General features: G+C 52.9%; 2 protein-coding genes across 3 annotated transcripts in view; both read right to left on the reverse strand.

Moving 5' to 3' along the window:
- LOC143959402 (sodium/potassium-transporting ATPase subunit beta-2-like) overlaps positions 1-10,076 on the reverse strand; it is a 64,217-nt gene extending 54,141 nt beyond the window's left edge. For both annotated transcript variants that reach the window (XM_077468039.1, XM_077468040.1), the window contains exon 1: positions 9,929-10,076. In XM_077468039.1, the coding sequence (XP_077324165.1) occupies positions 9,929-10,040 (112 nt within the window). In that variant the 5' untranslated portion in view covers positions 10,041-10,076. The remainder of the gene's footprint in view (positions 1-9,928) is intronic.
- A 31,746-nt stretch (positions 10,077-41,822) lies between these two features.
- On the reverse strand, positions 41,823-60,453 carry LOC143959403 (sodium/potassium-transporting ATPase subunit beta-2-like). Its single transcript, XM_077468043.1, has 7 exons — positions 60,233-60,453; positions 59,264-59,392; positions 51,079-51,180; positions 47,686-47,879; positions 46,299-46,370; positions 44,936-45,037; positions 41,823-43,406 (listed from the first exon to the last, which is right to left on the reverse strand). The coding sequence occupies exons 1-7, from the start codon at positions 60,429-60,431 to the stop codon at positions 43,242-43,244; spliced, it is 963 nt and encodes a 320-aa protein (XP_077324169.1). The 5' UTR covers positions 60,432-60,453; the 3' UTR covers positions 41,823-43,241.
- Between the last annotated feature and the right edge of the window lie 11,587 nt (positions 60,454-72,040).

Raw genomic sequence — 72,040 nt, forward strand, 5'->3', positions numbered from 1 at the left:
TCCATCCCAAACCCCCAACAACTCATCAGTGCCTTGTCCATCCCAAACCCCCAACAACTCATCAGTGCCTTGTCCATCCCAAACCCCCAACAACTCATCAGCGCCTTGTCCATCCCAAACCTCCAACAACTCATCAGCACCTTGTCCATCCCAAACCCCCAACATCTCATCAGTACCTTGTCCATCCCAAACCCCCAACTACTCATCAGCACCTTGTCCATCCCAAACCCCCAACAACTCATCAGCACCTTGTCCATCCCAAACCCCCAACATCTCATCAGTACCTTGTCCATCCCAAACCCCCAACTACTCATCAGTGCCTTGTCCATCCCAAACCCCCAACAACTCATCAGCACCTTGTCCATCCCAAACCCCCAACATCTCATCAGTACCTTGTCCATCCCAAACCCCCAACAACTCATCAGTACCTTGTCCAACCCAAACCCCCAACAACTCATCAGCACCTTGTCCATTCCAAACCCCCAACAACTCATCAGTACCTTGTCCATTCTAAACCCCCAACAACTCATCAGTGCCTTGTCCATCCCAAACCCCCAACAACTCATCAGCACCTTGTCCATCCCAAACCCCCAACAACTCATCAGCACCTTGTCCATTCCAAACCCCCAACAACTCATCAGTACCTTGTCCATTCTAAACCCCCAACAACTCATCAGTGCCTTGTCCATTCCAAACCCCCAACAACTCATCAGTACCTTGTCCATCCCAAATCCCCAACAACTCATCAGCACCTTGTCCATTCCATCCCCCAACAACTCATCAGTACCTTGTCCATCCCAAACCCCCAACAACTCATCAGCACCTTGTCCATTCCAAACCCCCAACAACTCATCAGTGGCTTGTCCATCCCAAACCCCCAACAACTCATCAGTGCCTTGTCCATCCCAAACCCCCAACAACTCATCAGTGCCTTGTCCATCCCAAACCCCCAACAACTCATCAGCAACTTGTCCATCCCAAACCCCCAACAACTCATAAGTACCTTGTCCATCCCAAACCCCCAACAACTCATCAGCGCCTTGTCCATCCCAAACCCCCAACAACTCATCAGTACCTTGTCCATCCCAAACCCCCAACAACTCATCAGCACCTTGTCCATCCCAAACCCCCAACAAGTCTCAGCACCTTGTTCACCCCAAACCCCCAACAAATCATCAGCACCTTGTTCATCCCAAACCCCCAACAACTCATCAGTGCCTTGTCCATCCCAAACCCCCAACAACTCATCAGTACCTTGTCCATCCCAAACCCCCAACAACTCATCAGTGCCTTGTCCATCCCAAACCCCCAACAACTCATCAGTGCCTTGTCCATCCCAAACCCCCAACAACTCATCAGCACCTTGTCCATCCCAAACCCCCAACAACTCATCAGCACCTTGTCCATCCCAAACCCCCAACAACTCATCAGTGCCTCGCCCATCCCAACCCCCAACTCATCAGCACCTTGTCCATCCCAAACCCCCAACAACTCATCAGCGCCTTGTCCATCCCAAACCCCCAACAACTCATCAGCGCCTTGTCCATCCCAAACCCCCAACAACTCATCAGTGCCTTGTCCATCCCAAACCCCCAACAACTCCTCAGTACCTTGTCCATCCCAAACCCCCAACAACTCATCAGTGCCTTGTCCATCCCAAACCCCCAACAACTCATCAATGCCTTGTCCATCCCAAACCCCCAACAACTCATCAGTGCCTTGTCCATCCCAAACCCCCAACAACTCATCAGTGCCTTGTCCATCCCAAACCTCCAACAACTCATCAGCACCTTGTCCATCCCAAACCCCCAACATCTCATCAGTACCTTGTCCATCCCAAACCCCCAACTACTCATCAGCACCTTGTCCATCCCAAACCCCCAACAACTCATCAGCACCTTGTCCATCCCAAACCCCCAACATCTCATCAGTACCTTGTCCATCCTAAACCCCCAACTACTCATCAGTGCCTTGTCCATCCCAAACCCCCAACAACTCATCAGCACCTTGTCCATCCCAAACCCCCAACATCTCATCAGTACCTTGTCCATCCCAAACCCCCAACAACTCATCAGTACCTTGTCCAACCCAAACCCCCAACAACTCATCAGCACCTTGTCCATTCCAAACCCCCAACAACTCATCAGTTCCTTGTCCATTCTAAACCCCCAACAACTCATCAGTGCCTTGTCCATCCCAAACCCCCAACAACTCATCAGCACCTTGTCCATCCCAAACCCCCAACAACTCATCAGCACCTTGTCCATTCCAAACCCCCAACAACTCATCAGTACCTTGTCCATTCTAAACCCCCAACAACTCATCAGTGCCTTGTCCATTCCAAACCCCCAACAACTCATCAGTACCTTGTCCATCCCAAATCCCCAACAACTCATCAGCACCTTGTCCATTCCAAACCCCCAACAACTCATCAGTACCTTGTCCATCCCAAGCCCCCAAAAACTCATCAGCACCTTGTCCATTCCAAACCCCCAACAACTCATCAGTGCCTTGTCCATTCCAAACCCCCAACAACTCATTAGTGCCTTGTCCATCCCAAACCCCCAACAACTCATCAGTGCCTTGTCCATCCCAAACCCCCAACAACTCATCAGTGCCTTGTCCATCCCAAACCCCCAACAACTCATCAGCAACTTGTCCATCCCAAACCCCCAACAACTCATCAGTACCTTGTCCATCCCAAACCCCCAACAACTCATCAGCGCCTTGTCCATCCCAAACCCCCAACAACTCATCAGTACCTTGTCCATCCCAAACCCCCAACAACTCATCAGCACCTTGTCCATCCCAAACCCCCAACAAGTCTCAGCACCTTGTTCACCCCAAACCCCCAACAAATCATCAGCACCTTGTTCATCCCAAACCCCCAACAACTCATCAGTGCCTTGTCCATCCCAAACCCCCAACAACTCATCGGTACCTTGTCCATCCCAAACCCCCAACAACTCATCAGCTCCTTGTCCATCCCAAACCCCCAACAAATCATCAGCACCTTGTTCATCCCAAACCCCCAACAACTCATCAGCGCCTTGTCCATCCCAAACCCCCAACAACTCATCAGGGCCTTGTCCATCCCAAACCCCCAACAACTCATCAGTGCCTTGTCCATCCCAAACCCCCAACAACTCATCAGCCCCTTGTCTTTCTCAAACCCCCAACAACTCATCAGTGCCTTGTCCATCCCAAACCCCCAACAACTCATCAGTACCTTGTCCATCCCAAACCCCCAACAACTCATCAGTGCCTTGTCCATCCCAAACCCCCAACAACTCATCAGTGCCTTGTCCATCCCAAACCCCCAACAACTCATCAGTGCCTTGTCCATCCCAAACCCCCAACAACTCATCAGTACCTTGCCATCCCAAACCCCCAACTACTCACCAAATGCCTTGTCCATCCCAAACCCCCAACAACTCATCAGCGCCTTGTCCATCCCAAACCCCCAACAACTCATCAGCTCCTTGTCCATCCCAAACCCCCAACAACTCATCCACACCTTGTCTATCCCAAACTCCCAACAACTCATCAGCGCCTTGTCCATCCCAAACCCCCAACAACTCATCAACACCTTGTCCATCCCAAACCCCCAACAACTCATCAGTGCCTTGTCCATCCCAAACCCCCAACAACTCATCAGCGCCTTGTCCATCCCAAACCCCCAACAACTCATCAGTGCCTTGTCCATCCTAAACCCTCAACAACTCATCAGCACCTTGTCCATCCCAAACCCCCAACAACTCATCAGTGCCTTGTCCATCCCAAACCCCCAACAACTCATCAGCGCCTTGTCCATCCCAAACCCCCAACAACTCATCAGTGCCTTGTCCATCCCAAACCCCCAACAACTTATCATCACCTTGTCCATCCTAAACCCCCAACAACTCATCAGTGCCTTGTCCATCCCAAACCCCCAACAACTCATCAGCACCTTGTCCATCCCAAACCCCCAACAACTCATCAGCACCTTGTCCATCCCAAACCCCCAACAACTCATCAGTGCCTTGTCCATCCCAAACTCCCAACAACTCATCAGTGCCTTGTCCATCCCAAACCCCCAACAATTCATCAGCACCTTGTCCATCCCAAACTCCCAACAACTCATCAGTACCTTGTCCATCCCAAACCCCCAACAACTCATCAGCACCTTTTCCATCCCAAACTCCCAACAACTCATCAGTACCTTGTCCATCCCAAACCCCCAACAACTCATCAGCACCTTGTCCATCCCAAACTCCCAACAACTCATCAGTACCTTGTCCATCCCAAACCCCCAACAACTCATCAGCACCTTGTCCATCCCAAACCCCCAACAACTCATCAGCACCTTGTCCATCCCAAACCCCCAACAACTCATCAGCTCCTTGTCCATCCCAAACTCCCAACAACTCATCAGTGCCTTGTCCATCCCAAACCCCCAACAACTCATGAGTACCTTGTCCATCCCAAACTCCCAACAACTCATCAGCACCTTGTCCATCCCAAACTCCCAACAACTCATCAGTGCCTTGTCCATCCCAAACCCCCAACAACTCATCAGCACCTTGTCCATCCCAAACCCCCAACAACTCATCAGCTCCTTGTCCATCCCAAACTCCCAACAACTCATCAGTACCTTGTCCATCCCAAACTCCCAAGAACTCATCAGCACCTTGTCCATCCCAAACCCCTAACAACTCATCAGTGCCTTGTCCATCCCAAACCCCCAACAACTCATCAGCGCCTTGTCCATCCCAAACCTCCAACAACTCATCAGCTCCTTGTCCATCCCAAAAACCCAACAACTCATCAGCTCTTTGTCCATCCCAAACTCCCAACAACTCATCAGCACCTTGTCTATCCCAAACCCCCAACAACTCATCAATGCCTTGTCCATCCCAAACCCCCAACAACTCATCAGCCCCTTGTCTTTCCCAAACCCCCAACAACTCATCAGTGCCTTGTCCATCCCAAACCCCCAACAACTCATCAGTGCCTTGTCCATCCCAAACCCCCAACAACTCATCAATGCCTTGTCCATCCCAAACCCCCAACAACTCATCAGTACCTTGTCCATCCCAAACCCCCAACAACTCATCAGCACCTTGTCCATCCCAACCCCCCAACAAGTCTCAGCACCTTGTTCACCCCAAACCCCCAACAAATCATCAGCACCTTGTTCATCCCAAACCCCCAACAACTCATCAGTGCCTTGTCCATCCCAAACCCCCAACAACTCATCGGTACCTTGTCCATCCCAAACCCCCAACAACTCATCAGCTCCTTGTCCATCCCAAACCCCCAACAAATCATCAGCACCTTGTTCATCCCAAACCCCCAACAACTCATCAGCGCCTTGTCCATCCCAAACCCCCAACAACTCATCAGGGCCTTGTCCATCCCAAACCCCCAACAACTCATCAGTGCCTTGTCCATCCCAAACCCCCAACAACTCATCAGCCCCTTGTCTTTCCCAAACCCCCAACAACTCATCAGTGCCTTGTCCATCCCAAACCCCCAACAACTCATCAGTACCTTGTCCATCCCAAACCCCCAACAACTCATCAGTGCCTTGTCCATCCCAAACCCCCAACAACTCATCAGTGCCTTGTCCATCCCAAACCCCCAACAACTCATCAGTGCCTTGTCCATCCCAAACCCCCAACAACTCATCAGTACCTTGCCATCCCAAACCCCCAACTACTCATCAATGCCTTGTCCATCCCAAACCCCCAACAACTCATCAGCGCCTTGTCCATCCCAAACCCCCAACAACTCATCAGCTCCTTGTCCATCCCAAACCCCCAACAACTCATCCACACCTTGTCTATCCCAAACTCCCAACAACTCATCAGCGCCTTGTCCATCCCAAACCCCCAACAACTCATCAACACCTTGTCCATCCCAAACCCCCAACAACTCATCAGTGCCTTGTCCATCCCAAACCCCCAACAACTCATCAGCGCCTTGTCCATCCCAAACCCCCAACAACTCATCAGTGCCTTGTCCATCCTAAACCCTCAACAACTCATCAGCACCTTGTCCATCCCAAACCCCCAACAACTCATCAGTGCCTTGTCCATCCCAAACCCCCAACAACTCATCAGCGCCTTGTCCATCCCAAACCCCCAACAACTCATCAGTGCCTTGTCCATCCCAAACCCCCAACAACTTATCATCACCTTGTCCATCCTAAACCCCCAACAACTCATCAGTGCCTTGTCCATCCCAAACCCCCAACAACTCATCAGCACCTTGTCCATCCCAAACCCCCAACAACTCATCAGTGCCTTGTCCATCCCAAACTCCCAACAACTCATCAGTGCCTTGTCCATCCCAAACCCCCAACAATTCATCAGCACCTTGTCCATCCCAAACTCCCAACAACTCATCAGTACCTTGTCCATCCCAAACCCCCAACAACTCATCAGCACCTTTTCCATCCCAAACTCCCAACAACTCATCAGTACCTTGTCCATCCCAAACCCCCAACAACTCATCAGCACCTTGTCCATCCCAAACTCCCAACAACTCATCAGTACCTTGTCCATCCCAAACCCCCAACAACTCATCAGCACCTTGTCCATCCCAAACCCCCAACAACTCATCAGCACCTTGTCCATCCCAAACCCCCAACAACTCATCAGCTCCTTGTCCATCCCAAACCCCCAACAACTCATCAGCTCCTTGTCCATCCCAAACTCCCAACAACTCATCAGTGCCTTGTCCATCCCAAACCCCCAACAACTCATGAGTACCTTGTCCATCCCAAACTCCCAACAACTCATCAGCACCTTGTCCATCCCAAACTCCCAACAACTCATCAGTGCCTTGTCCATCCCAAACCCCCAACAACTCATCAGCACCTTGTCCATCCCAAACCCCCAACAACTCATCAGCTCCTTGTCCATCCCAAACTCCCAACAACTCATCAGTACCTTGTCCATCCCAAACTCCCAAGAACTCATCAGCACCTTGTCCATCCCAAACCCCTAACAACTCATCAGTGCCTTGTCCATCCCAAACCCCCAACAACTCATCAGCGCCTTGTCCATCCCAAACCTCCAACAACTCATCAGCTCCTTGTCCATCCCAAAAACCCAACAACTCATCAGCTCTTTGTCCATCCCAAACTCCCAACAACTCATCAGCACCTTGTCTATCCCAAACCCCCAACAACTCATCAATGCCTTGTCCATCCCAAACCCCCAACAACTCATCAGCCCCTTGTCTTTCCCAAACCCCCAACAACTCATCAGTGCCTTGTCCATCCCAAACCCCCAACAACTCATCAGTGCCTTGTCCATCCCAAACCCCCAACAACTCATCAATGCCTTGTCCATCCCAAACCCCCAACAACTCATCAGTGCCTTGTCCATCCCAAACCCCCAACAACTCATCAGTGCCTTGTCCATCCCAAACCCCCAACAACTCATCAGCGCCTTGTCCATCCCAAACCCCCAACTACTCATCAGTGCCTTGTCCATCCCAAACCCCCAACAACTCATCAGTGCCTTGTCCATCCCAAACCCCCAACAACTCATCAGCACCTTGTCCATCCCAAACCCCCAACAACTCATCAGTACCTTGTCCATCCCAAACCCCCAACAACTCATCAGTGCCTTGTCCATCCCAAACCCCCAACAACTCATCAGCGCCTTGTCCTGTGAAGTACTCTGAACTGTGATGTAGAGGGGGATCCCCCTGAACTGTGATGTGGGGGGCTGTAGAGGGGGATCCCCCTGAACTGCGATGTGGGGGGCTGTAGAGGAGGATCCCCCTGAACTGTGATGTAGAGGAGGATCCCCCTGATCTGTGATGTAGAGCATCCCCCTGAACTGTGGTGTAGAGGAGGATCCCCCTGAACTGTGATGTAGAGGAGGATCCCCCTGATCTGAGATGTAGAGGAGGATCACCCTGATCTGTGATGTAGAGGAGGATCCCCCTGAACTGTGATGTAGAGGAGGATCCCCCTGATCTGTGATGTAGAGGAGGATCCCCCTGATCTGTGATGTAGAGCATCCCCCTGAACTGTGGTGTAGAGGAGGATCCCCCTGAACTGTGATGTAGAGGAGGATCCCCCTGATCTGTGATGTAGAGCATCCCCCTGAACTGTGGTGTAGAGGAGGATCCCCCTGAACTGTGATGTAGAGGAGGATCCCCCTGATCTGAGATGTAGAGGAGGATCACCCTGATCTGTGATGTAGAGGAGGATCCCCCTGAACTGTGATGTAGAGGAGGATCCCCCTGAACTGTGATGTAGAGGAGGATCCCCCTGATCTGTGATGTAGAGGAGGATCACCCTGATCTGTGATGTAGAGGAGGATCCCCCTGAACTGTGATGTAGAGGAGCATCCCCCTGAACTGTGATGTAGAGGAGGATCCCCCTGATCTGTGATGTAGAGGAGGATCACCCTGATCTGTGATGTAGAGGAGGATCCCCCTGAACTGTGATGTAGAGGAGGATCCCCCTGAACTGTGATGTAGAGGAGGATCCCCCTGATCTGTGATGTAGAGGAGGATCCCCCTGAACTGTGATGTAGAGGAGGATCCCCCTGATCTGTGATGTAGAGGAGGATCCCCCTGAACTGTGATGTAGAGGAGGATCCCCCTGATCTGTGATGTAGAGGAGGATCCCCCTGAACTGTGATGTAGAGGAGGATCCCCCTGATCTGTGATGTAGAGGAGGATCCCCCTGATCTGTGATGTGGGGGGCTGTAGAGGAGGATCCCCCTGAACTGTGATGTAGAGGAGGATCCCCCTGAACTGTGATGTGGGGGGCTGTAGAGGAGGATCCCCCTGATATGTGATGTAGAGGAGGATCCCCCTGAATGGTGATGTGGGGGGCCGTAGAAGAGGATCCCCCTGAACTGTGATGTGGGGGGCTGTAGAGGAGGATCCCCCTGATATGTGATGTAGAGGAGGATCCCCCAGAATGGTGATGTGGGGGGCTGTAGAGGAGGATCCCCCTGAACTGTGATGTGGGGGGCTGTAGAGGAGCATCCCCCTGAAATGTGATGTGGGGGGCTGTAGAGGAGGATCCCCCTGAAATGTGATGTGGGGGGCTGTAGAGGAGGATCCCCCTGATCTCTGGTGTACAGGAGGATCCCTCTGAACGGTGATGTGGGGGCTGTAGAGGAGGATCCCCCTGATCTGTGGTGTAGAGGAGGATCCCCCTGAACGGGGATGTGGGGGGCTGTAGAGGAGGATCCCCCTGATAGGTGATGTAGAGGAGGATCCCCCTGAACGGTGATGTGGGGGGCTGTAGAGGGGATCCCCCTGAACTGTGATGTGGGGGGCTGTAGAGGAGGATCCCCCTGAACTTTGATGTGGGGGGCTGTAGAGGAGGATCCCCCTGATATGTGATGTAGAGGAGGATCCCCCTGAATGGTGATGTGGGGGCCGTAGAGGAGGATCCCCCTGAACTGTGATGTGGGGGGCTGTAGAGGAGGATCCCCCTCATATGTGATGTGGGGGGCTGTAGAGGAGGATCCCCCTGAACTGTGATGTGGGGGGCTGTAGAGGAGGATCCCCCTGATCTGTGGTGTAGAGGAGGATCCCCCTGAACGGTGATGTGGGGGGCTGTAGAGGAGGATCCCCCTGAAGGGTGATGTGGGGGGCTGTAGAGGAGGATCCCCCTGAACTGTGATGTGGGGGGCTGTAGAGGAGGATCCCCCTGATCTGTGGTGTAGAGGAGGATCCCCCTGAACTGTGATGTGGGGGGCTGTAGAGGAGGATCCCCCTGAAGGGTGATGTGGGGGGCTGTAGAGGAGGATCCCCCTGAACTGTGGTGTGGGGGGCTGTAGAGGAGGATCCCCTGAACGGTGATGTGAGGGGCTGTAGAGGAGGATCCCCCTGATCTGTGATGTGGGGGGCTGTAGAGGAGGATGGATGGGATGTTAGTACTTGTACAGATACCCCCCCTTCTTACCCCAGCTGCTGGCGGTGCGACCCATGAACTCTCGGGTTCTGGGGTTCCACATGAATTCCTTCCACTCATCCATAACCTGGGAACAGCTTTTCTTTTGGTTGGGCTCCGACATGCTGCCTGTCCGGTGCGCTGCCTCTGATCCCGGCTCTGCTCTGCCCTTCACTATTTATCCTCTCTGACCCCCCCAATAATCCTCCGTCCTCCTCCCCCTCACCTGTAGATGGCGACTCCGATAGCAGAGGTCACCTCCACCCCCAACATCTCTCCTTCATTATAGGATATTACTGATGATATCAGATTATACAATGGCTGCTTTATTCTGTGTTATATCTTATTATACTATGTATCCTTCCTCCCTGTACAGAGGATACTCGTCTCCCATTCTCTATAATATACTCGTCTCCCATTCTCTATAATATACTCGTCTCCCATTCTCTATAATATACTCGTCTCCCATTCTCTATAATATACTCGTCTCCCATTCTCTGTAATATACTCGTCTCCCATTCTCTATAATATACTCGTCTCCCATTCTCTGTAATATACTCTTCTCCCAGTCTCTATAATATACTCGTCTCCCATTCTCTATAATATACTCGTCTCCCATTCTCTGTAATATACTCTTCTCCCAGTCTCTATAATATACTCATCTCCCATTCTCTATAATATACTCGTCTCCCATTCTCTATAATATACTCTTCTCCCAGTCTCTTTACTATACTCTTCTCCCATTCTCTGTAATATACTCGTCTCCCATTCTCTGTAATATACTCTTCTCCCAGTCTCTATAATATACTCTTCTCCCAGTCTCTTTACTATACTCGTCTCCCATTCTCTGTAATATACTCGTCTCCCATTCTCTATAATATACTCGTCTCCCATTCTCTGTAATACACTCTTCTCCCAGTCTCTATATTATACTCGTCTCCCATTCTCTGTAATATACTCTTCTCCCAGTATCTATAATATACTCGTCTCCCATTCTCTGTAATATACTCTTCTCCCAGTCTCTATAATATACTCTTCTCCCAGTCTCTTTACTATACTCGTCTCCCATTCTCTGTAATATACTCGTCTCCCATTCTCTATAATATACTCGTCTCCCATTCTCTATAATATACTCGTCTCCCATTCTCTGTAATATACTCGTCTCCCATTCTCTATAATATACTCGTCTCCCATTCTCTGTAATATACTCTTCTCCCAGTCTCTATAATATACTCGTCTCCCATTCTCTATAATATACTCGTCTCCCATTCTCTGTAATATACTCTTCTCCCATTCTCCATAATATACTCGTCTCCCATTCTCTATAATATACTCGTCTCCCATTCTCTATAATATACTCGTCTCCCATTCTCTGTAATATACTCTTCACCAAGTCTCTGTAATATACTCTTCTCCCATTTCTCTATAATATACTCGTCTCCCATTCTCTATAATATACTCGTCTCCCATTCTCTGTAATATACTCTTCACCAAGTCTCTGTAATATACTCTTCTCCCATTCTCTATAATATACTCTTCTCCCATTCTCTATAATATACTCGTCTCCCATTCTCTATAATATACTCGTCTCCCATTCTCTGTAATATACTCTTCACCAAGTCTCTGTAATATACTCTTCTCCCATTTCTCTATAATATACTCTTCCCCCAGTCTCTATAATATACTCGTCTCCCATTCTCTATAATATACTCTTCTCCCAGTCTCTATAATATACTCGTCTCCCATTCTCTATAATATACTCGTCTCCCATTCTCTATAATATACTCGTCTCCCATTCTCTGTAATATACTCTTCTCCCAGTCTCTATAATATACTCGTCTCCTATTCTCTATAATATACTCGTCTCCCATTCTCTATAATATACTCGTCTCCTATTCTCTATAATATACTCGTCTCCCATTCTCTGTAATATACTCGTCTCCCATTCTCTATAATATACTCGTCTCCCATTCTCTGTAATATACTCGTCTCCCAGTCTCTATAATATACTCGTCTCCCATTCTCTATAATATACTCGTCTCCCATTCTCTGTAATATACTCTTCTCCCAGTCTCTATAATATACTCGTCTCCCATTCTCTATAATATACTCGTCTCCCAGTCTCTGTAATATACTCTTCTCCCAGTCTCTATAATATTCTCTTATTATATTTTATTCTCTTTATATAATTTTATACAATGTATCCCTCCTCCCCCTGTATACTCTTCTCTTCCCCGCACCGTGTTATATTTTATCTCTTTTATGGTGTCTTTACTTTTCTTCTCTTACACAATATTATATTCTTCTCTTTTATTGTGCACAACGAATACTCCTCTCTTCTACTACACGGTGTATATGAATCTCATCATTGCTCAGTCGGCGCTCCTTTACCATATTGTATCTTATTATTATACGATGTGATCCTTCTCTTCTACCGTATGATACTTCATCCTATTCCGTACTCTACACCGGTGTTCTCACCCCTCACTCCTCACTCCTCACTCCCCACTCCCCACTCCTCACTCCTCACTCCCTACTCCTCACTGCTCACTCCTCACTCCTCACTCCTCACTCCCTACTCCTCACTGCTCACTCCTCACTCCTCACTCCTCACTCCCTACTCCTCACTCCTCACTCCCCGCTCCCCACTCCTCACTCCCCACTCCTCACTCCCCACTCCCAACTCCTAATTCCCTACTCCTCACTCCCCACTCCTCACTCCTCACTCCCCACTCCTCACTCCTCACTCCCCACTCCTCACTCCCCACTCCTGCTCCTCACTCCTCACTCCCTACTCCTCACTCCCCACTCCTCACTCCCTACTCCTCACTCCTCACTCCTCACTCCCTACTCCTCACTCCCAACTCCTCACTCCCCACTCGTCACTCCTCACTCCCTACTCCTCACTCCCCACTCCTCACTCCTCACACCCTACTCCTCACTCCTGACTCCCCACTCTTCACTCCTCACTCCCCACTCCTCACTCCTCACTCCCGACTCCCCACTCCTCACTCCCCACACCTCACTCCCCACTCCTCACTCCCCACTCCCCACTCCTCACTCCCCACTCCCCACTCCTCACTCCCAACTCCCTACTCCTCACTCCTCACTTCCGACTCCCCACTCCTCACTCCCCACTCCTCACTCCTCACTCCGCACTCCCCACTCCTCACTCCCTACTCCTCACTCCCTACTCCTCACTCCTCACTCCCTGCTCCTCACTCCTCACTCCCCACTCCTCACTCCCCACTCCTCACTCCCTACTCCTCACTCCTCACTTCTCACTCCCCACTCCCCACTCCCCACTCCCCACTCCTCACTCCCCACTCCTCACTCCTCACTCCCCACTCCCCACTCCTCACTTCCCACTCCTCACTCCCCACTACCCACTCCTCACTCCCCACTCCCCACTCCTCATTCCCCACTCCTCACTCCTCACTCCCCACTCCCCACTCCTCACTTCCCACTCCTCACTCCCCACTCCCCACTCCTCACTCCCCACTCCCCAATCCTCACTCCCCACTCCTCACTCCCCACTCCCCACTCCTCACTCCCCACTCCTCACTCCCCACTCCCCACTCCTCACTCCTCACTCCCCACTCCCCACTCCCCACTCCTCACTCCTCACTCCTCACTCCCCACTCCCCACTCCTCACTCCTCACTCCCCACTCCTCACTCCCCACTCCCCACTCCTCACTCCCTACTCCTCACTCCTTACTCCTCGCTCCTCGCTCCCCACTCCTCACTCCCCACTCCCCACTCCTCACTCCCCACTTCTCACTCCCCACTCCTCACTCCCCACTCCCCACTCCTCACTCCTCACTCCCCACTCCTCACTCCCCACTCCCCACTCCTCACTCCTCACTCCTCACTCCCCACTCCCCACTCCTCACTCCCCACTCCTCACTCCCCACTCCCCACTCCTCACTCCTCACTCCCCACTCCTCACTCCCCACTCCCCACTCCTCACTCCCTACTCCTCACTCCTCACTCCCTACTCCTCGCTCCCCACTCCTCACTCCTCGCTCCTCACTCCTCACTCCTCACTCCCCTCTCCTCACTCCTCACTCCCCACTCCCCACTCCCCACTCCTCACTCCCCACTCCCTACTCCTCACTCCCCACTTCTCACTCCCCACTCCTCACTCCCCACTCCTCACTCCTGACTCCCCACTCCTCACTCCTCACTCCCGGCTCCCCACTCCTCACTCCCCGCTCCCCGCTCCTCACTCCCCACTCCTCACTCCCCACTCCCCACTCCTCACTCCTCACTCCCCGCTCCCCACTCCTCACTCCCCACTCCCCACTCCTAACTCCCTACTCCTCACTCCCCACTCCTCACTCCTCACTCCCCACTCCTCACTCCCCACTCCTGCTCCTCACTCCTCACTCCCTACTCCTCACTCCCCACTCCTCACTCCCTACTCCTCACTCCTCAATCCTCACTCCCTACTCCTCACTCCCAACTCCTCACTCCCCACTCCCCGCTCGTCACTCCTCACTCCCTACTCCTCACTCCCCACTCCTCACTCCTCACACCCTACTCCTCACTCCTGACTCCCCACTCTTCACTCCTCACTCCCCACTCCTCACTCCCCACTCCCCACTCCCCACTCCTCACTCCCAACTCCCCACTCCTCACTCCTCACTCCCGACTCCCCACTCCTCACTCCCCACTCCTCACTCCTCACTCCTCACTCCCAACTCCTCACTCCCCACTCCTCACTCCTCACTCCCCACTCCTCACTCCCCACTACCCACTCCTCACTCCTCACTCCCTACTCCTCACTCCACACTCCTCACTCCTCACTCCCTACTCCTCGCTCCTCGCTCCTTGCTCCCCACTCCTCGCTCCTCGCTCCTCACTCCTCACTCCTCACTCCCCTCTCCTCACTCCTCACTCCCCACTCCCCACTCCTCACTCCCCACTCCCTACTCCTCACTCCCCACTCCTCACTCCTCTCTCCCTACTCCTCACTCCACACTCCTGACTCCCCACTCCTCACTCCTTACTCCCGGCTCCCCACTCCTCACTCCCCGCTCTCCGCTCCTCACTCCTCACTCCCCACTCCTCACTCCCCACTCCTCACTCCTCACTCCTCACTCCCCACTCCTCACTCCCCACTCCTAACTCCCCACTCCTAACTCCCTACTCCTCACTCCCCACTCCTCACACCTCACTCCCCACTCCTCACTCCCCACTCCTGCTCCTCACTCCTCACTCCCTACTCCTCACTCCCCACTCCTCACTCCCTACTCCTCACTCCTCACTCCCTACTCCTCACTCCCTACTCCCCACTCCTCACTCCCTACTCCTCACTCCTCACTTCTCACTCCCCACTCCTCACTCCCCACTCCCCACTCCCCACTCCTCACTTCCCACTCCTCACTCCTCACTCCCCACTCCCCACTCCTCACTCCCCACTCCCCACTCCCCACTCCTCACTCCTCACTCCCCAATCCTCACTCCCCACTCCTCACTCCCCACTCATCACTCCTCACTCCCCACTCCTCACTCCCCACTCCCCACTCCTCACTCCCCACTCCCCACTCCTCACTCCCCACTCCTCACTCCCCACTCCTCACTCCTCACTCCCCACTCCTCACTCCCCACTCCCCACTCCTAACTCCCTACTCCTCACTCCTCACTCCTTACTCCTCGCTCCCCACTCCTCACTCCCCACTCCCCACTCCTCACTCCCCACTCCCCAATCCTCACTCCCCACTTCTCACTCCCCACTCCTCACTCCCCACTCCCCACTCCTCACTCCTCACTCCCCACTCCTCACTCCCCACTCCCCACTCCTCAATCCCTACTCCTCACTCCTCACTCCCCGGTCCTCACTCCTCACTCCCAACTCCTCACTCCCCACTCCCCGCTCGTCACTCCTCACTCCCTACTCCTCACTCCCCACTCCTCACTCCTCACACCCTACTCCTCACTCCTGACTCCCCACTCTTCACTCCTCACTCCCCACTCCTCACTCCTCACTCCCGACTCCCCACTCCTCACTCCCCACTCCTCACTCCCCACTCCCCACTCCCCACTCCTCACTCCCAACTCCCCACTCCTCACTCCTCACTCCCGACTCCCCACTCCTCACTCCCCACTCCTCACTCCTCACTCCGCACTCCCCACTCCTCACTCCCCACTCCTCACTCCTCACTCCCCACTCCTCACTCCCCACTACCCACTCCTCACTCCTCACTCCCTACTCCTCACTCCACACTCCTCACTCCTCACTCCATACTCCTCGCTCCTCGCTCCTTGCTCCCCACTCCTCGCTCCTCGCTCCTCACTCCTCACTCCTCACTCCCCTCTCCTCACTCCTCACTCCCCACTCCCCACTCCCCACTCCTGCTCCTCACTCCTCACTCCCTACTCCTCACTCCCCACTCCTCACTCCCTACTCCTCACTCCTCACTCCTCACTCCCTACTCCTCACTCCCAACTCCTCACTCCCCACTCCCCGCTCGTCACTCCTCACTCCCTACTCCCCACTCCTCACTCCCCACTACCCACTCCTCACTCCTCACTCCCTACTCCTCACTCCACACTCCTCACTCCTCACTCCCTACTCCTCGCTCCTCGCTCCTTGCTCCCCACTCCTCGCTCCTCGCTCCTCACTCCTCACTCCTCACTCCCCTCTCCTCACTCCTCACTCCCCACTCCCCACTCCCCACTCCTGCTCCTCACTCCTCACTCCCTACTCCTCACTCCTCAATCCCCACTCCCCACTCCTCACTCCCTACTCCTCGCTCCTGACTCCTCACTCCTCACTCCTCACTCCCTACTACTCACTCCCCACTCCCTACTCTTCACTACTCACTCCTCACTCCCTACTCCTCACTCCTCACTTCTCACTCCCCAGTCCTCACTCCCCACTCCTCACTCCCCAGTCCTCACTCCCCACTCCCCACCCCTCACTCCCTACTCCTCACTCCCCACTCCTCGCTCCTGACTCCTCAATCCCCACTCCCCACTCCTCACTCCCTACTCCTCGCTCCTGACTCCTCACTCCTCACTCCTCACTCCCTACTACTCACTCCCCACTCCCCACTCCCTACTCTTCACTACTCACTCCTCACTCCCTACTCCTCACTCCTCACTTCTCACTCCCCAGTCCTCACTCCCCACTCCTCACTCCCCAGTCCTCACTCCCCACTCCCCACCCCTCACTCCCTACTCCTCGCTCCTGACTCCTCACTCTTCACTCCCCACTCTTCACTCCCAACTCCTCACTCCTCACTCCCTACTCCTCACTCCCAACTCCTCACTCCCCACTCCTCACTCCTCACTCCCCACTCCTCACTCCTCACTCCCCACTCCTCACTCCCCGCTCCTCACTCCTCAATCCCCACTCCTCACTCCCCACTCCTCACCCCTCACACCCTACTCCTGGCTCCTGACTCCTCACTCCCCACTCCTCACTCCCCACTCCTCACTCCTCACTCCCCACTCCTCACCCCTCACTCCCTACTCCTCACTCCTCACTCCCCACTCCCTACTCCTCGCTCCTGACTCCTGATTCCTCGCTCCTCACTCCCTATTCCTCACTCCCCAGTCCCCACTCCTCACTCCCCACTCCTCACTCCCTACTCCTCGCTCCTGACTCCTCACTCCCCACTCCTCACTCCTTACTCCCTACTCCTCACTCCTCACTCCTCACTCCCCACTCCCCACTCCTCACTCCTCACTTCTCACTCCCCAGTCCTCACTCCCCAGTCCTCACTCCTCACTCCCCACTCCTCACTCCTCACTCCCTACTCCTCACTCCCCACTCCTCACTCCTTGCACCCGACTCCTCACTCCTCACTCCCCACTCCCCACTCCTCACTCCTCACTCCCCACTCCTCACTACCCACTCCTCACTCCCCACTCCCTACTCCTCACTCCTGACTCCTCACTCCCTACTACTCACTCCCCACTCCCTACTCCTCACTACTCACTTCTCACTCCCCAGTCCCCAGTCCCCACTCCTCACTCCTCACTCCCCACTCCTCAATCCCCGCTCCTCACTCCTCACTCCCAACTCCTCACTCCCCACTCCTCACACCTCACTCCTCACTCCCTACTCCTCGCTCCCCACTCCTCAATCCCCACTCCCCACTCCTCACTCCCAACTCCTCACCCCTCACTCCCTACTCCTCGCTCCTGACTCCTCACTCCCCACTCCTCACTCCTCACTCCTCTATCCCTACTACTCACTCCGCACTCCTCACTCCTCACTCCCCACTCTCCACTCCCTACTCCTCACTCCTCACTGCTCACTCCCTACTCCTCACTCCCCACTCCTTGCTCCTGACTCCTCACTCCTGACTCCTTGCTCCTGACTCCCTATTCCTCACTCCCCAGTCCCCACTCCTCACTCCCCACTCCTCACTCCCTACTCCTCGCTCCTGACTCCTCACTCCCCACTCCTTACTCCCTACTCCTCACTCCTCACTCCCAACTCCTCACTCCCAACTCCCCACTCCTCACTCCTCACTTCTCACTCTCCAGTCCTCACTCCTCGCTCCTCACTCCCCACTCCTCACTCCCCACTCCTCACTCCTCACTCCCTACTCCTCACTCCTCACTCCCAACTCCCCACTCCCTACTCCTCACTCCCTACTCCTCTCTCCTGACTCCTCACTCCCCACTACTCACTCCCTACTCCTCACTCCTCACTTCTCACTCCCCAGTCCTCACTCCTCACTCCCTACTCCTCACTCCTCACTCCCCACTCCTCACTCCCTACTCCTCACTCCTCACTTCTCACTCCCCAGTCCTCACTCCCCACTCCTCACTCCTAACTCTCTACTCTTCACTCCTCACTCCTCACTCCTCACTCCCAACTCCCCACTCCCTACTCCTCACTGCCTACTCCTCTCTCCTGACTCCTCACTCCCCACTACTCACTCCCTACTCCTCACTCCTCACTTCTCACTCCCCAGTCCTCACTCCTCACTCCCTACTCCTCACTCCTCACTCCCCACTCCTCACTCCCTACTCCTCACTCCTCACTTCTCACTCCCCAGTCCTCACTCCCCACTCCTCACTCCTAACTCTCTACTCCTCACTCCTCACTCTCCACTCCTCACTGCTCACTCCCGACTCCCCACTCTCCACTCCCCACTCCTCGCTCCCCGCTCCTCACTCCCCACTCCCCACTCCTCACTCCCCACTCCTCAATCCCTACTCCTCACTCCTCACTTCTAACTCCCCAGTCCTCACTCCTCACTCCCCACTGCGCACTCCTCACTCCTCACTCCCTACTCCTCACTCCTCACTCCTCACTCCTCACTCTCCACTCCTCACTCCTCACTCCCGACTCCCCACTCCCCACTCCTCACTCCCCACTCCTCACTCCCTACTCCTCGCTCCTGACTCCTCACTCCCCACTCCTCACTCCCTACTCCTCACTCCTCACTCCCAACTCCCCACTCCTCACTTCTCACTCTCCAGTCCTCACTCCTCGCTCCTCACTCCTCACTCCTCTCTCCCTACTCCTCACTCCCCACTCCTCACTCCCCACTCCTCACTCCCTACTCCTCTCTCCTGACTCCTCACTCCCCACTTCTCACTCCTCACTACCTACTACTCACTCCCCACTCCCTACTACTCACTCCCCACTCCTCACTCCCCACTCCTCACTCCCTACTCCTCACTCCTCACTTCTCACTCCCAAGTCCTCACTCCTCACTCCCTACTCCTCACTCCTCACTCCCCACTCCTCACTCCTCACTCTCCACTCCTCACTCCCGACTCCCCACTCCCCGCTCCTTGCTACCCACTCCTCAATACCTACTCCTCACTCCCCACTCCTCACTCCTCACTCCCTACTCCTCACACCTCGCTCCCTACTCCTCACTCCCCACTCCTCACTCCTCGCTCCTCACTCCATTCCTCACTCCCCACACCTTGCTCCTCGCTCCCTGCTCCTCACTTCTCACTCCTCACTCCTCACTCCCCACTCCTCACTCCCCACTCCTCACTCCTCACTCCCTACTCCTCACTCCTCACTCCCAACTCCCCACTCCCTACTCCTCACTCCTCACTCCCTACTCCTCACTCCCCACTCCTCACTCCCCGGTCCTCACTCCCTACTCCTCTCTCCTGACTCCTCACTCCCCACTTCTCACTCCTCACTCCCTACTACTCACTCCCTACTCCTCACTCCTCACTCCCTACTCCTCACTCCTCACTCCCCACTCCTCACTCCCTACTCCTCACTCCTCACTTCTCACTCCTCAGTCCTCACTCCTCACTCCCCACTCCTCACTCCTCACTCTCTACTCTTCCCTCCTCACTCCCCACTCCTCACTCCCCACTCCTCACTCCTCACTCTCCACTCCTCACTCCTCACTCCCGACTCCCCACTCCCCACTCCTCGCTCCCCGCTCCTCGCTCCCCACTCCCCACTCCTCACTCCCCACCTCCTCAATCCCTACTCCTCACTCCTCATTTCTAACTCCCCAGTCCTCACTCCTCACTCCCCACTGCGCACTCCTCACTCCTCACTCCCTACTCCTCACTCCTCACTCCTCACTCCTCACTCCTCACTCTCCACTCCTCACCCCTCACTCCCGACTCTCCACTCCCCACTCCTCACTCCCCACTCCTCGCTCCTGACTCCTCGCTCCCCACTCCTCACTCCCCACTCCTCACTCCCTACTCCTCACTCCTCACTCCCAACTCCCCACTCCTCACTTCTCACTCTCCAGTCCTCACTCCTCGCTCCCCACTCCTCACTCCCCACTCCTCACTCCTCACTCCCTTCTCCTCACTCCTCACTCCTCACTCCCTACTCCTCACTCCCCACTCCTCACTCCCCACTCCTCGCTCCCTACTCCTCTCTCCTGACTCCTCACTCCCCACTTCTCACTCCTCACTACCTACTACTCACTCCCCACTCCCTACTACTCACTCCCCACTCCCCACTCCTCACTCCCTACTCCTCACTCCTCACTTCTCACTCCCAAGTCCCCACTCCTCACTCCCTACTCCTCACTCCTCACTCCTCACTCTCCACTCCTCACTTCCGACTCCCCACTCCCCACTCCCCGCTCCTTGCTCCCCACTCCTCACTCCACACTCCTCAATCCCTACTCCTCACTCCCCACTCCTCACTCCTCACTCCCTACTCCTCACTCCTCACACCTCGCTCCATACTCCTCACTCCCCACTCCTCACTCCTCGCTCCTCACTCCATTCCTCACTCCCCACACCTTGCTCCTCGCTCCCCGCTCCCTGCTCCTCACTTCTCACTCCTCACTCCTCACTCCTCACTCCCCACTCCTCACTCCTCACTCCTCACTCCCCACTCCTCACTCCTCACTCCTCACTCCCTACTCCTCACTCCTCACTCCCAACTCCCCACTCCCTACTCCTCACTCCTCACTCCCTACTCCTCACTCCCCACTCCCCAGTCCTCACTCCCTACACCTCTCTCCTGACTCCTCACTCCCCACTTCTCACTCCTCACTCCCTACTACTCACTCCTCACTTCTAACTCCCCAGTCCTCACTCCTCACTCCTCACTCTCCACTCCTCACTCCTCACTCCCGACTCTCCACTCCCCACTCCTCACTCCCCACTCCTCACTCCCTACTCCTCGCTCCTCACTCCCGACTCCCCACTCCTCACTCCCCGCTCCGCGCTACCCACTCCCCACTCCTCAATCCCTACTCCTCACTCCCCACTCCTCACTCCCTACTCCTCACTCCTCACTCCTCGCTCCCTACTCCTCACGCCCCACTCCTCACTCCTCGCTCCTCACTCCACTCCTCACTCCCCACTCCTTGCTCCTCGCTCCCTGCTCCCTGCTCCTCACTTCTCACTCCCCGCTCCTCACTCCTCACTCCCCACTCCTCACTCCTCACTCCCTACTACTCACTCCCCACTCCCCACTCCCCACTCCTTACTCCCTACTCCTCACTCCTCACTTCTAACTCTCCAGTCCTCACTCCTCACTCCCCACTGCTCACTCCTCACTCCCTACTCCTCACTCCCCACTCCCCACTCCCCACTCCTCACTCCTCACTCCCCACTCCCCACTCCTCACTCCCCACTCCTCAATCCCTACTCCTCACTCCTCACTTCTAACTCCCCAGTCCTCACTCCTCACTCCCCACTGCGCACTCCTCACTCCTCACTCCCTACTCCTCACTCCTCACTCCTCACTCCTCACTCTCCACTCCTCACTCCTCACTCCCGACTCTCCACTCCCCACTCCTCACTCCCCACTCCTCACTCCCTACTCCTCGCTCCTGACTCCTCACTCCCCACTCCTCACTCCCCAATCCTCACTCCCTACTCCTCACTCCTCACTCCCAACTCCCCACTCCTCACTTCTCACTCTCCAGTCCTCACTCCTCGCTCCCCACTCCTCACTCCTCACTCCCTTCTCCTCACTCCTCACTCCCAACTCCCCACTCCCTACTCCTCACTCCTCACTCCTCACTCCCTACTCCTCACTCCCCACTCCTCACTCCCCACTCCTCACTCCCTACTCCTCTCTCCTGACTCCTCACTCCCCACTTCTCACTCCTCACTCCCTACTCCTCACTCCCCACTCCCCACTCCCCACTCCTCACTCCCTACTCCTCACTCCTCACTTCTCACTCCCAAGTCCTCACTCCTCACTCCCTACTCCCCACTCCCCACTCCCCGCTCCTTGCTCCCCACTCCTCACTCCACACTCCTCAATCCCTACTCCTCACTCCCCACTCCTCACTCCCTACTCCTCACTCCTCGCTCCCTACTCCTCACTCCCCACTCCTCACTCCTCGCTCCTCACTCCATTCCTCACTCCCCACACCTTGCTCCTCGCTCCCCGCTCCCTGCTCCTCACTTCTCACTCCTCACTCCTCACTCCCCACTCCTCACTCCTCACTCCCTACTCCTCACTCCTCACTCCCAACTCCCCACTCCCTACTTCTCACTCCTCACTCCCTACTCCTCACTCCCCACTCCTCACTCCCCAGTCCTCACTCCCTACACCTCTCTCCTGACTCCTCACTCCCCACTTCTCACTCCTCACTCCCTACTACTCACTCCTCACTTCTAACTCCCCAGTCCTCACTCCTCAATCCCCACTGCTCACTCCTCACTCCTCACTCCCTACTCCTCACTCCCCACTCCCCACTCCTCACTCCTCACTCTCCACTCCTCACTCCTCACTCCCGACTCCCCACTCCTCGCTCCCCGCTCCGCGCTACCCACTCCCCACTCCTCAATCCCTACTCCTCACTCCCCACTCCTCACTCCCCACTCCCTACTCCTCACTCCTCACTCCCCACTCCTCACTCCTCGCTCCTCACTCCACTCCTCACTCCCCACTCCTTGCTCCTCGCTCCCTGCTCCCTGCTCCTCACTTCTCACTCCTCGCTCCCCACTCCTCACTCCCTTCTCCTCACTCCACGCTCCCCGCTCCTCACTCCTCACTCCCCACTCCTCACTCCTCACTCCCTACTACTCACTCCCCACTCCCCACTCCCCACTCCTCACTCCCTACTCCTCACTCCTCACTTCTAACTCTCCAGTCCTCACTCCTCACTCCCCACTGCTCACTCCTCACTCCCTACTCCTCACTCCCCACTCCCCACTCTCCACTCCTCACTCCTCACTCCCGACATCCCACTCCCCACTCCTCGCTCCCCACTCCTCACTCCACACTCCTCAATCCCTACTCCTCACTCCCCACTCCTCACTCCTCACTCCTCGCTCCCTACTCCTCACTCCCCACTCCTCACTCCTCGCTCCTCACTCCACTCCTCACTCCCCACTCCTTGCTCCTCGTTCCCTGCTCCCTGCTCCTCACTTCTCACTCCTCACTCCCCACTCCTCACTCCCTTCTCCTCACTCCACGCTCCCCGATCCTCACTCCTCACTCCTCACTCCCCACTCCTCACTCCTAACTCCCTACTCCTCACTCCTCACTCCTGACTCCCCACTCCTCACTCTCCACTCCTCACTCCCGACTCCCCACTCCTCGCTCCCCGCTCCTCGCTCCCCACTCCCCACTTCTCACTCCACACTCCTCAATCCCTACTCCTCACTCCCCACTTCCTACTCCTCACTCCCTACTCCTCGCTCCCTACTCCTCACTCCCCACTCCTCGCTCCTCACTCCATTCCTCACTCCCCACACCTTGCTCCTCGCTCCCCGCTCCCTGCTCCTCACTTCTCATTCCTCACTCCTCACTCCCCACTCTTCACTCCCCACTCCTCACTCCTCACTCCCAACTCCCCACTCCCTACTCCTCACTCCTCACTCCCTACTCCTCACTCCCCACTTCTCACTTCTCACTCCCTACTATTCACTCCCCACTCCTCATTCCCTACTCCTCACTCCTCACTTCTAACTCCCCAGTCCTCACTCCTCACTCCCCACTGCTCACTCCTCACTCCCTACTCCTCACTCCTCACTCCTCACTCTCCACTCCTCACTCCCGACTCCCCACTCCTCACTCCCCACTCCTCACTCCCTACTCCTCGCTCCTGACTCCTCACTCCCCACTCCTCACTCCTCACTTCTCACTCTCCAGTCCTCACTCCTCGCTCCCCACTCCTCAATCCTCACTCCCCACTCCCTACTCCTCACTCCCAACTCCCCACTCCTCACTTCTTACTCTCCAGTCCTCACTCCTCGCTCCCCACTCCTCAATCCTCACTCCCCACTCCTCACTCCTCACTCCCTACTCCTCACTCCTCACTCCCAACTCCCCACTCTCTACTCCTCACTCCTCACTCCCTACTCCTCACTCCCCACTCCTCACTCCCCAGTCCTCACTCCCTACTCCTCTCTCCTGACTCCTCACTCCCCACTCCCTACTACTCACTCCCCACTCCTCACTCCCTACTCCTCACTCCTCACTTCTCACTCCCCAGTCCTCACTCCTCACTCCCTACTCCTCACTCCTCACTCCCCACTCCTCACTCCTCACTCCTCACTCCCGACTCCCCACTCCCCACTCCTCGCTCCTTGCTCCCCACTCCTCACTCCACACTCCTCAATCCCTACTCTTCACTCCCCACTCCTCACTCCTCACTCCTCACTCTCCACTCCCTACTCCTCACTCCTCACTCCTCACTCCTCGCTCCCTACTCCTCACTCCCCACTGCTCACTCCTCGCTCCCCGCTCCCTGCTCCTCACTTCTCACTCCTCACTCCCCACTCCTCACTCCCCACTCCTCACTCCCTACTCCTCACTCCTCACTCCCAACTCCCCACTCCCTACTCCTCACTCCTCACTCCCTACTCCTCACTCCCCACTCCTCACTCCCCAGTCCTCACTCCCTACTCCTCTCTCCTGACTCCTCACTCCCCACTTCTCACTCCTCAATCCCCACTCCTCACTCCCTACTCCTCACTCCTCACTTCTAACTCCCCAGTCCTCACTCCTCAATCCCCACTGCTCACTCCTCACTCCTCACTCCTCACTCCCTACTCCTCACTCCCCACTCCCCACTCCTCACTCCTCACTCTCCACTCCTCACTCCTCACTCCCGACTCCCCACTCCTCACTCCCCGCTCCTCGCTACCCACTCCCCACTCCTCACTCCCCACTCCTCAATCCCTACTCCTCACTCCCCACTCCCTACTCCTCACTCCCTACTCCTCACTCCCCACTCCTCACTCCTCGCTCCTCACTCCACTCCTCACTCCCCACTCCTTGCTCCTCGCTCCCTGCTCCCTGCTCCTCACTTCTCACTCCTCACTCCCCACTCCTCACTCCCTTCTCCTCACTCCACGCTCCCCGCTCCTCACTCCTCACTTCCCACTCCTCACTCCCTACTCCTCACTCATGACTCTCCACTCCTCACTCCTCACTCTCCACTCCTCACTCCTCACTCCTCGCTCCCCGCTCCCCGATCCTCGCTCCCTACTCCCCACTCCTCACTCCACACTCCTCACTCCCTACTCCTCACTCCCCACTCCTCACTCCTCACTCCTCACTCCCCACTCCCTACTCCTCACTCCCCACTCCTTGCTCCCCACTCCCTGCTCCTCACTCCTCACTCCTAACTCCCCACTCCTCACTCCCTACTCCTCACTCCACGCTCTTCACTCCTCGCTCCTCACTCTCCGCTCCTCACTCCATGCTCCTCACTCCCCGCTCCTCGCTTCATACTTCTCCCTCCCCACTCCTCACCCCTCACTCCCTACTCCTCGCTCCTGACTCCTCACTCCTCACTCCCCACTCCTCACTCCCTACTCCTCACTCCTCACTCCCCACTCCCCACTCCTGACTTCCTACTCCCCGCTCCTCACTCCGCACTCCCCACTCCCTACTCCTCACTCCCCACTCTTCACTCCCCACTCCTCACTCCTCACTCCCAACTCCCCACTCCCTACTCCTCACTCCTCACTCCCTACTCCTCACTCCCCACTCCTCACTCCCCAGTCCTCACTCCCTACTCCTCTCTCCTGACTCCTCACTCCCCACTTCTCACTCCTCACTCCCTACTCCTCACTCCCCACTCCTCACTCCCCACTCCTCCCTCCCTACTCCTCACTCCTCACTTCTAACTCCCCAGTCCTCACTCCTCACTCCCCACTGCTCACTCCTCACTCCCTACTCCTCACTCCTCACTCCTCACTCTCCACTCCTCACTCCCGACTCCCCACTCCTCACTCCCCACTCCTCACTCCCTACTCCTCGCTCTTGACTCCTCACTCCCCACTCCTCACTCCTCACTTCTCACTCTCCAGTCCTCACTCCTCGCTCCCCACTCCTCAATCCTCACTCCCCACTCCCTACTCCTCACTCCCAACTCCCCACTCCTCACTTCTTACTCTCCAGTCCTCACTCCTCGCTCCCCACTCCTCAATCCTCACTCCCCACTCCTCACTCCCTACTCCTCACTCCTCACTCCCAACTCCCCACTCTCTACTCCTCACTCCTCACTCCCTACTCCTCTCTCCTGACTCCTCACTCCCCACTTCTCACTCCCCACTCCCTACTACTCACTCCCCACTCCCCACTCCTCACTCCCTACTCCTCACTCCTCACTTCTCACTCCCCAGTCCTCACTCCTCACTCCCTACTCCTCACTCCTCACTCCCCACTCCTCACTCCTCACTCCTCACTCCCGACTCCCCACTCCCCACTCCTCGCTTCCCGCTCCTTGCTCCCCACTCCTCACTCCACACTCCTCAATCCCTACTCTTCACTCCCCACTCCTCACTCCTCACTCCTCACTCTCCACTCCCTACTCCTCACTCCTCACTCCTCGCTCCCTACTCCTCACTCCCCACTCCTCACTCCTCGCTCCCCGCTCCCTGCTCCTCACTTCTCATTCCTCACTCCCCACTCCTCACTCCCCACTCCTCACTTCTCACTCCCTACTCCTCACTCCTCACTCCCAACTCCCCACTCCCTACTCCTCACTCCTCACTCCCTACTCCTCACTCCCCACTCCTCACTCCCCAGTCCTCACTCCGTACTCCTCTCTCCTGACTCCTCACTCCCCACTTCTCACTCCTCACTCCCCACTCCCCACTCCTCACTCCCTACTCCTCACTCCTCACTTCTAACTCCCCAGTCCTCACTCCTCAATCCCCACTGCTCACTCCTCACTCCTCACTCCTCACTCCCTACTCCTCACTCCCCACTCCCCACTCCTCACTCCTCACTCTCCACTCCTCACTCCTCACTCCCGACTCCCCACTCCCCACTCCTCACTCCCCGCTCCTCGCTACCCACTCCCCACTCCTCACTCCCCACTCCTCAATCCCTACTCCTCACTCCCCACTCCCTACTCCTCACTCCTCACTCCCTACTCCTCACTCCCCACTCCTCACTCCTCGCTCCTCACTCCACTCCTCACTCCCCACTCCTTGCTCCTCGCTCCCTGCTCCCTGCTCCTCACTTCTCACTCCTCACTCCCCACTCCTCACTCCCCGCTCCTCACTCCTCACTTCCCACTCCTCACTCCCTACTCCTCACTCATGACTCTCCACTCCTCACTCTCCACTCCTCACTCCTCACTACCGACTCCCCACTCCTCACTCCTCGCTCCCCGCTCCCCGATCCTCGCTCCCTACTCCCCACTCCTCACTCCACACTCCTCACTCCCTACTCCTCACTCCCCACTCCTCACTCCTCACTCCTCACTCCCCACTCCCTACTCCTCACTCCCCACTCCTTGCTCCCCGCTCCCTGCTCCTCACTCCTCACTCCTAACTCCCCACTCCTCACTCCCTACTCCTCACTCCACGCTCTTCACTCCTCGCTCCTCACTCTCCGCTCCTCACTCCATGCTCCTCACTCCCCGCTCCTCGCTTCATACTTCTCCCTCCCTACTCCTCACTCCTCGCTCCCTACTCCCCACTCCTCACCCCTCACTCCCTACTCCTCGCTCCTGACTCCTCACTCCTCACTCCCCACTCCTCACTCCCTACTCCTCACTCCTCACTCCCCACTCCCCACTCCTCACTCCCCACTCCTGACTTCCTACTCCCCGCTCCTCACTCCGCACTCCCCACTCCCTACTCCTCACTCCCCACTCTTCACTCCCCGCTCCCCACTCCCTACTCCTCACTCCATGCTCCTTACTCCCCACTCCTCACCCCTCACTCCCTACTCCTCGCTCCTGACTCCTTGCTGCTCACTCCCTACTCTTCACTCCTCACTCCCTACTCCTCACTCCTCACTCCTCATTCCCCACTCCCCACTCCTCACTTCCCACTCCCCACTCCTCACTCCTCGCTCCCGACTCCTCACTTCCCACTCTTCACTCTCTACTCCTCACTCCTCACTCCTCACTCCTCACTCCCCACTCCTCACTCCCTACTCCTCACTCCTCACTTCTCACTCCCCAGTCCTCACTCCTTACTCCTCGCTGCCCACTCCTCACTCCCCACTCCTCACTCCCTACTCCTCACTCCCCACTCCCTACTCCTCGCTCCTGACTCCTCGCTCCTCATTCCCTATTCCTCACTCCCCAGTCCCCACTCCTCACTCCCCACTCCTCACTCCCTACTCCTCGCTCCTGCTTCCTCACTCCCCACTCCCCACTCCTCACTCCCTACTCCTCACTCCTCACTCCCCACTCCCCACTCCCCACTCCTCACTCCTCACTTTTCACTCCCCAGTCCTCACTCCTCACTCCTCACTCCTCACTCCCCAGCCCTCACTCCCTACTCCTCACTCCCCACTCCTCACTCCTCACTCCCTACTCCTCACTCCTCACTCCCCACTCCCCTCTCCTCACTCCCTACTCCTCACTCCCCACTCCTCACTCCCCAGTACTCACTCCCCAGTCCTCACTCCCCACTCCTCACCCCTCACTCCCTACTCCTCGCTCCTGACTCCTCCCTCCCCACTCCTCACTCCCCACTCCCTACTACTTACTCCCCACTTCCTACTCCTCACTCCTCACTCCCTACTCCTCACTCCTCACTTCTCACTCCCCAGTCCTCACTCCTCACCCCTCACTCCCTACTCCTCGCTCCTGACTCCTCACTCCCCACTCCTCACTCCCCACTCCTCACTCCCTACTCCTCACTCCTGACTCCTGACTCCTCACTCCTGACTCCTCATTCCTCGCTCCTCACTCCTCACTCCCTACTCCTTGCTCCTGACTCCTCACTCCTGACTCCTTGCTCCTCACTCCCTATTCCTCACTCCCCACTCCCCACTCCCTACTCCTCACTCCCCACTCCCTACTCCTCACTCCCTACTCCTCACCCCTCACTCCCTGCTCCTCGCTCCTGACTCCTTGCTCCTCACTCCCTACTCCTCACTCCTCAGTCCCCACTCCTCACTCCTGACTCCTCACTCCTCACTCCCCGCTCCACTTCTCGCTCCTCACTCCTCACTCCCTGCTCCTGACTCCACGCTCCTCACTCCTCGCTCCTCACTCTCCGCTCCTCACTCCATGCTCCTCACTCCCCGCTCCTCGCTTCATACTTCTCCCTCCCTACTCCTCACTCCACGCTCCTTACTCCCCTCTCCTCACTCCTCACTCCCTACTCCTCGCTCCTGACTCCTCACTCCTCACTCCCCACTCCTCACTCCCTACTCCTCACTCCTCACTCCCCACTCCCCACTCCTCACTCCTCACTCCCCACTCCTCACTCCCTACTCCTCACTCCCCACTCCCCACTCATCACTCCTGACTCCTCACTCCTCACTCCCCACTCCTCACTTCCTACTCCCCGCTCCTCACTCTGCACTCCCCACTCCCTACTCCTCACTCCCCACTCCTCACTCCCCGCTCCCCACTCCCTACTTCTCACTCCATGCTCCTTACTCCCCACTCCTCACCCCTCACTCCCTACTCCTCGCTCCTGACTCCTTGCTCCTCACTCCCTACTCTTCACTCCTCACTCCCTACTCCTCACTCCTCACTCCTCACTCCCCACTCCTCACTCCTCACTCCCCACTCCCCACTCCTCACTCCTCGCTCCCGACTCCTCACTTCCCACTCCTCACTCCCTACTCCTCACTCCCCACTCCTCACTCCCCACTCCTCACTCCCTACTCCTCACTTCTCACTCCCCAGTCCTCACTCCCCACTCCTCGCTCCCGACTCCTCGCTACCCAGTCCTCACTCCCCAGTGCTCACTCCTCCCTCCCCACTCCTCACTCCCCACTCCTCACTCCCCAATCCTCACTTCCCACTCCTCTTTCCCCACCCCTCACTCCCTACTCCTCGCGCCTGACTCTTTGCTCCTCACTCCCTACTCCTCACTCCCCACTCCTCACTCCCTACTCCTCACTCCCCGCTCTTCACTTCTCGCTCCTCCCTTCTCGCTCCTCACTCCCTGCTCCTCACTCTACGCTCCTCGCTCCCCGCTCCTCACTCCCCACTCCCTACTCCTCACTCTCCACTTCTCACTCCCCGCTCCCCACTGCTTACTCCTCACTCCACGCTCCTTACTCCTCACCCCTCACTCCCTACGCCTCGCTCCTGACTCCTTGCTCCTCACTCCCCACTCCATGCTCCTCACTCCTCACACACCCCCAGCACTCCATGTTTTCAGGTTTTCCATTACTTTGCACAGCTGCTATAAATGATTATTGATGAGACGGTATTGATTGATCAGAGTGATTGTATCCAATGCTGTGCCCACGGTCGGACTTTTCCTCAGACTGAACTCCGAAGGATTTTTTGGCGGAGTTCCACTGAAACGGCCGCACACAATCCCACCGAAGTCCGATGGATTCGACCGCCATGACATACGACCGGACTGGAACAAGGATGTTCACAGCCAGTAGCCAATCGCTGCCCTCGCCTCGGTTTTCATCCGACGGACCGGCACACAGACGATTTCTCCATAGGAACTGAGTGAACCATCTTCTATTTATAAAGTCCGTCTGAGTTTTAGACAGCGAAGGTTTCGATGGAGCCCACACACCATCCAATTGTCCTTCCGGCGGACCTTTGCAGTCGAAAAGTACAGCCGTGTGTCCGGCCGTGTGTCCGGTCTTGTGTCCGGCCGCGTGTCCGGCCGCGTGTCCGGCCGCGTGTCAATTATATTATATTATATTATATTATATTATATATCTTTTATTATACTGTACAGAGGAAGCTGGGATTATGAACATATTCCATTCCAGGAGAATACTTGTAATCCAAAACACTGGCATATCAAAGCGACTTTCCCCATAGAAGTCAGTGGAAACGATATTATTATTATTATTATTATTATTTTTCGTGGTTGAATTGGATGGACTTGTGTCTTTTATCAGCCTGACTCCCCATGTAACTATGTAACCAGGATGATTTGTTCTGCATTGACTTCTATTACATGCAATCCCGCATGTGGCCAGAGGTTGGGGGGGCGCCGGAGAGACTCGGAAACCCTCAGAAAGACTTGGGAATGGAGTATTTCCGAGCGGCTCTGAACCGTTCCGAGTGTCACCGGTAAAATGCAGTACTGCACACCGCAGAGGCTTGAGTCCTGACAACACTCGCAAACCCAGTTAGGGTTTTAAAAAATAAATTCTCGTATTGCAAAGCGCTTGTTAACTGCGGTACTCGCAATCTGAGGTTCCACTGTATATAATTCCTTACTGTGCCCAGCATATCCTCCTCTCTTCTCCCGTCCTGCATTATATTATATCTGAATGGTATTGTATCATATCATGAGGTGCACTGATGAGGCGGCACTGATGGGCACTGATGAGGCAGCACTGATGGGCACTGATGAGGCGGCACTGATTGGCACTGATGAGGCGGCACTGATGGGCACTGATGAGGCGGCACTGATGGGCACTGATGAGGCAGTACTGATCGGCTGCACTGATGGGCACTGATGAGGTAGCCCTTATGGGCATTGATGAGGCAGCAATTATGGGCACTGATAGGCTGCACTGATGAGGAAGCACTAATGGAAACTGATGAGGTAGCCCTGATGGTCATTGATGAGGCGGCACTGTTGTGCACTGATGAGGCAGTACTGATGAGGTGGTACTGATGGGCACTGATGAGGTGGCACTGATAGGCTGAACTGATGAGTACTGATGAGGCGGCACTGATGAGGTAGCAATGATGGGCACTGATGGGCTGCACTGATGAGGAAGCACTGATGGAAACTGATGAGGTAGCACTGATAGTCATTGATGAGGTGGCATTGTTGAGCACTGATTAGGTGTTACTGATAGGCTGCACTGATGAGGCAGCCCTGGCAGGCACTGATGAGGTGGCACTGATGGGCACTGATGAGGTGGCACTAAAGAGGCAGCACTGATGAGGCTGCACTGATGAGAAGGCACTAATATGCAGCATTGATGGGCACTAATAGGCAGCACTGATGAGGCAGCACTGGCGGGCACTGATGAGGAGGCAATAATATGCAGAATTGATGGGTACTGAAAGGCAGCACTGATTGGCATCACTGCTACCCAGATATACAAAGTTACATCACTGCTCCCCTGATATGAGCGATGACATCACTGCTCCCCCCTGATATGAGCGATGACATCACTGCTCCCCCTGATATGAGCGATGACATCACTGCTCCCCCCTGATATGAGCGATGACATCACTGCTCCCCCTGATATGAGCGATGACATCACTGCTCCCCTGATATGAGCGATGACATCACTGCTCCCCTGATATGAGCGATGACATCACTGCTCCCCCCTGATATGAGCGATGACATCACTGCTCCCCCTGATATGAGCGATGACATCACTGCTCCCCCCCGATAGGAGCGATGACATCACTGCTCCCCTAATATGAGCGATGACATCACTGCTCACCCCCCGATAGGAGCGATGACATCACTGCTCCCCGATAGGAGCGATGACATCACTGCTCCCCCGATAGGAGCGATGACATCACTGCTCTCCAGTGACATCGGATATAGCCATTGGGGAGATAATATTACAGATATATTGATCGGTATCTGAAGAGGTCTTTGGAATAACTCCTCACTGCTCATAAGTCTGAACAAACCAGGGACCATGTGCTTGTTGTAGTTCCCCTTCTGGCCACAGAGTGGCGTCCATAGATAACATAATTTGATAGGTCCTGGACAGCTTGGGTTGATAGGCAGTGTAGGTCCCTTAAGAGCCACTAGAGGTCCTCAGTAATAATGGTAAAGCTGACCCTGCCCCGGCCAGCAGTGGGCGCCCTGGGGATTGATAGAAATGGTTTTGGTGGGGAGCCACTGCTGGGATTATTGAGGACACAACCTATAACAGGATGAGGGCCGCAGGGAGCCCCCTGAAGGCAGGGAGAGGTGCCGGACTCTATAGGAGAGGTGCAGGACTATAGGAGAGGTGCAACTCCCCCGACACAGGGCATGTCCACCCATCCAACTCCGCCCGACACGGGGCATGTCCACCCATCCAACTACCCCAGACACGGGGCATGTCCACCCATCCAACTCCCCCGACACGGGGCATGTCCACCCATCCAACTCCCCCGACACGGGGCATGTCCACCCATCCAACTTCCCCAGACACGGGGCATGTCCACCCATCCAACTACCCCAGACACAGGGCATGTCCACCCATCCAACTCCCCCGACACAGGGCATGTCCACCCATCCAACCCCCCCTGACACGGGGCATGTTCACTCATCCAACTCCCCCCAACACGGTGCATGTCCACCCATCCAACTACCCCAGATATGGGGCATGTCCACCCATCCAACTCCCCCCAACATGGGGCATGTCCACTCATCCAACTCCCCCCGACACACGGGGCATGTCCACCCATCCAACTACCCCAGACACGGGGCATGTCCACCCATCCAACTCCCCCGACACGGGGCATGTCCACTCATCCAACTCCCCCGACACGGGGCATGTCCACTCATCCAACTCCCCCGACACGGGGCATGTCCACTCATCCAACCCCCCCCCCCCCCGACACGGGGAATGTCCACCCATCCAACTATCCCAGACACGGGGCATGTCCATCCATCCAACTACCCCAGACACGGGGCATGTCCACCCATCCAACTCCTCCCGACACGGGGCATGTCCACCCATCCAACTCCCCCCCGACACGGGGCATGTCCACCCATCCAACTCCCCCAGACAAGGGGCATGTCCACCCATCCAACTCCCCCCGACATGGGGCATGTCCACCCATCCAACTCCCCCCGACACGGGGCATGTCCACTCATCCAACTACCCCAGACATGGGGCATGTCCACCCATCCAACTCCCCCCGACACGGGGCATGTCCACTCATCCAGCTCCCCCCGACACGGGGCATGTCCACCCATCCAACTACCCCAGACAGGGGCATGTCCACCCATCCAACTCCCCCCGACACGGGGCATTCCACCCATCCAACTCCCCCGACATGGGGCATGTCCACCCATCCAACTATCCCAGACACAGGGCATGTCCACCCATCCAACTCCCCCCGACACAGGGCATGTCCACCCATCCAACTACCCCAGACACAGGGCATGTCCACCCATCCAACTACCCCCGACACAGGGCATGTTCACCCATCCAACTCCCCCCGACACGGGGCATGTCCACCCATCCAACTCCCCCGACACGGGGCATGTCCACCCATCCAACTACCCCAGACACGGGGCAGGTCCACCCATCCAACTACCCCAGACACGGGGCATGTCCACCCATCCAACTCCCCCCAACATGGGGCATGTCCACTCATCCAACTCCCCCAACATGGGGCATGTCCACCCATCCAACGACCCCAGACACGGGGCATGTCCACCCATCCAACTCCCCACGACACGGGGCATGTTCACTCATCCAACTCCCCCGACACGGGGCATGTCCACCCATCCAACTCCCCCGACATGGGGCATGTCCACCCATCCAACTCCCCCCGACACAGGGCATGTCCACCCATCCAACTCCCCCCGACACAGGGCATGTCCACCCATCCAACTCCCCCCCGACTCGGGGCATGTCCACCCATCCAACTACCCCAGACATGGGGCATGTCCACCCATCCAACTCCCCCTGACACAGGGAATGTCCACCCATCCAACTCCCCCTGACACGGGGCATGTCCACTCAGCCAACTACCCCAGACATGGGGCATGTCCACTCATCCCACTCCCCCCGACACGGGGCATGTCCACCCATCCAACTCCCCCCGACATGGGGCATGTCCACCCATCCAACTCCCCCTGACACAGGGCATGTCCACCCATCCAACTCCCACTGACACAGGGCATGTCCACTCATCCAACTACCCCAGACATGGGGCATGTCCACTCATCCCACTCCCCCCGACACGGGTCATGTCCACCCATCCAACTCCCCCCGACAAGGGGCATGTCCACCCATCCAACTCCCCCTGACACAGGGCATGTCCAGTCATCCAACTACCCCAGACATGGGGCATGTCCACCCATCCAACTCCCCCTGACAACAGGGCATGTCCACATGACTTTTGACACAGCTGGGAGGAGGCTGCTGTTGTGGAACTATGCAGCCAGTATTGGGCCCACCCTGTACCCAATAGGATGGCACTCAGGATTTGGGCTGCTAGGATTGTGGGAGGTGTAGTTCTGACAGGATGAGCTGCAAAAAACAAACTGCTGATCCCACAAGGCACTGGGGCAAAGAGGAGAGGGGGTTTCCTTCGCTGATTTCCAGGGCTGAGGAGAAGAAGTGTGGAGGCTGTTCTGAGAGGCCTGTGTACACATTTGGCTGTTGGCAGCCTTCTAACTGCTGTACCTGAGAGGGAGAAAAGGCACAGGGACATACATCTGAGGTCATTGGAGAGAGCCACATATGCTGGCTGAGCCCACCACCTGAGAGAAGGATGCTGGGGATACGGATTGCCTGTGTTTCACCCAGTATACAGATGGAGACCACCTGCTGACACAAGGAGTTGGTGAGAGGCCGCTGGCCAGATCCTTATTCCACTTTGCTAAAACAGGGACAGTGTTGTCTGTGAACATCACAGAACCAGTGACTTTTTCAATTCTTGGAGGGGCAAAAGTCAGTGTCATCATCATTCCTTAAAGGGATTATAAAACCTGTATTATAATAATAATTAAAGGGATATCATCCTGAGTGCTCTGAGATAACAGTTGGGCCCCAACGAGATGGCCAGCAGAAGAGAGTATATTATAGACTGCTGACAGGGATGTAATTCTATTTGAACAGTTGTGGGCACAGGAACAGGGAACCCAATAGCCCCAATCGGCTCCTTTGAGTGTAAATGCTATATGCGAGGGTTGTCTGGGATTTCCTGTCCTGTGAGTGAAGAACAACAGCTACCACATGCCTAAGGAGCCACCATGGACCCCGCCCCTGGCTGTCCAGTGGTGCAGATAGGAAAAATGCCAACTAAGTCTGAACGTGGTTCTTGGTGTCCCTCTAGTTCAGCCTTTCTCAACCTTTTCAACACAGAGGAACCCTTGAAATAGTTCTCCAGCCTCAGGGAAACCTCAGGGAATCTACAACTCATGATACATTGGTGTGATGGTCGGTGGGAAGAATGGTCCTCAGACTTGTGGTCATCGGGAAGAATGGTCCTCACACTTGTGGTCATTGGGAAGAATGGTCCTTACACTTGTGGTCATTGAGAAGAATGATCCTCATACTTGTGGTCAGTGGGAAGAATGGTCCTTACAGTTGTGGTCATCGGGAAGAATGGTCCTTACACTTGTGGTCATCGGGAAGAATGGTCCTTACACTTGTGGTCAGTGAGAAGAATGGTCCTCACACTTGTGGTCATTGGGAAGAATGGTCCTTACACTTGTGGTCATCGGGAAGAATGATCCTCATACTTGTGGTCAGTGGGAAGAATGGTCCTCATACTTGTGGTCATCGGGAAGAATGGTCCTCATACTTGTGGTCAGTGGGAAGATTGGTCCATACACTTGTGGTCATTGGGAAGAATGGTCCTTACACTTGTGGTCATTGGGAAGAATGGTCCTTATACTTGTGGTCAGTGGGAAGAATGGTCCTCGTACTTGTGGTCATTGGGAAGAATGGTCCTCATACTTGTGGTCATTGGGAAGAATGGTCCTTACACTTGTGGTCATTGGGAAAAATGGTCCTTACACTTGTGGTCATCGGGAAGAATGGTCCTTATACTTGTGGTCATTGGGAAGAATGGTCCTTACACTTGTGGTCAGTGGGAAGAATGGTCCTCACACTTGTGGTCATCGGGAAGAATGGTCCTCATACTTGTGGTCATCGGGAAGAATGGTCTTCATACTTGTGGTCATTGGGAAGAATGGTCCTCATACTTGTGGTCAGTGGGAAGAATGGTCCTCATACTTGTGGTCATTGGGAAGAATGGTCCTCACACTTGTGGTCATCGGGAAGAATGGTCCTCACACTTGTGGTCATCGGGAAGAATGGTCCTTACACTTGTGGTCATCGGGAAGAATGGTCCTTACACTTGTGGTCAGTGGGAAGAATGGTCCTTACACTTGTGGTCAGTGAGAAGAATGGTCCTTACACTTGTGGTCAGTGGGAAGAATGGTCCTTACACTTGTGGTCAGTGGGAAGAATGGTCCTTACACGTGTGGTCAGTGGGAAGAATGGTCCTCACACTTGTGGTCATTGGGAAGAATGGTCCTTACACTTGTGGTCATTGGGAAGAATGGTCCTCACACTTGTGGTCATTGGGAAGAATGGTCCTTACACTTGTGGTCAGTGGGAAGAATGGTCCTCACACTTGTGGTCATCGGGAAGAATGGTCCTCATACTTGTGGTCATCGGGAAGAATGGTCTTCATACTTGTGGTCATTGGGAAGAATGGTCCTCATACTTGTGGTCAGTGGGAAGAATGGTCCTCATACTTGTGGTCATTGGGAAGAATGGTCCTCACACTTGTGGTCATCGGGAAGAATGGTCCTCACACTTGTGGTCATCGGGAAGAATGGTCCTTACACTTGTGGTCATCGGGAAGAATGGTCCTTACACTTGTGGTCAGTGGGAAGAATGGTCCTTACACTTGTGGTCAGTGAGAAGAATGGTCCTTACACTTGTGGTCAGTGGGAAGAATGGTCCTTACACTTGTGGTCAGTGGGAAGAATGGTCCTTACACGTGTGGTCAGTGGGAAGAATGGTCCTCACACTTGTGGTCATTGGGAAGAATGGTCCTTACACTTGTGGTCATTGGGAAGAACGGTCCTTACACTTGTGGTCATTGGGAAGAATGGTCCTCATACTTGTGGTCATTGGGAAGAATGGTCCTCACACTTGTGGTCAGTGGGAAGAATGGTCCTTACACTTGTGGTCATCGGGAAGAATGGTCCTCATACTTGTGGTCAGTGGGAAGAATGGTCCTCACACTTGTGGTCATCGGAAAGAATGGTCCTCATACTTGTGGTCATCGGGAAGAATGGTCCTCATACTCGTGGTCATTGGGAAGAATGGTACTCACACTTGTGGTCATCGGGAAGAATGGTCCTCATACTTGTGGTCATCGGGAAGAATGGTCCTCATACTTGTGGTCAGTGGGAAGAATGGTCCTTACACTTGTGGTCATTGGGAAGAATGGTCCTCACACTTGTGGTCATCGGAAAGAATGGTCCTCATACTTGTGGTCAGTGAGAAGAATGGTCCTCATACTTGTGGTCATCGGGAAGAATGGTCCTCATACTTGTGGTCATTGGGAAGAATCACCTCCTTACAGATGGCTAAAAAGATCAATGGTGTCCATGGGAACTTATCCGAGAGGCAGAAATTGCCCAATGCTGAAGGAACCCCTACAACCTCTGGATGAACCCCTACAACCTCTGGAGGAACCCTGGTTGAGACTCACTGCTCTAGTTGGTAGGGAAGAAGAACGGATCCATCAGGCGGTGATGGCCTTAGTTCCAGAAGAGCAGGTGTCTGCGTTGGGATGGTAAGTGGACCGGGCAAACTCCTGCACCTACAGAGGAATCCCAGCCTGCTTCCAAGGGGCTAAACTACAGCTGAATAACGAGGTGGAGGCTCTGGTTTTCCTTTACCAAAATCTTGGTTACCAAAAATTGAGGACGTTTTTGGGGGACCAGCCAGTGGAGAAGGCTTGGAAGAGGCCATGCAAGCTCTGGATGAATGGAACATTCTGGAGGCTCCGAGGGGGACGGAGAGTTTCAGTGGACTCGCCTTGGAGGCCATCAGGAATCTGAACCTCGGCCACCAAGAATGCGCCACTGAGGACTACTTACCTATCCTTCCAGAGGTGATCAGAAGAGAGAAGACCCCGTATATCAGCTGGAGAAAACTTATCCGAGGGAGGGGAGAAGTTGTCCGGATACGTTTGGCACCTTGACAAGAGATCACATGTGCTGCTGCTGAACAAATGATGTTTAAGGGGAGCTCTGCCCTCAGATCTCACCGTCATTCCACCAAATACCCCCCCGAGGTGGAATCCCGAGGAACCCGGAATTAAGAAGAAGAACCGTACGAGAATAGGAAGCTACGGCGGGGAACAGGGAGAAGAGTCTGGGGTCAGAGCTTGTGGTGGGGCTCAGGTTGGCTGGTGCTATGGAGGTCACCCCAGAAATGGCTGCACTGAAAGTGAATGAGTCCCGAAAGAAATGGTGACCTTCCCAGCAGGGAGGACCTGTGACCAATGTGGGAAGATGACACACGATACTCCTCCAATAAACAATGTTACTTTGTATCTCTCTATCTCCCCGTCTGATTGATGTTTATAAACAATGTTACTTTGTATCTCCGCCTGATCGATGTTTATAAACAATGTTACTTTGTATCTCTCTATCTCATCAGCAGAATCTCCCTTATACACCTAAAATTCTGCCTTATCGTATAGAAAAGAAAGGTGTGGTGCAGCAGCGGTGGGCTGGGCACTGTGCCACCATTACGGAGATTAAGCAGTGCTCCCCCACCCCTCACCTATGCCAGTGGTCCTAGAGGGGCATGAATGAAATGTGGGGGAGCTCGCAGCGAGGTCTGAATCCCACTTACATGGACCTTTTGCTTGCGGTTTTGCTGTTTTCTGGGGAACTGTCTAAGCACTGAGGACCTCCTGAGGGTGAAGGTCCAGGTTCTCCAGACATGTCCTGTTGAGATCTGGCACTCAGTACTGGACCAAGAACCCAAGATGGCTGGTAGCCCAATATGGGTGAAGTTCAAACCCCCCTCCCCCCCTCCACATCTCCTCTTGGGGCCCTGGACTGACTTAAGGTAGTTTGAGGACTTATTGCACATATTGAATTTCGGGGAGGGTCAGGGGTTGAGTGACTGTGTTGGGGGGCCCGGGCCCTAGTGGGAATCCAAAACCAAGTCCTGGAGTGGATCTGAAAGCCGCAATGAATTCTACAACTGACCAATGGGAATCCTCATACCTGCCCCTGCTCAGGGGAAAGGGGCTGATCCAACCATGACGGACAACCTCCTCCTCTGAACCTGGCCCAGAGGTCCTCTGGTCTCCTCAGCCTAGTGTCTCCCTAACTCCCTAAGTTCTTCTGAGTGACGGGAGCCTGGAGGACCTCGGGGGTCTGGGGAGGATAGGATGAGGATGATATGAAGGTACTCTCTGGATTTCCCATGTGTTAACAGATAACTCTGAGTTCTCGGGAAGTTCTTCTGAGTGACGGGACACTGGAGGACCTCGGGGGTCTGGGGAGGACAGGATGAGGATGATATGAAGGTACTCTCTGGATTTCCCATGTGTTAACAGATAACTCGGAGTTCTCGGGAAGTTCTTCTGAGTGACGGGGTGCTGGAGGACCTCGGGGGTCTGGAGAGGACAGGATGAGGATGATATGAAGGTACTCTCTGGATTTCCCATGTGTTAACAGATATCTCTGAGTTCTCGGGAAGTTCTTCTGAGTGACGGGACACTGGAGGACCTCGGGGGTCTGGGGAGGGCAGGATGAGGATGATATGAAGGTACTCTCTGGATTTCCCATGTGTTAACAGATAACGCTGAGTTCTCGGGAAGTTCTTCTGAGTGACGGGACACTGGAGGACCTCGGGGGTCTGGGGAGGATAGGATGAGGATGATATGAAGGTACTCTCTGGATTTCCCATGTGTTAACAGATATCTCTGAGTTCTCGGGAAGTTCTTCTGAGTGACGGGACACTGGAGGACCTCAGGGGTCTAGGGAGGACAGGATGAGGGTGATATGAAGGTACTCTCTGGATTTGTGGCCCACTTGTTGTGATGTGAGTCAGCTGATTGGTTGGATAGAGATACAAAGCTGAGACCTCTATTGAAGAAGTATGGCAGATGCCATTGTGGAGCTCCACTGGAAATGCCACTTCCCTGGCTGCCATGCTGGGACTGAGGGGTTCCTCATGGTCTGCAGGCTTGTTCTGGTCCTTAAACAGAAAGGTGCCGGAGCCTGAAGCAGCCAGGGAAGTGGCACATTGAAAAGATTAGAAGCAATGGCCACCCCCTTATTTCCCACTATGGTTGGGTGTGGTGGGGGCCCCGGGGCCCCAGTGAGTCATCTGAATGTAACATTCACCCACTCAGAGAAGATCATTGACCCCCCTTCCCCATCTCATCTCATTCCCCCGACATACCATGAAAGTGAGAGTAGAAATTCACCGACTTTTTATTGATGTACGCGGGCCGGAGAGGCCACAATCACTTCACATTAAATATATTATATACACATCGTTATATACAGTACAGGGGCACAGTGTGGGGGGTCGAGGGGGGGGGGGTTACAGAAACGGTGAACAGATTTATATTTTTGAAAACATTTAGTAAAAATTTAAAACTAAAAAAATGAAAAAAAACAGTTCAACATTCTTTCTGGAACATCGGCAGTTCTCTGGACACTTTGAGGGGACGGTGGCAGTTTTATGGACACTTTGAGTGGGCAGTGGCAGTTCTCTGGACACTTTGAGGGGACGGTGGCAGTTCTCTGGACACTTTGAGGGGACGGTGGCAGTTTTCTGGACACTTTGAGTGGGCAGTGGCAGTTCTCTGGACACTTTGAGGGGACGGTGGCAGTTCTCTGGACACTTTGAGGGGACGGTGGCCGTTCTCTGTACACTTTGAGGGGACGGTGGCAGTTCTCTGGACACTTTGAGGGGACGGTGGCAGTTCTATGGACACTTTGAGGGGACGGTGGCAGTTCTCTGGACACTTTGAGGGGACGGTGGCAGTTCTCTGGACACTTTGAGGGGACGGTGGCAGTTCTCTGGACACTTTGAGGGGACGGTGGCAGTTCTCTGGACACTTTGAGGGGACAGTGGCTGTTCCATGGACACTTTGAGGGGACGGTGGCAGTTCTCTGGACACTTTGAGGGGACGGTGGCAGTTGTCTGGACACTTTGAGGGGACGGTGGCAGTTCTCTTGACACTTTGAGGGGACAGTGGCAGTTCTCTGGACACTTTGAGGGGACAGTGGCAGTTCTCTTGACACTTTGAGGGGACAGTGGCAGTTCTCTTGACACTTTGAGGGGACAGTGGCAATTGTCTGGACACTTTGAGGGGACGGTGGCAGTTCTCTTGACACTTTGAGGGGACAGTGGCAATTGTCTGGACACTTTGAGGGGACGGTGGCAGTTCTCTTGACACTTTGAGGGGACAGTGGCAATTGTCTGGACACTTTGAGGGGGTGGTGGCAGTTCTCTGGACACTTTTTGCTGGCTATGGTGGTAGTTGTTCAGATTGTCCTTCATGTATGGAGAACCTGGTCCTTCATCCTCAGCTCCTGCGGGGGTGGTGGTAGTTGTATGAAGGCTTTTTGGTTAGGGAAAATGGTAGTTGTATGGATGATGTATGGGGGGGGGGGTAGTTATGTAGATGATGTTTGGTTGCTGTTTCTGGAAGGATATTACTCATGGCACCAGAGTCTTGGTCTTGTTGCCCCCCCCTCTGGGCATGGCAGTCTGCCCATGTAGGCAGACATATGGGCAGGGTGGAAAGAGGCAGTAATATCTTCCAGACTTTTGGCCATTTCTGGCTCTGTCAGTCTATGGTGGGGGATCAGATGGTCTTCTCTCTAGTTAGTGTTAGACCGCACTGTGAAAGACACTCGTCCCTGGAATTTGTCCCGGTCGTTGTTGTTGACGATGTTGCCGGCGTTCACCAAGCATTCCACGTTATGGTCCATGTTTTGTGTCAGGTTCAGGAATTGCACCGCCACGTAAGGCTGGGTGTAGTTTGGCTGCAGAAGAGGGGAGAGCAGAGAGAAGTCAGTGACCATCTGATGGGGAATTCAATTCCACACTGGACTGGGGCAAAATATGAGACACTTCACATTATAGAAGAGGGGGTGGACCCAACAGACTGTGCAATCATATCCTCAGATGTTCACACTACCCTATTCCTGGGGTGAGGTTTGGTCTTCTGCCCCTCTGGCACCCTACGGAAGGTTCTTACCTGCACCTGATTTCCATAGTAGGGGTAGTACAATCCCATCCACCCCCTGTACCTGGGGTAAGTTTTGGTTTTCTACCCCTCTGGCACCCAGCAGGACGTTCTCACCTGCACCGGATTTCCATAGTAGGGGGTGTACATAGATGGACCCAATGGACTCTACAATTCCATCCCCAGATTTTAACACTGCCCTATACCAAGGGTAAGGTTTGGTGTTCTGCCCCTCTGGCACCCTACAGAAGGTTCTTACCTGCACTGGATTTCTATAGTAGGGGTAGTACATGGATGGACCCAATGGACTCTACAATTCCATCCCCAGATGTTAACACCGCCCTATACCAAGGGTAAGGTTTGGTCTTCTGCCCCTCTGGCACCCTACGGAAGGTCCTTACCTGCACCTGATTTCCATAGTAGGGGTAGTACAATCCCATCCACCCCCTGTACCTGGGTTAATTTTTGGTTTACTACCCCTCTGTCACCCAGCAGGATGTTCTCACCTGCACCGGATTTCTATAGTAGGGGCAGTACATGGATGGACCCAATGGACTCTACAATTCCATCCCCAGATGTTAACACCGCCCTATACCCGGGGTAAGGTTTGGTGTTCTGCCCCCTCTGGCATCCCATGGAAGGTTCTTACCTGCACCGGATTTCCATAGTAGGGGCAGTACATGGATGGACCCAACGGACTCTATAATCCCATCCCCAGATGTTAACACTGCCCTATACCCGGGGTAAGGTTTGGTGTTCTGCCCCTCTGGCACCCAGCAGGAGGTTCTTACCTGCACCTGATTTCCATAGTAGGGGCAGTACATGGATGGACCCAACGGACTCTATAATCCCATCCCCAGATGTTCACACTGCCCTATACCCGGGGTAAGGTTTGGTGTTCTGCCCCTCTGGCACCCAGCAGGAGGTTCTTACCTGCACCTGATTTCCATAGTAGGGGCAGTACATGGATGGACCCAACGGACTCTACAATCCCTTCTCCAGATGTTCACACTGCCCTATACCTGGGGTAAGGTTTGGTGTTCCGCCCCTCTGGCACCCTACGGAAGGTTCTGACCTGCACCTTATTTCCATAGTAGGGGTAGTACAATCCCATCCACCTCACTATTCCTGGGTTAAGACTTGGTGTTCTGCCCCCTCTGGCACCCTGTGGGAGGTCCTAACCTGTACCCAGTTTCTATAGGAGGGGTAACACATGGATGGACCCAATAGACTGTACAATCCCATTCCTGGATGTTCATACTGCCCTGTACCCGGGGAAAGGTTTGGTGTCCCCCCCCCCCTCGGCACCCTGCGGAAGGTCCTTACCTGTGCCCATTGCCCATAGTAGGGGTAGTACTTGAGGTCGATGCTGCCCATGTTCTGGTTGGTGCTGGGAAAGTAGACTCTGCTGCCCAGGAGATTGTCGTTCTGGGAGGGGAGAGAGATATCAGTTACCGTGGTGATCCCCCAATTATTGATAATATTCCTCTATTCCTATCATACATATCATATACAGCATCATACGTATCCTATATCATATGTATCCTATATCATACATATCATATACAGCATCATACGTATCCTATATCATATGTATCCTATATCATACGTCATACATATCATACATATCATATACAGTATCATACATATCATATATCATATACAGCATCATACGTATCCTATACAGTTTAATACATATATACCGTATCATACTATCCTATATCATGCATATCATATACAGTATCATACATATCATACCCATCATATATCATACATATCATACCCATCATATAGCATACATATCAGACGTATCCTATATCATATATCATACATATAATACATATCTTACATCATACATATCCTATATCATACATATCATATATATCATATAGCATATATATTTCATACCTATCATATATCATACTATCATAAAATCTAGAGGAACCAATAGCCTTCAGAAGTCCCTAATTAGTAAATAGAGTCCACCTGTGTGTCATTTAATCTCAGTATAAATGTAGCTGTTCTGTGAAGCCCTCAGAGGTCTGTTAGAGAACCTTAGTGAACAAACAGCATCATGAAGGCCAAGGAGCACACCAGACAGGTCAGGGATAAAGTTGTGGGAGAAGTATATAGCAGGGTCAGGTTATAAAATTATCTCCCAAGCTTTGACCATCTCACGGAGCTCTGTTCAATCCATCATCGGAAAATGGAAAGGAGTATGGCACAACTGCAAACCTACCAAGACCTGGCCGTCCACCTAAACTGACCGGGCCGGGCAAGGAGAGCATTCATCAGAGAAGCAGCCAAGAGGTCCATGGTATATATGCTTTTTCCAGACACTGTATATACACATATATATCGTATGGATATTTATGATGTAAAAGTATGTTTAGGTCTGGAAATGTCTTGTAGGGTTGCTCTATGTCTAGACCTTCCATAGGCTCCATCTTTACCCAGATATACCATGCATGTCTGCCACCCACTATCAGATCTACTTGTATTGTATATAATGGGGGTGTGCAGTCTTTATGTCCTTATGTCATGGAAGGGTTGGCTATGGGTGTATAAATGAGGAGCCTATGGTGCCCCCTATGGGCTCCACCTCTCACGGTCCCATTTACAGTGAGTTTCATCTTCTGAGGAGAATAAAGAGAGATAACAGACCACAGTGAGCCCACCAGGTACTCACCTTGCCGGTACAGGTGATGGTGATGGAGGTGTTGGAGAGGCTCGGGATGACTTCTGGCAAGAAATGTATCACCTGCCGTAATGGAGAAGAACGATGAGCACCAACAATCTGCTGTTAGGAGGGTGTAGTTAGGGGGCTAACGCATAGAGAAGCGTGATAAGACTGAGAGGTGGGGTAAAATATCGACATACAGAGAGATGGAGGGTAACATAGAGAGATGGGGTAATATATAGAGAGATGGAGGGTAACATAGAGAGATGGGGTAATATATAGAGAGATGGAGGGTCACTTATAGAGATGGGGCAATATATAGAGAGATGGAGGGTAACATAGAGAGATGGGGGGTCACTTATAGAGATGGGGTAATATATAGAGAGATGGAGGGTCACTTATAGAGATGGGGTAATATAAAGTGAGATGGAGGGTCACTTATAGAGATGGGGTAATATATAGAGAGATGGAGGGTAACATAGAGAGATGGGGTAATATATAGAGAGATGGAGGGTAACATAGAGAGATGGGGTAATATATAAAGAGATGGAGGGTAACATAGAGAGATGGGGTAATATATAGAGAGATGGAGGGTCACTTATAGAGATGGGGTAATATATAGAGAGATGGAGGGTCACTTATAGCGATGGGGTAATATATAGAGAGATGGAGGGTAACATAGCGAGATGGGGTAATATATAGAGAGATGGGGTAATATATAGAGAGATGGAGGGTCACTTATAGAGATGGGGTAATATATAGAGAGATGGAGGGTCACTTAGAGAGATGGGGTAATATATAGAGAGATGGGGTAATATATAGAGAGATGGAGGGTCACTTATAGAGATGGGGTAATATATAGAGAGATGGAGGGTAACATAGAGAGATGGGGTAATATATAGAGAGATGGAGGGTCACTTATAGAGATGGGGTAATATAAAGAGAGATGGAGGGTCACTTATAGAGATGGGGTAATATATAGAGAGATGGAGGGTAACATAGAGAGATGGGGTAATATATAGAGAGATGGAGGGTCACTTATAGAGATGGGGTAATATATAGAGAGATGGAGGGTCACTTATAGCGATGGGGTAATATATAGAGAGATGGAGGGTCACTTATAGCGATGGGGTAATATATAGAGAGATGGAGGGTAACATAGAGAGATGGGGTAATATATAGAGAGATGGGGTAATATATAGAGAGATGGAGGGTCACTTATAGAGATGGGGTAATATAAAGAGAGATGGAGGGTCACTTATAGAGATGGAGGTAACGTGCAGAAGTGGAGGATAATGTATGGAGATGGAGGGGTATGTACAGAGATGGAGATGAATTGGTGTACAGAGATTTTAGGGTGGTTCAATATATGGTACATCCCCCCCAGATGCCTCACCCGGTTCATTTTGATGAGCACACATGGCGTTCCATTGGCGTATCCATAGGAGGCATCATCGAGCCCAGAGCAGTTACCCAGCAGTTCCCGGGTGAACTGACAAGCCAGCTTGTCAGTGGTAATGTTGTCCTGTCTGAAGTAGCCTTGAAATGGGCAGTCGATGCCCTTTTGCTGCTGGGTGGATTGGTTATATTCTGCAGGAGAGAAGGAGATAGTGTCACAGCAGGAAGGTTCTTCAGAAAGATGGTACATTAGATTTGACCTAGACTTTCATTAAATATCTTGGTGATGGCAGCGGATGGAGGGCCCGGGGATAGACATGTTAGAGGGACGATAAGAGGAAGATGCCTCTGAGGGAAGGGGGATGGAGCTGGATGTAGATGATGTGGAAGGATGGATGGAGGACCTAAGTATCAGAGGTAGGTAATATGGACAGAAGTTGGGCACAGTGTGCGTTGGGCAGAGGGTTGGAGATCAGGTGTCGGAAGAGTGGTGTGAGGTTGGTGACAACCACTAATGAGAGAGGTCAGATGTCATGGGTTTAGGTTGGGCAGAGGGTTGGAGATCAGGTGTCTGGAGAGTGGTGTGAGGTTGGTGATAACCACTGATGAGAGGGGTCAGATGTCATGGGTTGAGGTTGGACAGAGGGTTGGAGATTAGGTGTCTGGAGAGTGGTGTGAGATTGGTGATAACCAATGGCAAGAGGGGTCAGATGTCATGGGTTGAGGTTGAACAGAGGGTTGGAGATCAGGTGGCTGGAGAGTGGTGTGAGGTCGGTGATAACCACTAATGAGAGAGGTCAGATGTCATGGGTTGAGGCTGGCCAGAGGGTTGGAGATCAGGTATCTGGAGAGTGGTGTGAGGTCGGTGATAACCAATCATGAGAGGGGTCAGATGTCATGGGTTGTGGTTGGACAGAGGGTTGGAGATCAGGTGTCTGCAGAGTGGTGTGAGGTCGGTGATAACCAATGATGAAAGAGGTCAGATGTCATGGGCTGAGGTTGGGTAGAGGGTTGGAAATCAGGCATCTGGAGAGTGGTGTGATGTAGGTGATAACCAATGGTGAGAGAGGTTGGATGTCATGGGTTGGGGTTGAGGTTGGACAGAGGGTTGGTGATCAAATGTCTGGAGAGTGGTGTGAGGTCAGTGATAACCAATCATGAGAGGGGTCAGATGTCATGGGTTTAGGTTGGGCAGAGGGTTGGTGATCAAATGTCTGGAGAGCGGTGTGAGGTCAGTGATAACCAATGATGAGAGAGGTCAGATGACATGGGTTGAGGTTGGGTAGAGGGTTGGAAATCAGGCATGTGTACAGCGGTGTGAAGTAGGTGATAATCAATTATGAGAGAGATCAGATGTCATGGGTTGAGGTTGGACAGAGGGTTGGAGATCAGGTATCTGGAGAGTGGTGTGAGGTCAGTGATAACCAATGATGAGAGAGGTCAGATGTCATGGGGTGAGGTTGGACAGAGGGTTGGAGATCAGGTATCTGGAGAGTGGTGTGAGGTCAGTGATAACCAATGATGAGAGAGGTCAGATGTCATGGGGTGAGGTTGGGTAGAGGGTTGGAGATCGGGTGTGTGTACAGCGGTGTGAAGTAGGTCATAATCAATGATGAAAGAGGTCAGATGTCATGGGTTGAGGTTGGACAGAGGGTTGGAGATCAGGTATCTGGAGAGTGGTGTGAGGTCGGTGATAACCAATGATGAGAGAGGTCAGATGTCATGGGTTGAGGTTGGGTAGAGGGTTGGAGATCAGGTGTCTGGAGAGTGGTGTGAGGTCGGTGATAACCAATGATGAGAGAGGTCAGATGTCATGGGTTGAGGTTGAGGTTGGACAGAGGGTTGGAGATCAGGTGTCTGGAGAGTGGTGTGAGGTCGGTGATAACCAATGATGAGAGAGGTCAGATGTCATGGGTTGAGGTTGAGGTTGGACAGAGGGTTGGAGATCAGGTGTCTGGAGAGTGGTGTGAGGTCAGTGATAACCAATGATGAGAGAGGTCAGATGTCATGGGTTGAGGTTGGGTAGAGGGTTGGAGATAAGGTGTCTGGAGAGCGGTGTGAGGTAGGTGATAACCAATGATGAAAGAGGTCAGATGTCATGGGTTGAGGTTGGGCAGAGGCTTGGAGATAAGGTGTCCGGAGAGTGGTGTGAGGTCGGTGATAACCAATGATGAGAGAGGTCAGATGTCATGGGTTGAGGTTGGACAGAGGGTTGGAAATCAGGTGTCTGGAGAGTGGTGTGAGGTCAGTGATAACCAATGATGAGAGAGGTCAGATGTCATGGGTTGAGGTTGGACAGAGGGTTGGAAATCAGGTGTCTGGAGAGTGGTGTGAGGTCAGTGATAACCAATGATGAGAGAGGTCAGATGTCATGGGTTGAGGTTGGGTAGAGGGTTGGAGATCAGGTGTCTGGAGAGCGGTGTGAGGTAGGTGATAACCAATGATGAGAGAGGTCAGATGTCATGGGTTGGGGTTGGGCAGAGGGTTGGAGATCGGGTGTCTGGAGAGTGGTGTGAGGTCAGTGATAACCAATGATGAGAGAGGTCAGATGTCATGGGTTGAGGTTGGACAGAGGGTTGGAGATCAGGTGTCTGGATAGCGGTGTGAGGTCGGTGATAACCAATGATGAGAGGGGTCAGATGTCATGGGCTGAGGTTGGGTAGAGGGTTGGAGATCAGGTGTCTGGAGAGTGGTGTGAGGTCGGTCATAACCAATGATGAGAGAGGTCAGATGTCATGGGTTGAGGTTGGGTAGAGGGTTGGAGATCAGGTGTCTGGAGAGCGGTGGGAGGTCGGTGATAACCAATGATGAGAGAGGTCAGATGTCATGGGTTGAGGTTGGGTAGAGGGTTGGAGATAAGGTGTCTGGAGAGTGGTGTGAGGTCGGTGATAACCAATGATGAGAGAGGTCAGATGTCATGGGTTGAGGTTGGGGTTGGGTAGAGGGTTGGAGATCAGGTGTCTGGAGAGGCGGTGTGAGGTTGGTGATAACCAATGATGAGAGGGGTCAGATGTCATGGGTTGGTTTAGATAATGTTGAGAGATGTGGAGGATGGCTGATTGAGGAAATATTGGATAAAGAGGGATGGAGGGAGATCAATCATCTGATAGGAAGATGGTGGTCATTAGGAATGGTAAGAGAACAGACATTTTCAGAAGATATTGGAACGCACTGGATGATACTGGGAGGTGTGGAGACATTGGATGAGGTGAGGGGACAGACATGGGGGGTGATGGTGAAGATAGATATGAATTGAAGATTCTGGGGAGATATGACAGATGGACCTGGGGATGGGCGCTGGTGACAGACTTTGGGTGCCAGAGGGCAATACATATCAGTGGTAGGTGGTGGAAGGAGACAGATGAATTAGAAGAGATCTTTGTGGACTCACCTTTCAGTGCAGTATTGATGCTGTCAACATACGTCTGCCAGGTTTGGTTTTGTCCATTAAACGTGATCTGTAGGGAGCTTATGTTGGGTTTTATCATTAACCCTGCAAGGAGAGAGGTCACACATATGAATACAAGAAAAAATGTTCAGATGGTATGCCAACTCCTGTGTTTTCTCCAATGACTGAGAGCTCCCCCTTCCCCCAATGACTGAGAGCTCCCCCTCTCCCCCAATGACTGAGAGCTCCCCCTTCCCCAATGACTGAGAGCTCCCCCTCTCCCCCAATGACTGAGAGCTCCCCCTTCCCCCAATGACTGAGAGCTCCCCCTCTCCCCCTGAGAGCTCCCCCTCTCCCCCAATGACTGAGAGCTCCCCCTCTCCCCCAATGACTGAGAGCTCCCCCTTCCCCCAATGACTGAGAGCTCCCCCTTCCCCCAATGACTGAGAGCTCCCCCTTCCCCCAATGACTGAGAGCTCCCCCTCTCCCCAATGACTGAGAGCTCCCCCTCTCCCCCAATGACTGAGAGCTCCCCCTTCCCCCAATGACTGAGAGCTCCCCCTCTCCCCCTGAGAGCTCCCCCTCTCCCCCAATGACTGAGAGCTCCCCCTCTCCCCCAATGACTGAGAGCTCCCCCTTCCCCCAATGACTGAGAGCTCCCCCTCTCCCCCAATGACTGAGAGCTCCCCCTTCCCCCAATGACTGAGAGCCCCCCCTCTCCCCCAATGACTGAGAGCTCCCCTTCCCCAATGACTGAGAGCTCCCCCTCTCCCCCAATGACTGAGAGCTCCCCCCTTCCCCCAATGACTGAGAGCTCCCCCCTCTCCCCCTGAGAGCTCCCCCTCTCCCCCAATGACTGAGAGCTCCCCCTTCCCCCAATGACTGAGAGCTCCCCCTCTCCCCAATGACTGAGAGCTCCCCTCTCCCCAATGACTGAGAGCTCCCCCTTCCCCCAATGACTGAGAGCTCCCCCTCTCCCCAATGACTGAGAGCTCCCCCTCTCCCCCAATGACTGAGAGCTCCCCTTCCCCCAATGACTGAGAGCTCCCCCTTCCCCCAATGACTGAGAGCTCCCCCTCTCCCCAATGACTGAGAGCTCCCCCTTCCCCCAATGACTGAGAGCTCCCCCTCTCCCCAATGACTGAGAGCTCCCCCTTCCCCCAATGACTGAGAGCTCCCCCTTCCCCCAATGACTGAGAGCTCCCCCTCCCCCCAATGACTGAGAGCTCCCCCTTCCCCCAATGACTGAGAGCTCCCCCTTCCCCCAATGACTGAGAGCTCCCCCTTCCCCCAATGACTGAGAGCTCCCCCTCTCCCCAATGACTGAGAGCTCCCCCTCTCCCCCAAATACTGATACCTCCCCCTCTCCCCCAAATACTGATGGTTCCCCCAGTGCACCATGACCTCCCCCCAGACTGACGGATCGTTGACTCCACCATGTCCTCCCCCAATGACTGACAGATCACCCACTGACTGCACCAAGACCTCCCCACGGACTCCCTATTCATATATTGTATCATGTTCTACCCAAAGCAGTGTTCATTTCATCAACCAAAATATTTTCGTCATAGTTCTCGTCAGCCGCATGTTTTCAGTGACGAAAACGAAACAAAAAATAAATGAAAATGAAGTCAATTGACGAAAAAATTATGATGAAAGCCAAGCCCAGTTTTCGTCAATGAAAGAAAACGGAACGAAAATGTGAGGGAGGGACGATTACCACCCAACATCGGCTTTCCTTTGCAGCTCCGCTTGTCTGTTAAAGCCCCGCCCCCCACTTTATAGCCCCCGACCCCCTGACTTTATAGCCTCCGACCCCCTGGCTTTATAGCCCCCACCCCCCTGACTTCATAGCCCCCACCCCTGACTTTATAGCCCCCACCCCCTGACTTTATAGCCTCCGACCCCCTGACTTTATAGCCCCCACCCCCCTGACTTTATAGCCCCCACCCCCCTGACTTTATAGCCCCCACCCCCTGACTTTATAGCCCCCACCTCCCTGACTTTATAGCCCCCGACCCCCCCTCACTTTATAGCCCCCACCCCTGACTTTATAGCCCCCACCCCCTGACTTTATAGCCCCCACCCCCTGACTTTATAGCCCCCACCTCCCTGACTTTATAGCCCCCGACCCCCCTCACTTTATAGCCCCCCACCCCCTGACTTTATAGCCCCCACCCCCTGACTTTATAGCCCCCACCTCCCTGACTTTATAGCCCCCGACCCCCCCTGACTTTATAGCCCCCACCCCCCTGACTTTATAGCCCCCGACCCCCTGACTTTATAGCCCCCACCCCCTGACTTTATAACCTCCGACCCCCTGACTTTATAGCCTCCGACCCCCTGACTTTATAGCCTCCGACCCCCTGACTTTATAGCCTCCGACCCCCTGACTTTATAGCCTCCGACCCCCTGACTTTATAGCCCCCACCCCCCTGACTTTATAGCCCCCACCCCCTGACTTTATAGCCCCCTGACTTTATCTGCAAGCTGTATTGGCTGAGAGGCGCCAACTCCCACCAATCCTTTCCCTTTCCTATGCAGTTCCACACATCACACTCATTCACACTCTTTGCTGCCCTCTGCTGGGCCTTTTCTAGATCGGCCACACATCCCCATCCCCCTCCCCAGACTATAATAATAGCACATTAAAGTTTTATACATGTATTGCAATACCACATAAGGGTCAGTAGGGGGCATCTACTAGGCTGCTGAAAGAAAAAAAAAAAAAGAAAAAAAAAGGTTTTTCTTATTTTCCCCTAATATTTAATGTTGCCATTACAGCCAATAGAGTTTACATTTTAAAAAAATATGTATATTTTAAAGTTGCAATTCTGTTTGTCAAAAAGCAATATTTTTGTTTGTGAAACTTTATTTATAAAGATGTTATATATCACAAAATAAATATTTATCTGTGTCTGGAGTACGAGTTCAACCCTTCAGACTGGAAATGATAACATTTTATTACAACTAAAACAATTCAGATGACTAAAATAGGGACTAAGGGCCGGTTCACACTGCGAGCCGCGGCGAGGCGTCTCCGACTTCCTCGCCGCGACTTGCAGGGGGGGTCAGCGGCGACTTGCAGAGGACTTCTGCATAGAAGTCAATGCAAGTCGCCCCGAAGTAGTACAGGAACCTTTTTTCTGAGTCGGAGCGACTCGAGTCGCTCCTCTCAGAACGGTTCCATTGTACTCAATGGGACGACTTGCGGGAGCGAGGCGAGGCGAGCCGTGTCGCCTCGCCTCGCGCCGCAGTGTGAACCGGCCCTAAAACTAAAATGGCATTTTAGTCAGAAGACTGCGACTAGAACTAAATCCAAATCTGATGTCAAAATTACAGCCGCAAAGACAGACTGAGGGTTCCCCCCGTGCATCACGACCTCCCCACAGACTGACTGATGGTCTACTCCACCATGTTCTCCCCAAAGACAGACTGAGGGTTCCCCCCCGTGCATCACAACCTCCCCACAGACTGACTGATGGTCTACTCCACCATGTTCTCCCTAAAGACAGACTGAGGGGTTCCCCCCCGTGCATCACAACCTCCCCACAGACTGACTGATGGTCTACTCCACCATGTTCTCCCCAAAGACAGACTGAGGTTTCCCCCCCGTGCATCACACCCTCCCCACAGACTGACTGATGGTCTACTCCACCATGTTCTCCCAAAGACAGACTGAGGGTTCCCCCCCGTGCATCACAACCTCCCCACAGACTGACTGATGGTCTACTCCACCATGTTCTCCCTAAAGACAGACTGAGGGTTCCCCCCGTGCATCACAACCTCCCCACAGACTGACTGATGGTCTACTCCACCATGTTCTCCCCAAAGACAGACTGAGGTTTCCCCCCCGTGCATCACACCCTCCCCACAGACTGACTGATGGTCTACTCCACCATGTTCTCCCCAAAGACAGACTGAGGGTTCCCCCCCATGCATCACAACCTCCCCACAGACTGACTGATGGTCTACTCCACCATGTTCTCCCTAAAGACAGACTGAGGGTTCCCCCCCGTGCATCACAACCTCCCCACAGACTGACTGATGGTCTACTCCACCATGTTCTCCCCAAAGACAGACTGAGGTTTCCCCCCCGTGCATCACACCCTCCCCACAGACTGACTGATGGTCTACTCCACCATGTTCTCCCCAAAGACAGACTGAGGGTTCCCCCCCATGCATCACAACCTCCCCACAGACTGACTGATGGTCTACTCCACCATGTTCTCCCCAAAGACAGACTGAGGGTTGCCCCCGTGCATCACGACCTCCCCACAGACTGACTGATGGTCTACTCCACCATGTTCTGCCCAAAGACAGACCGAGGGTTCCCCCCCATGCATCACAACCTCCCCACAGACTGACTGATGGTCTACTCCACCATGTTCTCCCCAAAGACAGACTGAGGGTTGCCCCCGTGCATCACGACCTCCCCACAGACTGACTGATGGTCTACTCCACCATGTTCTGCCCAATGACAGACTGAGGGTTCCCCCCGTGCATCATGACCTCCCCACAGACTGACTGATGGTCTACTCCACCATGTTCTCCCCAAAGACAGACTGAGGGTTCCACCCCCGTGCATCACACCCTCCCCACAGACTGACTGATGGTCTACTCCACCATGTTCTCCCCAAAGACAGACTGAGGGTTCCCCCCGTGCATCACGACCTCCCCACAGACTGACTGATGGTCTACTCCACCATGTTCCCCCCAAAGACAGACTGAGGGTTCCCCCCGTGCATCACGACCTCCCCACAGACTGACTGATGGTCTACTCCACCATGTTCTCCCCAAAGACAGACTGAGGGTTCCCCCCGTGCATCACGACCTCCCCACAGACTGACTGATGGTCTACTCCACCATGTTCTCCCCAAAGACAGACTGAGGGTTCCCCCCGTGCATCACGACCTCCCCACAGACTGACTGATGGTCTACTCCACCATGTTCTCCCCAAAGACAGACTGAGGGTTCCCCCCGTGCATCACGACCTCCCCACAGACTGACTGATGGTCTACTCCACCATGTTCTCCCCAAAGACAGACTGAGGGTTCCCCCCCGTGCATCACGACCTCCCCACAGACTGACTGATGGTCTACTCCACCATGTTCTCCCCAAAGACAGACTGAGGGTTCCCCCGTGCATCACGACCTCCCCACAGACTGACTGATGGTCTACTCCACCATGTTCTCCCCAAAGACAGACTGAGGGTTCCCCCCCGTGCATCACGACCTCCCCACAGACTGACTGATGGTCTACTCCACCATGTTCTCCCCAAAGACAGACTGAGGGTTCCCCCCGTGCATCACGACCTCCCCACAGACTGACTGATGGTCTACTCCACCATGTTCTCCCCAAAGACAGACTGAGGGTTCCCCCCGTGCATCACGACCTCCCCCACAGACTGACTGATGGTCTACTCCACCATGTTCTCCCCCAAAGACAGACTGAGGGTTCCCCCCCGTGCATCACGACCTCCCCACAGACTGACTGATGGTCTACTCCACCATGTTCTCCCCAAAGACAGACTGAGGGTTCCCCCCGTGCATCACGACCTCCCCACAGACTGACTGATGGTCTACTCCACCATGTTCTCCTCAAAGACAGACTGAGGGTTCCCCCCGTGCATCACACCCTCCCCACAGACTGACTGATGGTCTACTCCACCATGTTCTCCCCAAAGACAGACTGAGGGTTCCCCCCGTGCATCACGACCTCCCCACAGACTGACTGATGGTCTACTCCACCATGTTCTCCTCAAAGACAGACTGAGGGTTCCCCCCGTGCATCACACCCTCCCCACAGACTGACTGATGTCTACTCCACCATGTTCTGCCCAATGACAGACTGAGGGTTCCCCCCCGTGCATCACGACCTCCCCACAGACTGACTGATGGTCTACTCCACCATGTTCTGCCCAATGACAGACTGAGGGTTCCCCCCCGTGCATCACGACCTCCCCACAGACCTGACTGATGGTCTACTCCACCATGTTCTCCCCAAAGACAGACTGAGGGTTCCCCCCCGTGCATCACGACCTCCCCACAGACTGACTGATGGTCTACTCCACCATGTTCTCCCCAAAGACAGACTGAGGGTTCCCCCCCGTGCATCACGACCTCCCCACAGACTGACTGATGGTCTACTCCACCATGTTCTGCCAAAGACAGACTTGCTGTTCATACACTTCACCATGTTCTTCAGAAAAAAAAATGACCAGCTTGCCCACTTCACCATGACTTCTGCAAAGACTGACAGCTTCCCCGCTCCATTCTTTTTCTCTCAAAGTTTAACAGCTCAACCACTCCACAATGTTTTCCCCAAAGACTGACGGTTTGCCTATTCCACCATGTCCTTCCCAAAGGCTAATGGTTCAAATACTCCACCATGCTCTCCCCAAAGGCTAATGGTTCAAATCCTCCACCATGTTCTCCCCAAAGGCTAATGGTTCAAATCCTCCACCATGTTCTCCCCAAAGGCTAATGGTTCAAATCCTCCACCATGCTCTCCCCAAAGGCTAATGGTTCAAATCCTCCACCATGTTCTCCCCAAAGGCTAATGGTTCAAATACTCCACCAGGTTCTCCCCAAAGGCTAATGGTTCAAATCCTACACCATGTTCTCCCCAAAGGCTAATGGTTCAAATCCTCCACCATGTTCTCCCCAAAGGCTAATGGTTCAAATCCTACACCAGGTTCTCCCCAAAGGCTAATGGTTAAAATCCTCCACCAGGTTCTCCCCAAAGGCTAATGGTTCAAATACTCCACCAGGTTCTCCCCAAAGGCTAATGGTTCAAATCCTCCACCAGGTTCTCCCCAAAGACTGACGGTTTGCCTATTCCATCATGTCCTTCCCAAAGGCTAATGGTTCAAATACTCCACCAGGTTCTCCCCAAAGGCTAATGGTTCAAATACTCCACCAGGTTCTCCCCAAAGGCTAATGGTTCAAATCCTACACCATGTTCTCCCCAAAGGCTAATGGTTCAAATACTCCACCATGTTCTCCCCAAAGACTGATGATTCAAAATGACCTCCCCACAGACTGACAGTTTGCCTACTCTACCATGTCCTCCCCAAAGACTAATTGCTCAACTACTCCACCATTTTCTCCACAAAGACTGATGATTCACAATGACTTCCCCAAAGACCGATGATCTGACTACTCCATCAAGTTTTCCCCAAAGACCGATGATTCACAACAACCTCTCCACAGACTGATGGTTTGACTACTCCATCATGTTCTCCACAAAGACTGATGATTCACAATGACCTCCCAAAAGACTTATGGTCTGACTAGTCCATCAGGTCTTCTCTGAAGACCAATAATTCACAATGACTTCCCCACAGACTAACGACTAACTCCCACCATATTCTCCCCAAAGACTGACGGTTTGCCTACTCCACCATATTCTCCCCAAAGACCGATGATCTGACTACTCAATCAAGTTTTCCCCAAAGACCAATGATTCACAACGACCTCTCCATAGACTACTCTACCATGACCTCCCCAAGACTGATGATCTGACTAGTCCATCAAGTCTTCCCCGAAGACTGATAATTCACAATGACTTCCCCACTGACTAACTGTTTGCCTATCCCACCATATTCTCCCCAAAGACTGATGGTTTGCCTATCCCACCATATTCTCCCCAAAGACTGCTGGTTTGCCTACTCCACCATGTTCTCCCCAAAGACTGCTGGTTTGCCTATCCCACCATGTTCTCCCCAATGACTGCTGGTTTGCCTATCCCACCATATTCTCCCCAAAGACTGATGGTTTGCCTACTCCACCATGTTCTCCCTAAAGACCGAAGATTCTCAGCTCCCTCCCCACAGACTGATGGTTAATCTACTCCACCGTGTTCTTCTCAAAGATTGATGGCTCGCCTACTATCCCCCACAGACGGACAGCTTGCCCTCACCCTCTTCACCCATAAAAGCCCTCATGGGAGTCCTCACCCCGCAGACACATCAGATATTTCTCCATATCTCCTGCTCCGGAGAGAGTTTTCTCAGTGAGGTGCTATGGTGGAATGTCCTTCTCCAGACACCTTGGATGGTTTCTGAGGATGAGGACTATGGGAAGGGGTCTGACTAGCAGGACCGAAGAGAGCTTTCATTGGCCACCGCCTATGGATTGGAAATAGAGGCATCCCCCATGGGAAATGAATGAGGAGTTTCCCTTACCTGGATATGTCAGTCGATCTTCATATTTCGGATAATTGTGATCGATGGTCTGCAGCATCACATACAAACAGAGAGCGAAGATTCCCGAGAGGACGGCATAGAACACCAAATAGAAGCTGATGATCAGCCCTGGGGGGACAAAGGGGCAATTATATTCATCTGGTCTCACTGGAGGTGGAGCAGCACCTCACTAATACCAAGGGGGGAGAGCCCCACCCAACTGTGATGGAGAGGAGGATCCCCCCGAACTGTGATGTAGAGGAGGATCCCCCTGAACTGTGATGTAGAGGAGGATCCCCCTGAACTGTGATGTAGAGGAGGATCCCCCTGAACTGTGATGTAGAGGGAGGATCCCCCTGAACTGTGATGTAGAGGAGGATCCCCCTGAACGGTGATGTGGGGTGCTGTAGAGGAGGATCCCCCTGAACTGTGATGTGGGGTGCTGTAGAGGAGGATCCCCCTGAACTGTGATGTGGGGGCTGTAGAGGAGGATCCCCTGAACTGTGATGTAGAGGAGGATCCCCCTGAACTGTGATGTGGGGGGCTGTAGAGGAGGATCCCCCTGAATGGTGATGTGGGGGGCTGTAGAGGAGGATCCCCCTGAACTGTGATGTGGGGTGGTGTAGAGGGGGATCCCCCTGAAACGGTGATGTGGGGGGCCGTAGAGGAGGATCCCGCTAAAGGGTGATGTGGGGGGCCATAGAGGAGGATCCCCCTGAACGGTGATGTGGGGGGCTGTAGAGGAGGATCCCTCTGAATGGGGATGTGGGGTGGTGTAGAGGGGGATCCCCCTGAACGATGATGTGGGGGGCTGTAGAGGAGGATGTCTGTATACTGTACAAATGATAAGAGTGATAGGACAGAAGGATGTTGTAGATGGGGGTTCCCACCCTCTGTTGCCCCCACTGCCCCATCTATATTATGGCGCCCCCCCCTCCCCATAGATACCCCTCACCCCCCTTCTCTTACCCCAGCTGCTAGCGGTGCGTCCCATAAATTCCCGAGTCTTGGGGTTCCACATAAACTCCTTAAATTCATCGAAGACCTTCCTCCAGGACCTGTTCATGGTGAGGGTTGCCATCTTGCCCGACCTGTTCTGCTTCTGGTCCTGGCACCGCACCTGACTTTTAATCCTTTCATGGGACACGCCCCCCTCATTAATATTCATAGTCTGACCTCCCTCACCTGGGCGGAGGTGTTAGACTGGTATCATGGGTCACCCCCCCCCACCCCCCCACAGAGTCCTCCTCTCCTCATCTATGATGTTCTATTATTCTCTATATCTCCTGACTATACTCCTCTCCTCCATCATATTATTATACAATGTATCCTCCTCTCCTCCATCATAATATTATACAATGTATCCTCCTCTCCTCCATCATATTATTATACAATGTATCCTCCTCTCCTCTCCTCCATCATAATATTATACAATGCATCCTCCTCTCCTCCATCATAATATTATACAATGCATCCTCCTCTCCTCTCCTCCATCATATTATTATACAATGCATCCTCCTCTCCTCCATTATATTATATTATTATACAATGTATCCTCCTCTCCTCTCCTCCATTACATTATTATACAATGTATCCTCCTCTCCTCCATTACATTATTATACAATGTATCCATCCTTATCAGACTGTATGATGTAAGCGATGACATCACTGCTCTCTATTCCCCATCTGCCCCCAGCACCCCCATCACACCAAATAGGGGGGGGTCTCCTACCAACCTACGGAGAAGTACCGAGATCCCCCACCCTCCCCCCACCCCTGAGTGACCAACAGCCCCGCCCCCGCCTGCAGCAGTCCCACAATACACCAAAATATTATTGTTTCCCACGTGACAGCGATCTCCTCCGCCGACACCATGATTGTTATGTTTTCTGTCCAAACAAACAATTTCCTCCTAAACCGATACAATTCACACCGGTGCTGACCGGATCCGACCAATCCCCATCAGCGTACAGCGCCACACCCTACGTCACAGCTATATACATGTATAACAATAATAGGGGGATTAGAGTGTAAGCTCCTCTGTACAGAGACTGATGTGACTGTGGGGGAGGGGACATTAGAGTGTAAGCTCCTCTGTACAGAGACTGATGTGACTGTGGGGGGGAGGGGACATTAGAGTGTAAGCTCCCTCTGTACAGAGACTGATGTGACTGTGGGGGGGGACATTAGAGTGTAAGCTCCTCTGTACAGAGACTGATGTGACTGTGGGGGGAGGGGACATTAGAGTGTAAGCTCCTCTGTACAGAGACTGATGTGACTGTGGGGGGGGGGACATTAGAGTGTAAGTTCCTCTGTACAGAGACTGATGTGACTGTGGGGGAGGGGACATTAGAGTGTAAGCTCCTCTGTACAGAGATTGATGTGACTGTGGGGGGAGGGGACATTAGAGTGTAAGCTCCTCTGTACAGAGACTGATGTGACTGTGGGGGGAGGGGACATTAGAGTGTAAGCTCCTCTGTACAGATACTGATGTGACTGTGGGGGGGGGGGGACATTAGAGTGTAAGTTCCTCTGTACAGAGACTGATGTGACTGTGGGGGAGGGGACATTAGAGTGTAAGCTCCTCTGTACAGAGACTGATGTGACTGTGGGGGGGAGGGGACATTAGAGTGTAAGCTCCTCTGTACAGAGACTGATGTGACTGTGGGGGGGAGGGGACATTAGAGTGTAAGCTCCTCTGTACAGATACTGATGTGACTGTGGGGGGGGGACATTAGAGTGTAAGCTCCTCTGTACAGAGACTGATGTGACTGTGGGGGAGGGGACATTAGAGTGTAAGCTCCCTCTGTACAGAGACTGATGTAACTGTGGGGGAGGGGACATTAGAGTGTAAGCTCCTCTGTACAGAGACTGATGTGACTGTGGGGGAGGGGGGACATTAGAGTGTAAGCTCCTCTGTACAGAGACTGATGTGACTGTGGGGGGAGGGGACATTAGAGTGTAAGCTCCTCTGTACAGAGACTGATGTGACTGTGGGGGGGAGGGGACATTAGAGTGTAAGCTCCTCTGTACAGAGACTGATGTGACTGTGGGGGGAGGGGACATTAGAGTGTAAGCTCCTCTGTACAGAGACTGATGTGACTGTGGGGAGGGGACATTAGAGTGTAAGCTCCTCTGTACAGAGACTGATGTGACTGTGCGGGGGAGGGGACATTAGAGTGTAAGCTCCTCTGTACAGAGACTGATGTGACTGTGGGGGGGAGGGGACATTAGAGTGTAAGCTCCTCTGTATAGAGACTGATGTGACTGTGGGGGGAGGGGACATTAGAGTGTAAGCTCCTCTGTATAGAGACTGATGTGACTGTGGGGGAGGGGACATTAGAGTGTAAGCTCCTCTGTACAGAGACTGATGTGACTGTGGGGGAGGGGACATTAGAGTGTAAGCTCCTCTGTACAGAGACTGATGTGACTGTGGGGGAGGGGACATTAGAGTGTAAGCTCCTCTGTACAGAGACTGATGTGACTGTGGGGGAGGGGACATTAGAGTGTAAGCTCCTCTGTACAGAGACTGATGTGACTGTGGGGGGAGGGTACATTAGAGTGTAAGCTCCTCTGTACAGAGACTGATGTGACTGTGGGGGGGGGGGGGAGGGGACATTAGAGTGTAAGCTCCTCTGTACAGAGACTGATGTGACTGTGGGGGGAGGGGACATTAGAGTGTAAGCTCCTCTGTACAGAGACTGATGTGACTGTGGGGGGAGGGGACATTAGAGTGTAAGCTCCTCTGTACAGAGACTGATGTGACTGTGGGGGAGGGGACATTAGAGTGTAAGCTCCTCTGTACAGAGACTGATGTGACTGTGGGGGGGAGGGGACATTAGAGTGTAAGCTCCTCTGTACAGAGACTGATGTGACTGTGGGGGAGGGACATTAGAGTGTAAGCTCCTCTGTACAGAGACTGATGTGACTGTGGGGGAGGGGACATTAGAGTGTAAGCTCCTCTGTACAGAGACTGATGTGACTGTGGGGGAGGGGACATTAGAGTGTAAGCTCCTCTGTACAGAGACTGATATGACTGTGGGGGGGAGGGGACATTAGAGTGTAAGCTCCTCTGTACAGAGACTGATGTGACTGTGGGGGGAGGGGACATTAGAGTGTAAGCTCCTCTGTACAGAGACTGATGTGACTGTGGGGGGAGGGGACATTAGAGTGTAAGCTCCTCTGTACAGAGACTGATGTGACTGTGGGGGAGGGGACATTAGAGTGTAAGCTCCTCTGTACAGAGACTGATGTGACTGTGGGGGGAGGGGACATTAGAGTGTAAGCTCCTCTGTACAGAGACTGATGTGACTGTGGGGGAGGGGACATTAGAGTGTAAGCTCCTCTGTACAGAGACTGATGTGACTGTGGGGGGGAGGGGACATTAGATTGTAAGCTCCTCTGTACAGAGACTGATGTGACTGTGGGGGGGAGGGGACATTAGAGTGTAAGCTCCTCTGTACAGAGACTGATGTGACTGTGGGGGGGAGGGGACATTAGAGTGTAAGCTCCTCTGTACAGAGACTGATGTGACTGTGGGGGAGGGGACATTAGAGTGTAAGCTCCTCTGTACAGAGTCTGATGTGACTGTGGGGGGAGGGGACATTAGAGTGTAAGCTCCTCTGTACAGAGACTGATATGACTGTGGGGGGGAGGGGACATTAGAGTGTAAGCTCCTCTGTACAGAGACTGATGTGACTGTGGGGGGAGGGGACATTAGAGTGTAAGCTCCTCTGTACAGAGACTGATGTGACTGTGGGGGGAGGGGACATTAGAGTGTAAGTTCCTGTGGTTTCAGGCAGGGTGATACTGTGGGATAGGTGGGTCGGTTTCTGGGGGGGGTCTCGGTGTACCCATACAATGGAGCCCGGTGTGGGGGGAGGGATTCCTGACGGATCTGGTTTATGGGGCGATAGGTTCTCGGTGTTCATCGAATGTTTGGCTCGGTCCCTCCCCGGGGGAACCGGTTGGACGGCTTCTCGCTGTGTCAGGACTGGACTGGATCTTTCTGTCTTCACCGCTCTATTAACATGCCTGATGTGATTTTATCATCGCCCTGACCTACAGAGCACAACGTGTACCATGTGCTATTCTTGGCTCAGGAGCTGACACTCCTAACATAGAAAGAAAATAAAACGTAAAAAAAAAAAAAGAACACGTCAACCTGAAAAAAAAAGGATTTTTTTTATTCTGATAAAAAAATACAAAAAGAAATGAAAAAAAGGCGCAAATCACCTGATAAAGGTAAAAAAAAAAAAAAAAAAAATGAAAAAGAAACATATATTTTGATAAAAATTCTAAAATAAATGTAAGGAATGTCCAATAGGGTTTAGGTCTGGAGACTTTCTTGTCCATCATCTTTAGAAGAGGCTTCCTTCTGGGATGACAGCCATGCAGACCAATTTGATGCAGTGTGCGGCGTATGGTCTGAGCACTGACAGGCTGACCCCCCACCCCTACAACCTCTGCAGCAATGCTGGCAGCACTCATACGTCTATTTCCCAAAGACAACCTCTGGATATGACGCTGAGCACGTGACCTCAACTTCTCTGGTGGACCATGGCGAGGCCTGTTCTGAGGGGAACCTGTCCTGTTATACCGCTGTATGGTCTTGGCCACCGTGCTGCAGATCAGTTTCAGGGTCTTGGCAATCTGTTATAGCCTAGGCCAGTGATGGAGAACCTTGGCACCCCAGATGTTTTGGAACTACATTTCCCATGATGTTCATGCACAATGCAGTGTAGTTGAGCATCATGGGAAATGTAGTTCCAAAACATCTGGGGTGCCAAGTTCTCCATCAGTGGCCTAGGCCAATCTTTATGTAGAGCAACAATTCTTATCTTCAGATCCTCAGAGAGTTCTTTGCCATGAGGTGCCATGTTGTACTTCCAGTGACCAGTATGAGAGAGTGAGAGCGATAACACCAAATTTAACACACCTGCTCCCCATTCACACCTGAGACCTTGTAACACTAACCAGTCACATGACCCCGGGGAGGGAAAATGGCTAATTGGGCCCCAATTGGAGATTTTCACTTAGGGGTGTTCCTGACTTTTGTTGCCAGCGGTTTAGACATTAATGGCTGTGTGTTGAGTTATTTTGAGGGGACAGGAAATTTACACTGTTATACAAGCTGTACACTCACTACTTTACATTGTAGACAAGTGTCATTTCTTCAGTGTTGTCTCATGAAAAGAGAGAAGAAATGTCACCGAGGGGTGTACTTACTTTTGTCAGATACTGTATACTGTACTGGTATTGTAGCACCTCCCTGCTCCCCTCCCCCTCCTGTACTAATGATGAGGATGTTCCCGGGATTCTATAGCTAGACGGAACATCGGTGTCACAATATATAATTATCTGGAGATAATAATAACAGGAGGACGGGGAAGGAGGAAACGTCTATCCGATTGGGCAATGTGTGTGAAAAGATATTGTATGTGAAAATATTCGCAAAATGTGACCGAGGGGTGTACTTACTTTTGCGAGATACTTAATATAGATATAGAGAGATCGATCGATCGATATCTGGTAGTGTAGGACCTCCCCGCTCCCCTCCCCCTCCTGTATTACGTAAGGATGAGGATGTTCCCGGGATTCTATAGATAGACGGAACATCGGTGTTCACAATATATAATTATCCGGAGATAATAATAGGAGGAGGACGGGGAAGAAGGAAACTTCTATCCGATTGGGAAATGTATCTATATATAGAAGAACGTTACACTGAGCTGGGGGAGGGGAACTCTCTGGCATCCACATCAGTTCTGGGGGGGGGGAGTGACCCTCCCCTCCTATTGGTCAGAAGTCAGGACCATCTTCAGCCAATGGGCAGACACGCTGATCTCTGAGCTTTGACTGATGTTTGTAAACAAAGAGTGTATGTGAATGTTTGCATTTTGTAGACTTTTTATTGGGGCTCCATGTCTGGATTAAGTGGACTTTTATTGGGGCTCCATGTTTGGGGTTTAGTGACTTTTATTGGGGCTCCATGTTTGGGTTTAGTGGACTTTTATTGGGGCTCCGTGTTTGGGTTTAGTGGACTTTTATTGGGGCTCTATTTTTGGGTTTAGTGGACTTTTATTGGGCTCCATGTCTGGGTTTAGTGGACTTTTATTGGGGCTCCATGTTTGGGTTTAGTGGACTTTTATTGGGGCTCCATGTCTGGGTTTAGTGGACTTTTATTGGGGCTCCATGTTTGGGTTTAGTGGACTTTTATTGGGGCTCCATGTTTGGGTTTAGTGGACTTTTATTGGGGCTCCATGTCTGGGTTTAGTGGACTTTTATTGGGGCTCCATGTTTGGGTTTAGTGGACTTTTATTGGGGCTCCATGTTTGGGTTTAGTGGACTTTTATTGGGGCTCCATGGTTGGGTTTAGTGGACTTTTATTGGGGCTCCATGTCTGGGTTTAGTGGACTTTTATTGGGGCTCCATGTTTGGGTTTAGTGGACTTTTATTGGGGCTCCATGTTTGGGTTTAGTGGACTTTTATTGGGGCTCTATGTTAGGGTTTAGTGGACTTTTATTGGGGCTCCATGTTTGCATTTTGTGAACTTTTATTGGGGCTCCATGTTTGCATTTTGTGAACTTTTATTGGGGCTCCATGTTTGGGTTTAGTGGACTTTTATTGGGGCTCCGTGTTTGGGTTTAGTGGACTTTTATTGGGGCTCCGTGTTTGGGTTTAGTGGACTTTTATTGGGGCGCCGTGTTTGGGATTAGTGGACTTTTATTGGGGCTCCATGTTTGGGTTTAGTGGACTTTTATTGGGGCTCCATGTTTGGGTTTAGTGGACTTTTATTGGGGCTCCATGTCTGGGTTTAGTGGACTTTTATTGGGGCTCCATGTTTAGGTTTAGTGGACTTAATTGGGGCTCCATGTTTGGGTTTAGTGGACTTTTATTGGGACTCAATGTCTGGGTTTAGTGGACTTTTATTGGGGCTCCATGTTTAGGTTTAGTGGACTTTTATTGGGGCTCCATGTTTGAGTTTAGTGGACTTTTACTGGGGCTCCATGTTTGGGTTTAGTGGACTTTTATTGGGGCTCCATGTTTGGGTTTAGTGGACTTTTATTGGGGCTCCATGTCTGGGTTTAGTGGACTTTTATTGGGGCTCCATGTTTGGGTTTAGTGGACTTTTATTGGGGCTCCATGTTTGGGTTTAGTGGACTTTTATTGGGGCTCCATGTTTGGGTTTAGTGGACTTTTATTGGGGCTCCATGTTTGGGTTTAGTGGACTTTTATTGGGAGCTCCATGTTTGGGTTTAGTGGACTTTTATTGGGGCTCCATGTCTGGGTTTAGTGGACTTTTATTGGGGCTCCATGTTTGGGTTTAGTGGACTTTTATTGGGGCTCCATGTTTGAGTTTAGTGGACTTTTATTGGGGCTCCATGTTTGGGTTTAGTGGACTTTTATTGGGGCTCCATGTCTGGGTTTAGTGGACTTTTATTGGGGCTCCATGTTTGGGTTTAGTGGACTTTTATTGGGGCTCCATGTTTGGGTTTAGTGGACTTTTATTGGGGCTCCATGTTTGGGGTTTAGTGGACTTTTATTGGGGCTCCATGTTTGGGTTTAGTGGACTTTTATTGGGGCTCCATGTTTGGGTTTAGTAGACTTTTATTGGGGCTCCATGTCTGGGTTTAGTGGACTTTTATTGGGGCTCCATGTTTGGGTTTCGTGGACTATTTTTGGGGCTCCATGTTTGGGTTTAGTGGACTTTTATTGGGGCTCCATGTCTGGGTATAGTGGACTTTTATTGGGGCTTCCATGTTTGGGTTTAGTGGACTTTTATTGGGGCTCCATGTTTGGGTTTAGTGGACTTTTATTGGCGCTCCATGTTTGGGTTTAGTGGACTTTTATTGGCGCTCCATGTTTGGGTTTAGTGGACTTTTATTGGGGCTCTATGTTTGGGTTTAGTAGACTTTTATTGGGGCTCCATGTTTGGGTTTAGTGGACTTTTATTGGGGCTCCATGTCTGGGTTTAGTGGACTTTTATTGGGGCTCCATGTTTGGGTTTAGTGGACTTTTATTGGGGCTCCATGTTTGGGTTTTGTAGACTTTTATTGGGGCTCCATGTTTGGGTTTAGTGGACTTTTATTTATGGCTCCAAGCCTGGGTTTAGTGGACTTTTATTGGGGCTCCATGTTTGGGTTTAGTGGACTTTTATTGGGCTCCATGTTTGGGTTTAGTGGACTTTTATTGGGGCTCCATGTCTGGGTTTTGTAGACTTTTATTGGGGCTCCATGTCTGGGTTTAGTGGACTTTTATTGGGGCTCCATGTTTGGGTTTAGTGGACTTTTATTGGGGCTCCATGTTTGGGTTTAGTGGACTTTTATTGGAGCTCCATGTCTGGATTTAGTGGACTTTTATGGCGCTCCATGTTTGGGTTTAGTGGACTTTTATTGGGGCTCTATGTTTGGGTTTAGTGGACTTTTATTGGGGCTCCATGTTTGGGTTTAGTAGACTTTTATTGGGGCTCCATGTCTGGGTTTAGTGGACTTTTATTTGGGCTCCATGTTTGGGTTTAGTGGACTATTTTTGGGGCTCCATGTTTGGGTTTAGTGGACTTTTATTGGGGCTCCATGTCTGGGTTTAGTGGACTTTTATTGGGGCTCCGTGTCTGGGTTTTGTGGACTTTTATTGGCGCTCCATGTTTGGGTTTAGTGGACTTTTATTGGGGCTCTATGTTTGGGTTTAGTGGACTTTTATTGGGGCATCCATGGTTGGGTTTAGTGGACTTTTATTGGGGTTCCATGTTTAGGTTTAGTGGACTTTTATTGGGGTTCCATGTCTGGGTTTAGTGGACTTTTATTGGGGTTCCATGTTTAGGTTTAGTGGACTTTTATTGGGGCTCCATGTCTGGGTTTAGTGGACTTTTATTGGGGCTCCATGTTTGGGTTTTGTAGACTTTTATTGGGGCTCCATGTTTGGGTTTAGTGGACTTTTATTGGGGCTTCCATGTTTGGGTTTTGTAAGACTTTTATTGGGGCTCCATGTTTGGGTTTAGTGGACTTTTATTGGGGCTCCATGTTTGGGTTTTGTAGACTTTTATTGGGGCTCCATGTTTAGTTTAGTGGACTTTTATTGGGGCTCCATGTCTGGGTTTAGTGGACTTTTATTGGGGCTCCATGTTTGGGTTTAGTGGACTTTTATTGGGGCTCCATGTTTGGGTTTAGTGGACTTTTATTGGGGCTCCATGTTTGGGTTTAGTGGACTTTTATTGGGGCTCCATGTCTGGGTTTTGTAGACTTTTATTGGGGCTCCATGTCTGGGTTTAGTGGACTTTTATTGGGGCTCCATGTTTGGGTTTAGTGGACTTTTATTGGGGCTCCATGTCTGGGTTTAGTGGACTTTTATTGGGGCTCCATGTTTGGGTTTAGTGGACTTTTATTGGGGCTCCATGTCTGGGTTTAGTGGACTTTTATTGGGGCTCCATGTTTGGGTTTAGTGGACTTTTATTGGGGCTCTATGTTTGGGTTTAGTGGACTTTTATTGGGGCTCCATGTTTGGGTTTAGTGGACTTTTATTGGGGCTCCATGGTTGGGTTTAGTAGACTTTTATTGGGGCTCTATGTTTAGGTTTAGTGGACTTTTATTGGGGCTCCATGTTTGGGTTTAGTGGACTTTTATTGGGGTTCCATGTCTGGGTTTAGTGGACTTTTATTGGGGCTCCATGTTTGGGTTTTGTAGACTTTTATTGGGGCTCCATGTCTGGGTTTAGTGGACTTTTATTGGGGCTCCATGTTTGGGTTTAGTGGACTTTTATTGGGGCTCCATGTCTGGGTTTTGTAGACTTTTATTGGGGCTCCATGTCTGGGTTTAGTGGACTTTTTATTGGGGCTCCATGTTTGGGTTTAGTGGACTTTTATTGGGGCTCCATGTCTGGGTTTAGTGGACTTTTATTGGGGTTCCATGTTTAGGTTTAGTGGACTTTTATTGGGGTTCCATGTCTGGGTTTAGTGGACTTTTATTGGGGTTCCATGTTTAGGTTTAGTGGACTTTTATTGGGGCTCCATGTCTGGGTTTAGTGGACTTTTATTGGGGCTCCATGTTTGGGTTTTGTAGACTTTTATTGGGGCTCCATGTTTGGGTTTAGTGGACTTTTATTGGGGCTCCATGTTTGGGTTTAGTGGACTTTTATTGGGGGCTCCATGTTTGGGTTTAGTGGACTTTTATTGGGGCTCCATGGTTGGGTTTAGTAGACTTTTATTGGGGCTCTATGTTTAGGTTTAGTGGACTTTTATTGGGGCTCCATGTTTGGGTTTAGTGGACTTTTATTGGGGTTCCATGTCTGGGTTTAGTGGACTTTTATTGGGGCTCCATGTTTGGGTTTTTGTAGACTTTTATTGGGGCTCCATGTCTGGGTTTAGTGGACTTTTATTGGGGCTCCATGTTTGGGTTTAGTGGACTTTTATTGGGGCTCCATGTCTGGGTTTTGTAGACTTTTATTGGGGCTCCATGTCTGGGTTTAGTGGACTTTTATTGGGGCTCCATGTTTGGGTTTAGTGGGACTTTTATTGGGGCTCCATGTCTGGGTTTAGTGGACTTTTATTGGGGCTCCATGTTTGGGTTTAGTGGACTTTTATTGGGGCTCCATGTCTGGGTTTAGTGGACTTTTATTGGGGCTCCATGTTTGGGTTTAGTGGACTTTTATTGGGGCTCCATGTTTGGGTTTAGTGGACTTTTATTGGGGCTCCATGTTTGGGGTTTAGTGGACTTTTATTGGGGTTCCATGTTTGGGTTTAGTGGACTTATATTGGGGCACCAAATGATGGAGATTTGGATGGATGGAGCCACATGTAATGGGGATGTGGATGGATGGGACCCCATGTAAATTTTGATCTGGATGAATGGGGCCCCATGTGATGTTGATCTGGATGAATGGGGCCCCATGTGATGTTGATCTGGATGAATGGGGCCCCATGTGCTGGAGATGTGGATGGATGGGGCCTCATGTGCTGGAGATGTGCATTGATGGGGCCCCGTGTGATGGAGATCTGGATGGACGGGGCCCCATGTGATGGAGGTTCTAGATGGACGGGGCCCCATGTGATAGAGGTGTGGATGATGGAGGGGGCCCCATGTGATGGAGGTGTGGATGATGGAGGGGGCCCCATGTGATGGAGGTGTGTACGATGGACAGGGCCCCATGTGATTGAGGCGTGGATGATGGAGGGGGCCACGTGTGATGGAGGTGTGGATGGTGGACGGGGCCCCGTGTGATGGAGGTGTGGATGATGGACGGGGCCCCGTGTGATGGAGGTGTGGATGATGGACGGGGCCCCGTGTGATGGAGGTGTGGATGGTGGACGGGGCCCCGTGTGATGGAGGTGTGGATGATGGACGGGGCCCCGTGTGATGGAGGTGTGGATGATGGACGGGGCCCCGTGTGATGGAGGTGTGGATGGTGGACGGGGCCCCGTGTGATGGAGGTGTGGATGATGGACGGGGCCCATGTGATGGAGATGTGGGGGGGTCAGCTGAGTTCCAGGGTGAATCTCTCGGGGTAGATATAGCTGACACTCCTCCCAGTACCAGTACATTCTCCTCTTACTGGTTTCTGCTGGTTCCCGCAGTCTCATTCTCCCCGCAGGGCCCGATATTCCAGTCCGACCAGTGAGAGGTGGGGGCCCGGGGACCGGAGAGGACTGGCTGGAGGGAAGACAAAAGATGCTGGTAGGGAGCCGAGAATATGAACTTTATCACATAGAGGAGAAAACAGAGAGAGGGGTCAGGAGAGAGTGATCTGCCCCCCCCGGGGGGCAACTAGACTGACAGATCACAG

This window comes from Lithobates pipiens, unplaced genomic scaffold (genome assembly GCF_037356315.1).
Source record: "Lithobates pipiens isolate NorthernLeopardFrog02 unplaced genomic scaffold, aLitPip1_a1.2 Scaffold_73, whole genome shotgun sequence".
Lineage (NCBI taxonomy): Eukaryota > Metazoa > Chordata > Amphibia > Anura > Ranidae > Lithobates > Lithobates pipiens.

Coding starts and splice junctions, on each gene's coding strand:
- LOC143959403 (XM_077468043.1), bottom strand. CDS start 60,431: ATGAATATTAATGAGGGGGGCGTGTCCCATGAAAGGATTAAAAGTCAG. Junction 51,181..59,263: donor AGATCGACTGACATATCCAG/GTAAGGGAAACT, acceptor CTCTCCTTGCAG/GGTTAATGATAAAACCCAAC. Junction 47,880..51,078: donor CATCAATACTGCACTGAAAG/GTGAGTCCACAA, acceptor TCTCTCCTGCAG/AATATAACCAATCCACCCAG.